The 72089-nt window shown below is 36.3% G+C and overlaps 2 protein-coding genes across 2 annotated transcripts in view; one reads left to right on the forward strand and one right to left on the reverse strand.

The window, feature by feature from the left end:
- Positions 1-225: 225 nt before the first annotated feature.
- On the forward strand, positions 226-29306 carry CD226 (CD226 molecule). The gene is given in 13 exon segments (XM_041472781.1): positions 226-256; positions 259-293; positions 296-438; positions 440-476; positions 478-545; positions 14860-14936; positions 14939-15203; positions 16782-16903; positions 22209-22321; positions 23154-23247; positions 23416-23458; positions 24441-24645; positions 29262-29306. Coding segments are annotated over 13 exon segments (1278 nt in total).
- A 7652-nt stretch (positions 29307-36958) lies between these two features.
- The window catches only part of DOK6 (docking protein 6), a 239760-nt gene continuing 204629 nt past the window's right edge, over positions 36959-72089 (reverse strand). Inside the window, exon 8 of the mRNA XM_041472901.1 lies at positions 36959-37098. Within this exon, the coding sequence (XP_041328835.1) occupies positions 36959-37098 (140 nt within the window). The remainder of the gene's footprint in view (positions 37099-72089) is intronic.

Here is a 72089-nt window from a genome sequence, read left to right on the forward strand (position 1 = left end):
TATAATCAAAATTCACTAGTGGGGCTTGGATAAATTTTAACACTTCAGCGACATTCACAAATTAAATGTAATAATAATTTGTAGGTTTTGGGGTTTTTTTCAGCAAACTTTTTTTTGCAGTGCTTTGCTTGTAGTGCTACCAAATTTTTTTCTGAGTTTCTCTATGAATTTAATTTTCAGTTATGTTAATACTGAAACTGAATTTCTGTGTGTGCTTTAGCCAACATGGAAGCATAGTTTGCAGATTCATCTGCTAAGCTTCTGAGAAAGTGAAAATGCAGTGCATATATCCAAAAAAAAAAAAAAAGCCGTGATAATCCAGACATCCCGGATGAAACTTAATGTAACTCTTAGGGAAAACACAGCTGTCTTGAATCCAATCTATGGCATACATACCAAAGACAAATACAATAGAAGAATTTGTTTTGAAAATAATGCTCTTCATCGAGAGCACTTTGGAAGATCATGGTCTCCACTATAACCAACATTTTCTCCATTGTAACTAATCCAGAAGGAATTTTGAAAAAGGTAATAGAAATCACTCAGGTCATAAAAGATCTTATTTTTTAAAAATTTCAGATATATTCAAGACAGAAATCTATGCCAATTCAGGGAGCATCTGGTATTGCAACTTTTTCTTTAAAAGAATTTTTTTTTTTAAATGGAAAAGGGGAGAAGGAGAGAAAAAGATCTAACTATGCCCATGTACTTTCTGTGTAGCTGTCCACGTACTTTCCAAAAACCCTGTAATTACCTGAGCGCTCATCCCATTTGGTTTCCCTTTCAGTCCTATGACTAAGAGGAGAAAGAACTCTTTTCTAGTAATTTTCCATGCATGCCCAACCAACATGGGTCAACTGAAAATTGAAAACTTAGAACAATCATTATCGAGATATGACAGAATAGCATTCAAAAATAAGAAATTGGTCTTATTGTTTTGTTGATTTCTTAGTCACAATGTAGAAAAATCATACTCCTCTTTCCCATTCCCCCGAGTGAAAATAGATGCCGTTCAACATTTGACTATATTTCCCAGCTAGGAAATAAAAGATCAAAAGGAAATTTCAGTTCCTAGCATTTGAAAGATGGGAAAACAGATGTCTTATTTGGTTCAATCCCACCTGACTTCTGGCAGTGCAAAGCCCTTATACACAATGGGTCCATTTTCTATATAATTCTGGAAGTTAGATGCAGTAGAGATCTGGAAGTTCTTGTAGTCCTTTTTCTGGCCAAGGCAGCAGTGATACCAGCTGTTTGTTCCTGGATGTCTCTGCTAGAGTTAATCTGAAATGATGCAAGAAACAAGGCAGTCACCTTCATGTGCAATGATCCTCTTCTGTCCAGCACCTCTGCTAGGCAATCACCTTACAGATTTGAGTACCCTGTAAACCACAAAAAAAGTGGATTTATACCAGAGGTAAGTTTTTTGGAAATGATTCTATAGCGTTCAGTGTTCTCAGTGCGTGGGATTTTTCTCTTGGTTTGAGCACACTAAAAATGAAACCTTAATCAACAGCAGACCCTTCATGTTTCAAGTATGTCTATTTAAAATCAACTACAAAGGTAGACAATAATTTTGAATATAAATGAATTCTTTTACATTTAAAGAATCAAGATTTCTGAGAACAATCTTGTTCAGCTCCTGGTAGATATGTATAAACATGATCTGATCTGAGGAAAAAATGAAGTGTATTGCCAGCAAAGATAAATATTACAGCTTTAATCTACACTGCAAATTAAATATGTTATTAAAACCAGACTCTAGAGAATATATTTATTTTTGAAGTAGTCGTAGTAGAACAGTTTTCAGTCAGACTTTATCTTTACCAGCATCTTTGTCAGTACCAAGTATTTTAACTCCTCGATGACATGTTGCTGAGACTAAATAAACAGTAAACTTCGCATCCATGTAGAGAGAATTTTAGCTGGTTGCTGACACCAGATGCATAGTTTTTCATGTCTTCCAAACTGTAAAATTAGGACATTGATGTTTATCTTTAAAGTGGTGGGGTTTTTTTTGTTTTGTTTTGTTTTGTTTTGTTTTTTTCCTTTCTGCACCAGGATAAGAGTATTGAGAAAGCTGAGTGTTAGTCTCATGTTTTAATGAATATGAATCTTGTTCTAAAAGATTCACATAAAAAATAATGGGGGTCCTGGTATATTAAGTGCTTTTTAAGATATCTTTTTTTCGTGGAATAAAGAAATCTGGCCAACATACAAGAATGATAATTTTATAGGTAATTAAACTTTTTTTCCAATTACAGTGTGGGTTTTTTTTGTTTGGATTTATAAGTTATTGATTCCCAATAGACATTACTTTTCTAAAAGCGTTAATTTATCTACAGTCCCCCAGACAAATAAACAACTCACTGCAAAATCCATTTCTTCTTCTTCAGTTAACCAACAAATATTTAATAGACTAATTTATTTTTCTGTGATTTGCGTAGTGTCTAATGCTTTGTAATTCATGCTTTTAGTTTTAAATATTGATTGGCTGAGCTAAAGTTGTGAAATGTGTGCCTGTAAAATCATGCAACTTTGTGGACACATATATTCAAAATGAAACTTAAGCTTGCTCTATGAATTGGCACAGTGAAGTTAAGTAGGCATTATTAAGGTTTTTGTGTCAATCAAAACTGAAGCCTGGTTTATAATTTAAATCATTCCACCAAGGCATTGAAAATTGTTAGGATTTATTTATTTATAATGACCTGTTACTGTTGGACACAGAGACATTCCTGCACCAGCTTAAGCAGATAACTATGCCATTGAGGAATTTGCAGTGCATGCTTCAATGAAAGCTGACAGCAGACTACAGATGTAGAATATATGATTGGCTTTTAAAATTTCCATTGAAAGGAAATAGCAGAAATAAATAGAAATAATGCCATATGGCATTATGCTCATGATGGAGATTTCTTAACTAGACTAAATGTGAAATGTTCTTCACATGTCAATCATATCTGCTGGCATCTACATAAATTTGAATAAAGTATCTTGGGTTAACTTTTACTATCTTGCAAAACAATGAATGTTTCTGCACTCAATCTGTTCCAAGTTGCTCTAATGCTTCATTCCTGGTAATCAACAGAGGTCATGAGTCTGATTCTGCTTTCCCATGTGCTTTGTATAATTTTTAAAATTTCTAATACAAAGCGTGATGCAATTTAGTGTGATTCTGATCTGCATAGTTTGAATCCTTGAGTGCTGACCTTTAATGAGTAAAGATTTCAAGGAGTATCTAATGGTGACAGCAGTGTCACTAGATCCAGAAACTCACATGGTAGCAAAACCCTGACACTACAAGATCAAGATGTTAAAAAAGGTTGGGGATCATGGCTTGGTTTTCAAAACAAAAACAGAAAGAGAAGAAAGAGAATGTCGGTGGTGCACTCTTTCATGTGTGGTAAAAATGTATTGAATAAATAGGAGACCACAACAGATTTATACTCTGAGGTGTCAAAATAATACTGGAGAAACTCTATTCAGGACTCTTCTTGTGGCTCAGTCTCTGGTCACAGAACAGCAATTCACCCTACCATGGTCTTAGTGGGGTGAACACAACTCTTTTTCAATCAAGGACAAAAGTAAGGAAAAAAAAAAATTATGGCTGAGCTGTCATAAGGATCTGAGATCCTAGTATAGGAGACTATAGCTCTCATTACAGAGGTTTTCTCTCGGTGTACTGTCCTCCTTGTTGGTAGATGGAAGACCCTAGAATTGGTGATAAATCAGCACTTATATAAAATTTTTGATGCAATCATTCTAGTGATATATATATATATATATATATATATATATATATATATATTTTTTTTTAATCAATATATATATATATATATATTTTTTTTTTAACTAGATGTGGTCTTAACTTAGTCCTGGAGTTTTATCAGAATATATAATAAAAATCTTAGACATATGTTTCTCCTTTTGCCATGAATTTTAGCTGAAGTTTCCTGTGGCCTTTGTGAAATAAGTGAGAGAGGACTCTTGCAGACTGCACAATGTTAACCATGCTTTCTTTATGCCCAGTGACTGAAGCAGTCACTGAAACAGACTGGCAGAAAAGAAATAATATTCAGGATATTAAATCAGAGTCTTCACAGGTTATATAGCTACAGGATATTCTTACATGTAGATGCAGTGCTGAAATCCTGCACCATAATTGCGAAGAACTTGAGAGTTGGTGCTGCCTCTTTTACACATGAATGTATGGGTAAAGAGCACTCTAGTTATCCCACAGGAAGATACTTGCCAGCTGGGTGAATCTGAGACTTCTATTTTTTTTTCCTCCTTGCAGAGTGAGCATATATCCAACAGTTTTCAGAACTGAGTTCAAGGGACTTTTTTTTATCCTCAATGTTCCCACATTATATGAGTCACAAATCCTCCTGCACTAAGCAGACAAAACACTCACTTTCAGAGAAAAATTCTTTACATATTTTCTAAGATACACTGATTATGTAAGAATAGTCAGTATCCTTATTCCATCATTCTTAATTAACAGTTTAAAAGTGATCTGTAGTTTCTTATGTACAATGCTTAGGGATGTATGTCTGAAAACTGATTTCAAGTTCAGTATAAAATGTAAGGAGCTGAGATTGAAGTCACTATTTATAGAAGAAGCATTACAACTGAAGACATCACACAGGAATTGTTGATCATTGAAGATATGTTAATTCATGCACTTGCTGATTGGAAGAAAACGTATTTGAAGCTGCAGGTGTTGAAACTTTAATTTCAAATGGAAGAGTGAGAGAGAGCAGTGCACTGGGACAGTCCATTGGACAGGGAGATGCATCTTATACTTTTCATCCCAGGTGACCACTCAAAACACATTAAACAACTGTGACATTTCACCAATTGCCAGCCACATATCTAACAGCAGCAAAGCAGCAGCAGGAATTCCTGCAATCCTTCTTTCTTTTGTTTTAAACTATTAACTTTTGCAAAGAAATGTATACAGAGAAAAGATATGTCTACAGCCATTAGAACATTAAAAGGAAACATTGAATGATATTAATTTATAAATGTGTTGACAAAAGTATCGGGAAAATTCCTTTTTTCTTTATATGATGTGCATTGTCTTTTCCTGGTTTGTCTGGTGTTTGATTACCTTTGGCCATTTGAGGTATGGATAAATTTATTTACTTCATCCTTTAACTTTTGGTTAAGCCTTTGGTTTAGTCCTTTGGTTCTTTTCTGCTCTGTTAAAGCCATCAGTACAAAAGCTACTCATCTATGATGGTTTTTTAAAAGTATGAATAAAGTATCAATTTACAGAAAAAGAGTTTAAGGAATTATTCTGGTCGGGAAATTCAGGTTTTGTCATGTCATTTACATATCTGCCTTAAAGTTCTTAGTCTGTTGTTTTTCAGCTTTACTTGACTCCATGGAGCATTATAATGAGGGTGTATAAACAGAAAAGCTAAAACGTCAACAGAAAAATACTGGGTATAAAATATGGTTTCCGTTAATATCTGTTCATCTAGAACTTAATAATTCTCAAACCTGAATTGTATTTCTGTCTTGTTTCCAATCTAGCAAGATAAATTAGTGATAATCTACATGTAAAATGTCTTCCAGGTCCTGAGTTCTGTTGAACTTGACGGATATATTTTAAGCTCCCTGTACAGACACTATGCAAAACTTTCTTCCTCTTGCACTCTCATCCCTGTGATGATACATTATGTACCATTACTGCTTGGTTAGAACTTTCTGTTGTCATTGCCCATAATGATGATCTTACCCTTTTCTGTCTTGCCCTTATTGAAAGCATGGAGAATTTCTTTGTCAGCTGCTGTTCAGTGTAATCATTTTCCCATTTCCAGACCACCGTATTAATGCCTCCAACACACCCACAAACTATCCTCTGACTCATGCTGCCTTGAGAAGTACTGGTAGCAGTAGGCCCTGAATTGAGAGTTTTAAAGTTTTCATTGAAATGTAATTAGAGTGTTGATTATTTCAAATTTAAGCAGAAATGTCTCAACAATTTGCAACGAACTTTGTGATGCAGAACTCAATCTGCTAAAATTGGATCAGAAATCTTATAATGGATGATGAGCAAATTTACAATGCAAATTTAACTTAAAATATAAAATATAATAAATATCATTAGAGAGATCATAAACTGATATTGATCTACTATGCACCATGCCTTTGCTACACATCTAGACAAAAAGTTGAAAGTCTTCAGTAGTGAAAAATTATATAATATATAAACTATTTAATTAAAAACTAGCCTTTATGTCAGAACAGTGTTATATGTTTATTAGAAACAAATGAAGTTTATAATTAACTGGAATATTTTTGTCCTGTGTTTGTATATTTGCTTTTAGAGAATTGTTAATTTTAACAAGAATTTCTACATATTTGGAAAACTGTTTATTTTCTCAGGAATTTTATTTTAGCTAGGTGTTAAAATAGTGTTAGTTTGACTTTAGATATTCCATGCTATGCTCTGAGTAGAAAGGGAAAAAATTATTTAGATGTAGTGGCTTTTATATCCACAGTGTGAATTCAGAGTTGCATAATTCCTTGGGGTTTTTTTGTTGCTTTTGGGGGCCTGAGGGATGGGATTTTTTTTTTTTTTTCCTGTTCTTTAATTGACAATTGTTGTCAGGTTTGGGTTTGTGTTTTTGGTTTTTTTTTTTTTTTTTTTTTTTTTTTTTTTTTTTTTTTTTTTTTTTTTTTTTTTTTTGTTTTTTTTTTGTTTTTTTTTTTTTTTTTTTTTTTTTTTTTTTTTTTTTTAATTTGTGGGTGAATTGTTGTTTCTGTCAATCAGTGACAATGAACCATTTTCTCAGGGTATATGTTTTGCTGGGAGCTCAGAATAAGAATGGAAGTTCATTAATAGAGTATTTAAATGCAGATGTAGCATGAAGTACTCCAAATTTTTAAATAGAGTGATCAACCTCTTCTGTGATAGCAGAGACAGAGCTTTTCTATTCTTGGCTAGTGTGATGATATCCATGCCACTCAGCACTTACTTTTATATTAATGCTCTTCTGCCTGCCAAAAGCAGCACGTTGCATAGCTTTTTTTCAAGTCCCTATTCACCTGAAATAACTTGCTTTCTATTTATCTCTGTCTCAATTTAGAATGTGATTCATAGGTCTACAGTGAAAAATTATCAGACTTTTAAAACACATGGAAGCAAGAACTAATCCTGAGGGACCTTCATTCTTTGGCTCTTAGATGCTGAGCTCCCCAGAGCCAGAATTATCTCTGTATCTTACACGGTGTCAGCCACACTGTCAGCACCTAATTAGAAAGCAAGAAGATGGAGACAAGTGAAGATGCCTTTTTCACACTTCTGCTGTGATTATTGACCTTTTAAATGCTGCTTTTCTTACTTTTTATCTTTTATGATGAACTAAAGATTGGATGCCCCTTCACTATAAAACGCTAAAAGGAAAGAAACCAAGCCAGCACTGTTGGGACTACAAGAGATATTTCCTCTTCATTTCCTAAGGAAAAGCTTGGATCAAAAGCAATTATAGGATTGTGGAAGAGATGTTCCAAATTCATCTCATCCTTCTCTGCTTTCTGAGGCAGGAGAAGCATATCCTTAATGTGTCTGAGAAATTCCTACATTGGCAATGCACACATAAAACTCTTGTGAGGTCACTCTACAGCACCTAACCAGCCTTACAAGGAGATTTTTTTTCCCATTATATCTAACCTAGATATCTCTTGGTTAATAATGACTTTATTATAAGTTTATTGCTGGCTATTGCTCATGCTTTATTTGTGTGAAAACTCTCTTTCTTCCTCACAGAAAAACTAAAACATGGGAATTTCAATTTAAAAGGTCAAGTCAGTATTTGTTGCCTTTTAACTTACAGCTTTCTATTGTTATTGTTCTCTGAAAAGAGAAAGAAAGTGTCATGTTACCAGCCTTAATCCTTCATTTTTTTTGCCCAGAGAATTTGTGGATGTCCCATCTCTGGAAATGTTCAATGCCAGACTAGTGGAGCTCTGCAAATCTTGGTTCAGTGGAATTTATTTCTGCCCACTGCAAGGGAGTTGGAACTAAACCATTTTTAAGGTCCCTTCCTACCCAAGACATTTATGATTCTATGCTTCTGTGATACCTCTGCACTAAACAAACACAGTTCTTTCAGCTTTTCTTCTCTGTTCATGATTCTAAATTTAATCAGTTCTTGTTCTCATCTGAATTTTCTCCCATTTGTGTAAAACCTTTTTTTAATAAGATAAATAGTATGAAATCATATTCCATTTAAGGTCTTACCACTACTAAAGGAAGCAGAAAAATGCCTCCTTTGTCTTGTATGTAACTATCTCTTGACATACCTGAGAAAATTTGTCTTTTGGAAACAGAAAACGTGATAACATTTTCAATATTATTTTCCTAGCAGTGAGAGCATCCAGATCTTTTTATTCATCTCTGGGGAGGTTTTTATACTTTTTTTTTTCTTTTTCTTCTTTTTAATTCTTAACATTTTGAACATTCAGGTAGTTACTAAGAATAATGATGCCATTAGGTACTCTTGGTTACTTTGTTTGCATTGGAATGTGCTATGTTAAGGGAAAAATTGTAACATTCAGTACCTATGAGGACTGCTGTGCTTTTACCAAAGTAAGAGAAAATTAGAAAGCATGTTTTAGATGTTCCATATGAGCACTGCTTTGATGAACACGTGTCAGATGGCTGCTATGGCCGTTACCTGACCTTAATCTGTTTGGTGACAGTTTGGGGATGACCCTCACGTCTTGTCTGTTCACCTGCTGGCACATCCTGCTGTCAGGGGAGATTTGCTGCTGCCAGGGTAGACTTTAGGGTGCTGCAGTGAGACTGCTGAGGCGTGCCCTGCTGCTTTTTCACATGTACACCTAAGATCAGTCCAGGAGAGATCTGGAGCACATCAGGCACGATTACAGTGCTGGAGGGGGTGATCTAGGACATAGACAGCTTAGGTGGTGTCTTCTTCTTAATTCTGTGGAAGGGAAAAGTCCTGGGAAGAGAAGGAGAAGTCCATGGGCCAGGACTGAGTTGCATGGCTGGTGTCAACAGCAAGTTGCCTTTTATCACCATGGGCTCTTTTGTTCAAGGATTGCTAGAAAGAGACAGGATCCACCTGAGGACAGAGGAGAAAAACATCCCTGACAACAGATTGGTGAGGGCAGCTCCAACAGGAAAGGGAGATGACAACCCACATGCGAGCAAGGAGTGGACTGGGCTGAGAGGCATAAGGTGTGCAATTATATTTGGTGTGCATAAGCTGTGCAATAATTTTCAGGAAACACCTTGAAAACAAGAAACCAGGGTACAAGGGTGACCATTCCAATTATGCCTATACAAACAGGAAAATGTTAAGGGGGCACAAACAGAATCTTTTTTTGAGGGCAAGTATTCTGCTACCTCTATATCCAAAAATGCTTCATCTTCTCAGATACTCTTCCATAATTTTATGCCACTGCAGCCACCACCTGGAAATTCAATTTAAATAAAGTATGATATTATCTTTACTATCCAACATAACTGCTGTGACACCCAGTAGTTAAATCTAGATTCAAGAGTTTTGTAACTTTGGTTTTTGTTTCCCATATAGTAAATGTGATGGATGAAATTTTGAGATAGTGCAATTTTGAAATCATCACAGGATGCAATTAATGGGAAAATAGAAAGTCTACAGTGACAGCTTTAAAGTATCCACAATTAAAGGTGATAGTTTTGTCTAGGACAGAAGGAATAATATTTTATTTGTGGAAATACAAGTTAACTTACTGAATTAACATAGGCAGATAAAAAGCAGAGGATAAAAGGAATTACTGATTCAGATATTTAAACTTCCAAATACTCTAAAGGAAATCACTAACAGGTGATTACTATTTAATGTCTGAAAAGTTCCTATCTGTAAAAGCTTCTGCAGCTGCATATATTTCTGATGATGAACCTTTCTTTCAGCTGGCCTGTAAGGCAGAAATAGAATTTATAACTTAATAAGGACAAAAAGAAATGTGAATAAAACTTTTGTTAAAAATACTGATGATATATTGATTTTTTTCTGTTTTCCTACCAGGTACCATGCAATGCAGTGTCCCAGCACAGCATTTCTCTCCCTTTTGCCACTGTGAGACAGCACAGGTGAAGGCTGAGCACAGTATCCTGTGTTAATTCCTGTCTGCTCCTTGAACTCCTGTTGCTGGTAAAATTCTCTTCATCCTGAACCAATGAAATTCCTGTATGGGATGAAAGTCTGGAAATCTGACCTCTCAGATCTTCCAGACTCTTCTGCAGGTAAATGTTGTCCTAGTGCTTTATATGATTTTAACAGATGACTTCTTCCCCAGCAACCAAATTCTCTTTGCTGGAAGTTCATTACTATTTATAGAAAGAATGATTTTCTCATTCTTATTAGAACTGTACTCTTTCTCCCCCCTTCTTTTGGACTTCTCCCTTTCCTTGCACTCTAGGCAGCTAAAGTTCAGCTTACAACAGGGGAAAATCAACAAAGAGTAATAGAATATATACAAAAAAACTGCAATTGGCATGTGAATTAAAATTGTGTGCTTAATGTTTAGTGTATAATGAAGAATTAATAATTTTTACACAGTCACCAAATTTTTCACAATATAATTTAATATATATTTAAAGGCATGTTTTAAGCATATAGGAGTATAAATACTTTAATTTCACCTTTCATGATCTGAACAGCTGTTATTAGTAAAATGCATCTTCAAACACAACAGTAATGTTAGTTTCTGGTCTAATTGTAGAACTGGTGTCAGTAACTCATTAAAACTGAAAAAAGAGTTTCTAAAAGCCTGTGTTTTTAGAAACATAACAAATAGTATGTGCTAATGCATTTGGAAGATACTAGTTTAGAAGCTAAATATAATGACTTATTTAGTCTATTCAGGAAAGGTGAAAGGGTCACTCAAAATATTTTCTCTTCTGAAAATTGATTTACTTGATGAAAAGAAGAGCCCCAGAAAAATTTTTCCTTCCTAAAATTTTAAGCCTCCTTTCCATGTGCAATTATTTTCTTTTGTCACTGCTTATTACAAGCAGAGGAAGAAAACTGTATTTGTGTGTGGAGCTTCAGCAAACTGAGTGGAACCTGGGAACCTGTCTCTGCTGTAGAGATGAGTTAGATTTGCTAAGATTTGTTTTGAAAAATTTGCTAAGATCATTAGTTATTTCTGATAGAGAGCATTACTTTTTAAGGGAATGAAAGAATCTCTGAAGAAACAGTATCAACTTACACTATCAGAGGCCAAAACAACAACAAAAACAAAATAACCAAACAAAACCAAAATCCCAAACCAAGTAAAAATGAAACGGACATGAAAAAACTGAGAAATTCTGAAAATCTCTAGCAATGAATGGGGACCAAAACTTTTACATACGAGTTATTTTGACTTCTAAGTGCTTGTAGCAAGGGCAGGCGGGGATGGTGAAAAATGATACCATTATTTAATTATTCCTTTTGAAGATTTTCTCAACTTCAACTATTTCCCTGCTGCAGAATTTTAATTTAGTTGCTTGATTTTTTAAATCTCAGGGAGTTCCTTTACACTCTTCTGTGCCTCCATATTCCTGATATTTGCTTTCCAAGAAAAATATTGAAAGATAATAAATTTTAAAAATATGAAATCTTGCAATTTTTTTCTCCTTTAAATACCCAGTATCAGATAGGCGTAGGTACAACAGCAAAATATGATGAGATAACATGCTGCCAAAGAGGTTGGTGGAGGATCACAAGCATGTGAGCAACTTCCTTACTAAGGAGAGTCCTATGGACCTATCCTGGGTGCTGTCACCTCCTCCTACTTTCTGTTCAGGAAGCAAGATGATGTGACCATGGGCAGAGCAGACAGCTGTGGCAGTGTCTGGCATGAGCAGCAGGAAGGCAGAGCCTATTTTTAACAGATGCAACGATAAATTTTTATTTAACATTTCTGAAGTGCTCACACACGGCATGTCACCCCGAGCCGCGCGTGTGCAGGGGTGAAGGTGTGTGGGTGTGCTTTTGTCCCGTAGAAGGGTTTCTGGGAGAGGGAGGTTTTCATCCCACACGTACCAGGCTGAAAGCAAAGAAACTGTGTTTAGAAAGGTGCTAAATAAAGTAAGTGATTGAACAGAGGAGAAGGAGGATGAAAGAACTATGCTGATGCTGCTGTCAAAATAAAAGGGGACAATTGCTTAAAACAAAAGCCTGGAATACTCTAGTGTACTTAGAAGATTTAATTAGAACTACGTAGGCCTGATTTGCCATTGTTTGTGCCTTATATAATCATATAAATTGTTCAAGGTACCATATTGTAATAAGGGGAGATACTTACATTATTCATAAAGAGTGAAAATATATTAATGTTGCTGCACACTTTCAAATAAAATACATATGCAAACAAATAAAGAAACAAAAAAAAAAGTCATGACTTCTGTATTTGAAAATGGTCATGACAGAATGCAGAGCAGCCAAGAATCTCCAAACTGTTTCTATTTTAATTTGGCTACTTGTACCTTGTTCTCATTATTAACATAACACTTTTATTTGTATGCATGCAAACTATATGCAGTTGTATCAAGATTTCTCTATGGAAAATCTTCACTGAATTTGCAAGGCAATGTTAGCTTTGTAATGTATCTGTTATAGTATATTACAATGTTGTAATAATATATATTATCAAGAAACTGGGATATTTTGTTTGCAAATATAACACAGAAGTTAACTAATAAATTTTAAGACATAAGGGATTTTCATCTGTTTGGTGGAAATGTTTTATCTCTTTGTTCCCAGTTGATCATATGTGCAATGCACAATTTTCTAGCAAATATATGGCAAGCAGAGGGAAGAATGCTGGTTGTTATAAGGTCCTATCACTTGGGTCAGGGGGAAATGCTCTGGAAGGTGGGAGGTAGCATCATCAAACACAAAATTCCCTATTAAGCATGTTTACATAGGAGAAACACCTGGAGTTCAGGGTGGCACTGTAATGAAATAGTCAGGACAGTGAGGATATACCCAGGAGAAGATGGGGAGATGTCGATGCTCCTGAGGAGAATGTGGGTAGCAGTAAGGCTTGCTCTACTGGTGGAAAACCTGTCTGCACAATGAGGCAAGACTTCTTTGGCAGGAATGTGTGGCTTATTGTAAAGCAGGGGGTTGCTGGAATTTAGCAGTCTGAAGAAAGAATCTGACCTTTAAGAATAGCGTTCCAGAGAGAGGACGGGTTTTGATCACTTTTTCATTTATCCCTCTTCCCTAGCAAATCTGAATGAACCTGCAGATCTGTATCTGCAAGGAATATAAAAAAACCCTTACCTGATTTAATGTAGTGAATTTTGAAGGACTGCACTTTAAGGAACCTATTTTGTAAGCGTAGAGTCCCATCAGAACAGTCATTCAGCCTAATTTGAATAATACTTGGACTTCCATAAGTAAATTCTTGCTGGAATTTGCTTGATAACTTAAATGATTATCCGGCCTTTGCAGTCAACTTCAGTAACAGAAATTTAGCTGTCTTTGGCAAGCTGTGTAAAGAGTTAATTAGCTTCACTGTGTTATACCTTCTGTTTGGTTTAGTGAATTTATCTCCTGTCCTTGGCTGTCATTAACTTTCAGTCTCCTTGAATGCAGTCTACATGGATCTTCAAGTTCTTCATTAATTATTTTAGGTAAACTCATTAGACAGTGTTCCTTTTGCCTTTCACATTTCAACATTTTAATCATATTTCAAGTCTCCAATGGTAGAGGGAATGTAATTTTCTGTGCTGTATTCCATTGATAAAAAATTGCAGGCTAGACCTTTTCACTCTCTGTTTCACAGAGACTGACAAGCTCTCTGAAATTACAGATTCCCACAATGGAGTCCCCATCCTGTCAACATGGATGGAATCACTTATTCCTAGCTAGCCTACTTACCTTCCAGTTGTTGCCACAGAGCGAGACAAACACATAAAAAATATAGTGTAGTGACTTTTTTTACTTAAAAACATCTAATTAAAAAAAATCTCATTGAAGAACTTGAAAGATTGATCCTTTTATGTGTAAGAAAAACAGTGTGATCATAAATCTTTTCCAACCTTAGTGTTCAGCAAGGTGACAGTTCTCATCCTAGCTTATGGGATACAGGCATTACAAAACTGACTTTAGAAATCAAGTGGCTCTGAATGTCAGAGAAATTGGCAATCTTTCTATTGCAGACTTTTAAACATTTATTAAGTAGAAAACAGGAAATTGTATTAATAAAAACAATAACTCAGAGGGATTCCAGTCAAAATTATTTAGGATATATCTCTGGTTTCTATGTGGTTAAAGTCTTGAACTTTTCTAGAAGTCTTCTTTCATACCACAGACAAACAGACCATACAGATTTTCCCCAAGTAGAATGTATGAATGGATAAGATTTTTTTAAAATTTAGGTGGTGCGAGTTTTGTGAATGGGAGAATTGCAGCTCTTAGGCTGGAATTTCTTTTAACATAATTTACTAAATAATGTCCTGAGGGTCACATCAAACCATTTTCTTATTATAACTAGTGTGAAAGAAGAACAAGATTACGCCAAGTTTAATTAGATCGGCCCCATAATTTATGCTGCTGAATATTTGCTGAAACTGTTAACAGAACATTCATGTACTCAAAGTTTACAGAAATGGCCTTCTTCCAATGTCATCACCGACTCAGAGTTCCATAAAGACTGTTTTGTCTAAATGTGTGCAAATATATAGTCATAGATAGGTATAAATTATATTTTTCAGCATTTCAAATTATTTCAATATCATTCTGCTGTAAGTCAATTTTATAAATATTTGCTGTACTGGAATTGTGGATACTAAACTTCCCTTGAATTAATTATAAGCAGGTTTTTGCTGGGTTTGTGTTTTTCAACAGATGCTTTTGAAGTGTCTGAGAAACAAAATAATCGCATGTTTACCAAGCCAGGAGGAAATGTTGCTTTTACTTCCCTGATAAAATTGGAGATTCAGTGCAGTGAGCGATGTGGGAAAGCATTAAAGCAGATTGGGTAGACATTGTCATTCTATGCAACTCATCAGGAAAGCAAAGCTTTGGTTTGGGTTTCAAAGAATGTACACCAGTGGATTGCTCTGATCAGGAAATCTCTGGAACTGTCTTTCAAAACGTTACAGCCTCTGACTTTGTGATGTACTTCCATGTAGCTGCTGGGAGAAACAAAAACTATATGATGAATGTTACTGTGGCTGTTAAGTAAAGGAGAAAATGGTAAATGTTTTAAAAATAGAATTTTCTGAGGCATTAACACTTTTACACAAATAAAATAACTCTTCAGTAACAAGTGAGAATTTATTTAAATACCACATTCCAATTAACAGCATGTAAAAGATAGCTAAGTTAACAATAAATCTTATTTTCTCAAAAATAAACTGGTTTTAAGCTTGTCTGATCTTATTGCAGGACTTTAGACCTGTTTGTGAGAAACTGGTTTGATATCAACATTCACAGAATAGAATAGAATCATGGAATTATTTAGACTGGAAAAGACCTCCAGGATCATCAAGCCCAAACTTTGACTGGACACCATCTTGTGAACTAAATAATTCCTGTTGTTTCTTGAACACTTTCAGGGACAGTGACTTCATTACCTACCTGGGCAGACTGTTTCAGTGCCTGACCACCTTTTTCTGATGTCCAACCAGAACATCCCATGGTGAAGCTCCAGGGAGTCTCTTGTCCTGCCACTGGATGCCTGGGAAAAGAGACCAACCCCCACCTGGCTACAAGCTGTTCAGGTGATTGTAGAGAGTGATAAGGTCCTCTCTGATCCTTCTTTTCTCCGGGCTAAACAACCCCAGTTGCTTCAGCTGCTCCTCATATGACTTACAAGAAGGAGATGCTTTGGAAGGGGAGCTTGAATTTGCAGAAGAGGTGGGCATTCTGCCAAAGAAGTCGAAAGGAGAATTTCCCATCAGCAAATTGTACTGCAGGGCCTTGGGGATGAGACCTGTCCTCCAACAAAAGCAAAGAGCACGCTCACAGTCATATTTGTCATGTAGAAATTTGTGAACTGGACTCCACCTTATTCAGGTAAGGGGTTTCCTCATGGAGAGCTGAGAAGCTCTCTAGATCTTGCTGTTAATATTGTCACAGATTGCTTATAATGGAACACATAGACTCTTGAAATTTCTCGTACTGTGGGTTTAGTTCCACCTTTACTTCTATTTTTTGTTATGATCCATCCCCCCCCACAAAAAAAAAAAAAAAAAAAGTTTTGCTTCTTCTCTGTCAAATGCATTTTGAAGACCTAATCCTTTTACCACCCCAGATCTTCTTTTGCAGCATTCGGTCCAGCTTTTATTGCTCTGTCCTTGTTCCTGGTGATACATGAATGTTTGGCGGTGCTGTAGCATGATCTAAAACTACAGAATATGTTTAAATTGAGGAGAATATTCTTGGGAAAAAACCCATGATGACCTGCTTTACTTTGAATACTTGACCACAGAAATCCATAAAAATTGGCAGAATGTGATAAAAATACAGGAAACAGGACAAAAAGTCCACACCTCTGACAATTTAAAACATATAAATTTCAAAATCCTGACTATATTGACATAATCAAGTATGTCTTAATTGTAAAACAATAGAAATATTTCCTTCTAACTCCCAAATGCAGTACTTCTAACACCAAAATGAAAACATATAGTTGCACAAAGTACAGTAACCTTCAGAATGATCAGTTCTACCTATACAAAATATTTCTTCTCCAAAAGTAGAGTTTAGTTTCCATGCTTCTTTTGCTCTTGAAACAAATTCAATTTCTTATTTTAGTCCTAGCAACAGTAGCATAGTTGTGGCTGTTTATTGGAGAAAAGAATATGAAAGCATTGAAGAACATGAAGTACAATATGAGTCAGAAAACACTCCATTGTATCCCTTTAAGCGCCCACCCTGTATTATTAAGTGCATTTTGTTGAGTTTTCATTAATTTCAAAGAAAGTGAAATATCAAGGATTTCCTATTATTTCTCTTCAACATTTGGAACTTTTTCATAAGATACAATCAGTATTGCTGGTGTGACATGGAAAAAACAGTAAGTGGAGAGAAACAGCAGGTCAGGCATGAGCTCCCACTGCACCCTGTGGCACAGCAGTGAAGTCTCTCACAAACTCATGAGTGACTTACTCTGCTTGATCCAACAGTTGTGGCTAGAATAAACAAGCTGCTGCCAGAAACTTGCTGCAGTATTTTTTTTTTTTTGAGTATGTTCTACCAGTTCAGTCATGCCACTTATTTTGGCTTAGCGTTACAGCTAAGCCACGCTCCAGCTCGGATTTTCTACCAAACTCTTTCAACGCTTTAAGCCTGTTGGTGTGATTCTGCATGGGTGAAGCGATTCTTCTCACCTTGCCCAGTTCCAGAGTTATTTTGAAATACTGAGTCTAGAAGGTGGGAGGAGAGCAGGAGAGCTGCTGTTTAGGTTTTAGGTTGAGAGAGTAAGAAAAGAAAGATAAGAACCCCCCTTTCATTTTTTAAGCTGCTGCTGAGAGGAGCTCAAGAACTTTTGAAGAGCAGGAATCTTAGGTGAAAGGCTGTATTAAGAGCACAGGATTATTTTCAGAAGAGGCAGCAGTCCAAAAACTGCTGATTCTGAGAGGTGGTATGGTAGAAAGAAGCAGCTTGCTTCTTGTCTGGAAGTGAATGAATTTTTGCAAAGAAAACAGTGTGGAATTATTGTTAAGAAAAAAGGGAGAGAGGAATAGATATTCAAGCACCATGAAAGCCGTTCTTTTAGTTGTATCAGTAGAAGTCAGCAAGCTGCATTTATTATTTTTGAATACTAGCAAAAATTAAACCATGTGATTAATTCAGTATCACTAAGTTTATCCACTCTATCCCACTAAATATTGTGACTGTTGTTTTCCAGAAACAGGAATTTACAGGCTAATTGGACTTCTGCAAATATGTTTTGACCTCAAAACCTGGAACATTTAAAGCAATCTATTTGTAAAGTAGTGTAGTTCTTGTTGGATGACTCTTACAGAAACAGCTGAATATTACATATTTATACAACGTATTCAAGAGATTTTGGATTAATTTCTGATGTATTCTTCACTATATCTCTCCTTCTAAAAATTCTTTTAATTTGCAGATCAGTCATGACACCAGATTCCACATCTGAACCCATTTTCTGTGCTTTTCTTACCATGCTTTTTTCTTTGAGACAGTCTTTGAAGAAAGGAAGCAGACTTGCAATCCACATATTGTTTTGGTAGATGATTGGGAAAGAATGGGACATGCCATATGAAAAGACTGAAAAATTAGCAGTGCTGGAAAAGAAGTACTTATTCCCTCCTGAAGACACAGACATTTCAGAGAGTTTATAAATTTGTTCTCACTTTAGCAGAAATCAAGGTAGCAAGTTCTCTTAGGCAAAGTAAAACAGAAACATGTTTTTGTGTGGTCCCCCTAGATCTGAAAAATGGGTTAGTGGTTGTATTTACATGCATGTTTAGGGGGTTACATCACAGTTCATACTAGGCCTTTCACCAGCTTTGTTCCCCTCCTCTGGACACATTCAAATACCTTCACCTACTTCTAAATTTCTGGGGTCCAGAGCTGCACGTAGTGCTCAGGGTGAGATCACACCATGGCTGAATACAGTAGGATAGTCTTCATTAGCATCCAGATGAAAAGCAGGGAAGCACTTGTACAGTCGCTGGTGTTTATCATACATTCCTTGAGAGCTGGAAGGAGACAGCAGTGCTTCTGGGCCATGGGAAACAGACAGAAAATAAGAACTGCACTAAGGGGGTGAGGAGAACCAGGATAGGAGTGAAATTATCTTCCTTCCTCCTTCATGAAGTCATTCAGTATGAACACTTGGTATCAAACCATCTCTGTGGGTCTCCACACAACCAACCATCATTCCCTGGGCTTGAATGCATTCATGCTGGATTTCTGCCTTTCAGCTATGGGGTAAATCAGCTATGGGGTAAACGATTTCAGTGATCCCCAATTATGATACCATACATGCCAGTCCATCAAGGCACGTGACAAAATACATGAAGGCCCTGATAAAGCAGCTTGAATCTCTTGCTAAAATAACTCTTGAATCTCTTGCTAAAATAGCTCTCTGGCCCATCAATGCTTCCCCCTCAAAACCAAAGTTGGAGCACTGAGGGTTGAAAAGTGTCCCACAAAAAAAAATTCCCAAACTTGCAGAGAAATACTAATACTTGACAGAAATTGTACTGATGCTGAAAATATACTTAATAACCTCCTGTCAGCATAACACCTTTGTTGAGAACATAAGAACTAAAGAGACACATGACAAGCCTCTGACATGTTTCTGCAAAATCTTGACTGGGATGTTAAAGTCAGTAATTACAAATGGTTTTGTGTAGTTAAAGAAAACAAATGCCTAAGGGAGGTTTTGCTCACTTCAAATGAGAAAAGGCACGCAGGCTTTCAGTTGTTGTTAGTTAAAAGAAAAAGAATCTAATGATTTTTTGCATCCATGTTTAACTGACAGCTGATAATCTCAGCTCTCAAACTCATTAACTCAGAGATTATAACCATGACCTGATAAAACTGAAGGTGAAACTTCAGAAAAAAAAAAAAAAAAGTAGTCTGGAGCAATTAAACTGAAGGGTGGGGATGCTGCTGAAATCCACAACTCTATCCAGAGTCACCCATGCTTGATGACAATCAAATAAAATATTTAAATTTTTTTCCCCTTGCTACTTATAGGATGGGGTTTTTTTGTATTACTGTAAGTACTCCCTGGCACAGACCACGGCTTTCTCTGGTGGTTAGCATAACAGCTGGTAAAAAAAGACATAATAATTTTTCCTGAATTTGGAGGTAGGTATATGAACCATCCTGCCACTTAAAGTACGCAGGAGCTGAAAACATTCTGTAGTAGGGTGATTTCATATGTGGTTATGACACAAAAGCTGTTTGTTTGTGTTATCAGGCAGCCTTCTCTATAGTGCCACATACCTTCACCAGTGTAAACTTCTGAGAGAATTTTCTTTCTTTATTCTTTCCAGTAAAATAGCATTGGATTCAAGGATAAGACTCTTCTGTAATCAGTATTTTTTGTCATCCTCTCCAATGAACACATTAATACAAAAGAGGTGTACCTGAGCAAGTGTCAGGTGGGATTCAGGACAGCCAGGTAAGAAGATGTGAACCTTTTTGATCCTGGAGAGGAAAGATATCTGGTGATGCTCAGCAGCTGGTTAGCTGGGATTACTGTCATTAGTGACACTGGTTGCTTTCCTTTGCCTGTGAACTAAGCACAGAACTTGTCTACCCCAATGGAAGCTGCACTTTGGGGCAGCTGTGGTTTCATTGTAGAGTGAGCAGAACATTAAAGAGGGAGTACACTTGAGGACAGATTTTATCTCCCATTCACCAGTGAATAGCTGAGAACTTGAGCTGTGGATTACCTGTGTGACTTTGATAATATTACCTCTGTTCTTTTCTCCAATGCTTTTCACCTAAAAAATAAGTACCTCACCACAGACTTGAGCACTATAAGAACAAATCGGCTTATACCTTGAAGCCATTTTCTTGTCTGTCTCTAGTTATTACAGGTTGTTATTGAGTTTCATTTGAAGATATGACTCCATTCCAAAGAAATCAATGCATTTCAAGCAAAGTTACTACAAGTTTAACTTTTTCTGCCTAGGTTGCAGTTTTCAAAGAAAGCGTTTTTGCTTAGGCTAGAAGAAATGGGGCAGGTTTCTTGACATCTGTCATCAAGGCAGGTACAATACTAGGTGGTTAAAAAAGTGGGATGATAACAGGAGAAATTTTAGTGACTTTTTTTTTTTTTAAAACAGATTTCTTTTTGAATTAAAGCAGAAATTAACTGATGCCATTGCGTGAAGTACTGAACAGAAAATCTCTTGAGCATTGAGATGATCTTCCTGGTACTCTGAAAAATAATTTACTGCCCATGGAAGTATTGAATGATTGTTTGGTATCTCCTATGGGACAACCTTTACAATCACAGAACCACAGGGTCAGGTTGGAGGAGACCACAGGGGGTCATCTGGTTCAACCTCCTCGCTCAAACAGGGTCATCCTGGAGCACATGGCACAGGATTGTGTCCAGATGGTTCTTGAATATCTCCAGTGAGGGAGACACCACAGCCTCTCTGAGCAATTTGTCCCAGTGCTTGGGCACGTACACAGTAAAGAAGTTCTTCCTGACATTCAGGTGGATCTTCCTGTGCATCAGTTTCTGCCCATTGCCTCTTGTTCTATTGCCTATCACCACTGAGAAAAGCCTGGATTCATTAATCTTCTTGGCACCTTCCCTTCAGATACTTATGGACTTAACAGGTTGGACTTGACGATCTCAAAGGTTTTTCCCACCAAGCTGATTCTGTGATTCCATGACATTGACGATGTCTCCCCTCAGTCATCTCTTCTCGAGGCTGAACAGGCCCAGCTCTCCCAGCCTTTCCTCATAAAAGGGACCCTCCAGCCCCTTGATCTCCTTTGTTGCCCACACCAGTAGCTCCATGTCTCTCTTGCACTGAGGAGCCCAGAACTGTACAAACCACTCCAAATGTGTCCTCACTAGGGCTGAGTAGAGGGGCAGGATCACCTCCCTCAACCTGCTGGAATGATCTTCCTAATGCATTCCTGGATCCCAACAGATCCCTGATCTGCTTTCCAACAGATCAGCCCCAGCCTATACTGGTGTGTTGAGCTATTTCTCTCCAGGTGCAGGACCCTGCATTTGACCTCATTGAATTTCAGACAGTTCTCTGCCCATCTCTCCAACCCACTGAGGTCCTTGAGAAGGGCAGCTTTCAGACAACCCTCTGGGGTATCGGTCACTCCTCACAGCTTTGTGTTAGCCAAGAACATTCACTTAAGTAGACTGAGGACTTTTATTAACCATATATTGAGTAACTTACATATGGACAGCTTTCTCACCAGGGAAGGAAGGAGATAGAAAAGGATGGTACAAAATATAGCTATTTCTTTTTCATACTGTGCTGTATTCACTCACCTTTGGTCATCCCAATCACAACTTTGTTAAGAGCTGGTTCAGCATAGCAGAGGCTTTTTAGAAATGAGGAAATTGCTGTAAAGTCTGAATATTGAGCATGAGCAGTCATGGAATAATGTCTTTATATAATCATTGATTTTCAGCTTAGTTTGTGATAAAAAGTTCATGCTGATTTATATTTTTACAAATTACTAATTGTATTTATTGCAATCATATTTTAGCAACTTGGGATCACAAATGGTTTATTACCTACCTAGCTGAAAGGATTTCTGCTGCTGTTTCAATGTTAGATTTCCTGCTGATCTTCTTCATCACTACTGCTTGTCACAGAAAAGGGAGTAATAAATCAATTTGCATAATATGCTGCAGCAGGTAAGGATGGATGTGTTAACAGCTCATCCTACTATCCCCCTCAGAACAAAAAAAAAACCCGGTATCCATAAATAATTGAATTTTCTCACTAAAATTTTAAACTTGAAAAATCCTATCAGTTCTACAGCCTATGAAAAAGTGACACCCTCTTGTTTTTTTTCCCTTTTTTCCACATTAGGAAAACAAATGGCTTACTCAAGTTCCTTTGTCAGCTAAATGCTTACTGTGGCATTGTTGTTACATGTTAAGGGTGATTTGTCAGGAGCAACATCAAGCTAGGCATTGCTATTCCTATTTTGAGCACAGAGAACAGGTGATATCTTGAAGTTTTCTACATGTTCTAGCATTTTTTGTCCTCTGATTTCATGTTCCAGATTTACAGCTGGATCCAAATTAATAGTTTAAACCTTATCTAAGGTATCTTATCAAACTTTATCTAAGTTTGCTGCATTCCCTGCTAAATATTTCCAGTGGTCTGATCAAGAATCTCTCTTCTTCCAAAGGAAAAAAATGTGAGCAGAAAATGTATTCCTTCCCCTACTGCAACATATGATGCTGCTGGAATTTTTGGGCAACATATTCCCCAAATCAAAAGGCCTTTTCAGGGTTTTATGACACAGTGCGAATCTCATGCATGTTGCAGTTTGCAAGTCTACCTGGATTTTTATTGTATTTATTGGTTTCAGTGAGAAAGTCAGCAATATCAGCATTATATCGGAATTAGATATTTTAGACTATAATATCATGTATGATGCCGTTTCCTCCACTATGTTTCTGACTAAATCTATGTCTTCAGAAAGAAGAGGAGGATCACAGAGGCTTTATCAAAAGCTCTGTACTCTACTCAGATCTGGTTAAGGTCACCTGTTGAGATGAAGATTACTCATGGTTTGTACTGTATATTTATTAAGATCTTTCTCTTCTGTGTCTACTTTTTATATCCCCATAATCTTGTAGTCTAATCTTAAACTATATAGGCAGGAAAAATTGAAGATTTTAAAATATGATTACTACTATACATGATTTTTTTGATGAATACCCCTTAATGCTTTACAGCTACATTCAGAGACTACTCTGGGCTATGTATTATTGTCTCTTGGTAAATGTCTTTTTTCCTCAAGTCATCACTTGTAAAACTGAGGCAAAAAATCATATTGTGTGATACTCTTTGTCTAATCTGGTTTTTCCAGTTCAGCTTCACTACAATTCTTTAGGATAGATGTTTCAGTGCACCTTTTTTTTTTTTTTTTTTTTGTTTTTTTGTTGTAGCAGTCTGTGTTTTGGAACACAGAGTCTTTTTTTCCCCCTTAATAATCCTATTTAAGCCCTGAAGTTTAGAAGTGGAAAGACAAGGAGCCAATTTCACTGCTTCTGTCTTGTCTCTTCACACCCTTAATCGGGGGTGTGTTTAGGGAAATGAGTGTTCATGGTGGATGTGAGACCCCATTTTCACAGTGGATGTGAGAATGCCTTTCCACCTATCTCCTCCCAGATCTCACTCCTGTATGATCCAGTGACAAGCTCCACTGTCAATGTCACTGTCAATATATCCTGATAAAGCCAATTTCTCTCATTCTGATGGTTGGGTCACTGTTTGTACCGGGATGAAGCTCTTCCTAGAGTGGCCATAGGTTAGGGACCAGTCTTTTGCTTCAGAAATCACCTTTCCTCCATACCAGTTTACCCAGGCATTGTAAAATTTAGTTGTCTTAATGAAATGACTAATTCTTAGCATAGTCAAGAGCTTCAGAATAATTCATGTTTTAAGATGGGTGTAGGAGAGACCGCATCAGTATCTGAAGAGTGTGTGTGAGGGGAAGGAGCATTTCACTGGTGCTTTATCAGGGGGCCGATGTGAGACAGCTGGGAAACATATTCAAGCTGAAACTTCTTTTTTTTCATATGACTTGGATCTGAAAAAAACTATTTGTATTGATGGTTTCATACTTCCCAATAATAAGTCAGCATCTGAAGAAAATTTTTTCTGCTCTTTCAAAGCAGTAGTTGCTTTGAGAAAAGTCCTTCAACTTTTTCTTTCTTTTTTTTTTCCTTTTAATGTTCTTCTAACCTCCTTCTAACAGTTATGGAAGATCCAATTTTCATGGCATACACAGCAGAGAAAGAAGAGGAGAATAATCATCACTCAGGCAGACAGAGGAGATTTATGTCAACTGCAAAAATGTCTCACAAAAACATAAGAAAAGATCATTAGGTTCTTTCTTAAGAATGAAGCAATCAGAGCACAGGCCTTTTATTTACAGAATAGACTTTATTTTCTCTGTGCTGGTAAGATGTGGAAGGTCAAACTGGCTGTGCTGGTAGGGCCTGAGCTGCTTTGGCAGGACAGTGATGAGACCCTGGCTGTTTTGGTGTTGTATTGCAGCCTGCAGAGTTACCCTATCCCATAATTCATATGCAGGATTAGAGACTATTTGTACTTCTGCAATAGAAACACTTTTACCTAGTAGGTGGACTCTTAAGGATCAGTTTTAGAACACTCTAATATGCAGAATGGAGCTGCATACGTTTACATAAAGTTAATTTGGTCTGAGAAATCTATGTGTATGAGAAGCCTACGTGACAGGGTAAGAAAGAAAATGTGTTTGATGTTGTCTATGTTCATGGTTTTTGCATCTCAAATTGAGAGCTCTATGGAATAATAAATACCCATGATTTTCCACACAGGAGGTGTTATTTTGCTGCCGGGCAAACAGTGCTATTCAGCTGACAAAAGCAAATGTATCAGGGCTCCTTGAACCTAGATTTAAAAGTATGAACAGCAGCTTGGTATCTGACAGCTTTGTGGTTTCACAGGCTTCTTGCCACTCACCACAGTAATTTCAGTGTTTTCGTTTTGGGGATGCAATTGAAGTGTAGCCCCTGCTCTCCTCCCCCACTCCTTCACGCCCTTCACTTCTCCCCATGCCCAGAAGACAACAAAGCAGGAAGACTCTGTCACTGTCAGGTTATATTTAATAATTTATTATAAGGTTTAATTGAGCAAAAAATAAATGAGAACATGGAAGGTATATGAGTAAATGGTGCAAAGCAGAAGAAAGCATGACTGAGAACATTTACAAAACAATACACATACATATGTAGTTGTATGTGCGCATACGTATATATTCTGCTGAAACCTACAGAAGAAATCACACAGAAATTGAACAAACAGACAAAAAAAAGTCATTAAACAAACAGAACTAGAAGGCAGACCTGAGAATTAGGATCTATGCATCTTTTGGCCTTTTACAAATCTGCTGAATTACTGAGGACAGAATCCCAGTAAATGAAAGTGTGTTGTTACCACGACAGCTGATAATCATCCATGTCAGCATACTGCAAACTGCGTGCCTGGCCCACCTATGCCTGATTCCACTTTTCTCTTGAAGCATATGCAAAAATCTTGCTGGATATGGCGTTTGGGGTTTTTGTTTGGGTTTTTTTTGAAAGGAGTTAGTGGTGGAGGCATCATGAGCCTGCCTACAAATCAAGTACCGGTTTGCTTGGCTGGCTAGGAAGGGCATCACAGCCTGACAGTGAAAAGCACATTTTGCACAGCCTTCTCCAGTGAAAAGCTTTCTTCACGTGCACAGGAAAATAGGAACCTAGTTTCTTCTGAGAATAACATGGACACAAGGCTTTTCTTCACTATTTGAGCAATAAGAGCGTCATGTGGTTATCCTACACTTCAGCTAAAAATCTAAAATCCTAAACTAAAGCGTCCTTTCAAATTACACTGAAGACTTAAATTGTTTACAATGTCATATACCATTAAAAACATCTTCTTTTGGTTTTCTGTACTCCTGAACAAGGACGTGTTTCAATGGAGGTTTTTTTTTTTAAATTTCACTTGCTGAAGGTTTTCAGGTATATAAATGCTTTAATGTGAATTTGATGAGGATACACAGAACTGTACTACTAACAAGTTGGTTTATTTCCTGAGTTATCAAATGTCATAGCAGTTAATTCTAACTTGTGCACAGCCTTACAAATGAAACCTTGTAGCACTGGGTCATTTCTTATGATCCCCCGATAGTAATAACGATGTAATGGATTTGATTACACAGAAGGTCTCAGTTGGAGTCCTGATACACTAACATCCATAAACTGAGAAGATGGTATTGTTTTACTGCTTTTAGAGACCGTCAGAATACATCCCTGCTTTACTGAAGGTAAAAAACAGGGAGAGGTTGAGTTTAAATATTTGGAATACCAGATTGTTTTGATTATTTGTGGTACTGCCCTTATTTCTTTTCTTGGCACTTTCAGCTTGTATTTTTGAAACAATTGCTTATTTTTGTGATTTGAAGACAAAATAAAATCTATAGTGCACTCCTTTGCAGGTATGTAATCTGTTTTAATTCAAATTCCGTAAACATATTAGTTCTACCAGTAGGATAATCCACAGGGAAAATCACATCACACATAGCATAATAAGAACAATATGTTATTTTTTTTTTCAAAAAACAATCCCAAAACAACAGCTTCATTTCTGTGCCATAGTAATATCAGTGAACAGCAGCTGAACAAGTGACAAATTAAAACCAAAAAGAAAACAACCCCAAACTTATCAACATTCTTATTGGTTTAAAAACTAGCAAGATACACACAAGAGAAACTTCCAAAAGCTCAATTTGAAATGCAATATTATAACTCTTTAAATATTTTATGAGTCTGGCAGGTTGGGACCCAATATTTGGTGTTTGGATTATGTAAATAGACTTTCCAGCATAAACAAACCATGGTTTATTGCTGCTTAGTTTCAGTATTTCCCATAGATTTGTCCTTTCCTTTTGGATTTTTAAAAATTTCTTTTGAATAAACTCCACCAACTGTAATTCGGAATTTTATGTTTAACAGTTACTGTGCTGTTTCATGCTATATCACTCGCTCAAGTAGTTAAGAGGGAGGAAAAAAGAATCAATGAAGCAAAATGACACAACCATGGATAGCAACTAGCTCAGCATACCATCTAAACTGCAAAGTAGTTCTGGGTTTTTTTTTTAAGTCTTAGAAACTTTGCTGAAAGGAAATAAATGTAATAAAATATATTGTCATTAAAAAACTGAGTTTTGAATACCTTGAAGGGTATTATAGGGTAACTACCATCTGTGTGATTTGAAAATGAATATATGAGATTAAAGAAAAGTAAAACCTTTTCCATAATAATAAAAATAATCTTTTTCATTGGGTCAAAAAGAGAAATGTTTAAATTCAATCTTCAAAGGAATAGTCAATGATCAATAGTACAACTAAGTCTTTAAAGGGTGTAAACTCAAATCTCTTTGAAAAAGACTTATGAATGTAGGAAAGGCAGTCACCGAAGTTTGAATCAACAGGATGAAAAATAAACTCACAGTCTACGAAAGAAGGTGAAAGTTAGAACCTGTTATCTTCTTCATTAATTTCAGACACATTCCTCTACCTTAAAGAACTTCTCTGACTGTAATAAGTTCATGATACTGCTCCTTCTGCTAGTCTTCTGCTCTCCCTTGGCTGTGTGTCTTGGGGTAAAACAAGATTTCAGTGAGGAAACAGGCTGTTTTAAGGGCTGGACCCACCAAGGAACACAAGAAGCTGGATACCCCCTCTTTTGGAAGGGTAGTTCAGCAATTAACCTTCTTTATGACCTTCACCTGACCTAAATTCCCACCCACCTTCTCTGTTTGAAGAATGCTCATACATAGCTTGTTCTAACTATACTGCACAACTTAACCACCTGCCTCCTCTCCAGGTGTTATCCCAGGACCAGGGGACAGGAGGAAAGGACCAAGGACACACAGCAGGCAGAACAGTTGAAGTATAGCTGCTACCAGCACTTGCTAGTTTACTCCTGAGAGTTCCAAATAAGACACGTTCCTTCAGAAAAAGGAAAGATTTAATATTCAGAGGATTGTTCAGAGGATTGATCTCACTACTAGTTTCATTTCTAGGGTGTTTTTTTTTTTTTGTTTGTTTGTGTGCTTTTTCGTGTTTTTTTTTTTTTTTTTTTTTTTTTTTTTTTTTTTTTTTTTTTTTTTTTAAGGGCGATGATTATTGTTTTTGGAATCATAAATATATCAGGGCACCAGGACTCTGATTTTTCAAATTTACTTTAAAATCTTATGTGCATCATGCTCCTTTAGATATACTCTGTTATGGAGCTCTGTGAAAACCCAAATCAATGGTATTTATTTACAGAAGCTGAAACTCTGCCTCAGTGAGTACTCCCTAGTGCAATTTCCTTCAAAGCTGAGATGCTCAATAGGAGTTAATCCTCTGAACAGCTTTGTAAGTCTGACACTAAAGGTTATTTCCAAAACCAGCCCGTCTGTCTACAAGATAGGTGCTAAAATGTTCTTTTAGGCTGCAGACCCCAGGAGTAGAAGCTGTCCGCCAAGTTCTCAGACTGTATTGTTCAAGGTGTAAGTAAGGCAACATAAAAAACATTTCCAAAACACACACATTCCTGGAGAACCCTGTTGGGCTAGAGCACAAGACACATCTTCACAGCTGTGCCCTGCTGGGGTGTGCTGTCAGGGTATGTGTGGGCTCAGGGGACCGCTGCTCCTTTGATATCTCAGGCAAATGGTTCCACCCCAGGCTACAGACCCACAGCAGTCTTCCAAACTAAACTGGACCAGGCTTTTCACTGCCACGTGAAATTCTGGTTCATCCAGCATCATACCTGCCAAATCACTCAGGTGATTTGGGAGACCCTTCCCAGTTCTCTCCCAGCCTGCATCAGACAAGTAAGCATGCTCTCTCCCCTGCCCTCTGAAGTGGGGCTCCTGCACAGAAACAACTCATATTTTTAGGATGAAGAAGAGCCTGCAGGGCTTGGTAGGACACTCTTCTACCAAGAGGGTGCTTGTCTCTGCTTTTGTCCATAGTTTTTTTTTGTTGTTGCTCTTTTCTAATAGTACAATGCATTGAGAGTTATGAGAAGAGAACAAGCATCTGGATAACCGTGGGATAAATGAGTGATGAGTTTGCCAACATTTTTGTTAAAGCAGGGGAGCCTCAGGAATACTGAGATAGCCTCAGCTGTGTGTCCTCAGATATTACTGGGGCAGGCTGCCACCATGTCACAGGACTGACTAGTGCCACTGCTCTGACTAATTTCTTGGCCCTGATTAGGCTTGATTTATAAAGCTGTAGATTAACCTTACTATCTGTGCTATAGAGTTAGAGTTAAATATCCCTACATATAATTAGAATATAATGTTTGAGCTAGAAATATCAGAGGAAATGTACAAAGCTATCCAACACAAACTTCAAAAGATTATTTCCACACTATCCACATTGTTAGCCTGTATAGTTAGATAAGATAATTAATATGAATTACTAGCATGGCTGACATATTTCTTCTAACCTTAGGCTTACTTAAAAAGACAACTTTGTAATTTTACAAAAAATGCATGTCAGTGGTTCTAAAGGGTATTTAACACCTGTCTTAACAGTTTATTCAATTGGATTGTTACACTAAGTAATTAATTTGTAGCATTAACCAGTAAATTTTATAAAATTATTTAAGTGATCAATGGGTTATCATACTAAGATATAAACAAGAGCACAGTATCTTTCTTTTTTCTTCAATATTTTCTCTGTTCATGCTGATGTCTATATGTGTATTTGAAAAGAGGAATGTATGTTAGAAATATTTGTATGTATTAAAATTAATCTCTAATAATTAAATTAGTCTTTATTAAAATTAATTAAAATTAATATTTAATACTATTTTTTCCTACTGAAATAAAACTGTCTTTAGCAGACATTTATTATTTTCTTTGAAATGTCTATAATTTACCCAACAACTTTAGAATGGGAGGAACCTTCCTACAGAACTCTGTCAGAACATTTTGAAATTAGAAGCAAAAAGGTTGAGCACCTCTGTATGTATTTTTATGCATCATTAAGGAAGATATCACCCAGAATTCAATGATTCTAAATCATACTTTTAGTATGAAATACTAAAATATTCTAAAAATATTCTAAATCATACATTTGAAATATTCTAAATATTCTAAAAATATTCTAAATCATACTTTTGACAATACCTGGCTGCAGTGAGTTCCACAAAGTTGTGTGATGACATCAGCGGTGGGTTATGCAAAATACTGTTTTTCTGTGTTGCATAATTCATGTCAGGCAGGCTGGTACTTGGTTCTTCCAGCCAGGTTTTCATTAGGGAAAATGAACCCATCATGCTTTGTACAGAGTAATGTAGAGCTGTGAATCAGACTGAACACACAACATTGTTTCCAGCTCCTGATGAAAGAGAAGAATAATTTGGGAATATGAATTTGGACTATGGGAAAGTGTTTTGTGCTCAACATGGCCCACTGCTGTGCGCTTAAGTCTTTGTCAATTTCTCCTAATATTTTCAAAGATTACAGAATCTGGTTTTATTTTTGCCTATTTCTTACCACATTTTTCACTTTCATAAATTTCTCCACCTTTCTATAATGATGATTTTCAAAGAAATAAAAGATTAGCATGTGTCATTCTTTGGTAAGGAGTCATAACACTTCTTTTTTCCATGTATTTTCTGTTTTTCCTTGCAACCATCTCAAATTAGAACAATTTCAAAAATGCAGTTCTGGATATCTCCTGTCACAGCCCATCATTTGTGGAAACTCAGGAAATGTGACAATAAACGTCCACAAAGAAAATTTTATTTTATGTAATTTATTCTGCTTTAAGTATAGGAGCAATGATGAAAATAAATGTATAACTGAAACCCTTATCTTGGTTATTGGTATGGAATTGCCAAACCAGCCAATTAATTTTGTGCTGTTTTCTATGCCCACTCTGACTTGCTATCACAATTTTTTAAAAAGACTGAAAACAATGTGTCAGTTGATTAAAAATTAACTTCATTCATGTAAAATAGTCTCACAGGAAAAAATTTACTGTAAAATACACTAATGTACTTGACAATTTCAGGATTGTATATCTGTTGAACCTCCTGAAGATCTCTGTATCAAAGCAACAAAAAACCCCAATGAAATTCATTTTTTGGCACTTTAAATATGATTTTAAAAAAGAATAACTTCTTCATATTAGAGAGCCTATTACTTTTTGAGCTTGCATTTAGTTTAAAAGGAAATACTGTCTCCATTACAGCTAGCAATATTCATAACAATATGGACATTTTCAAATGCTTTAATTATATTTAATCATACTTAAACCTCAGTTACTTTCATGGGTTTTAATTGTGTCTGTAAAAATCTGTCGAGCTGCATAAGCTTGTAAAAATCCTTGCAAAGTGAAACTTCCATTTTCTTCAATAGCACCACTTTGCCAGCATATTTTAATATTTAGGTTTCTAAGCACAATGCAATTTAAATAATTGCTGAATACACAAGACCTTCACCCATCACCTTTTACTGTCTTTTAAGGACCTGGACAGGGAGACAAACTTCTTGTTACAACAAGAGAGTCAATATTCTTTGTGGTTTCTTTCATTCCGCCATAAGCTTATCTTTGTTTCCAACATACCTCACCTTTTTATCTAAAATAAAAAGTGAAGAGCATTTATTTATAATATCAAGTACAAACACAGCCCCCTTCATGCAGTGCAAGACTTTATATCTGCAGAATTCATATATCCAGCCCTTTGATTTTAAAGTTATGTCACTACAGTGGTGTTGCACAGTCATTACCTTCTACTTACAAAACACAGATGGGCATTTTGACCAGTTCTCTGTGGTTAAAAATGTAAAATTCTAATATATCCTCTTGTGTTATAAGTGTGTTTGGAAAGAGTCACAAGTATTTGAATGATGTATGGAAAAATGAAATTTTCCGGTGCTGTTGGATCTATTCTCATAATCAAAGAGCAGCTTTTCACACTTTTTCCACTGTTCACTCCATTCCATGTGTGGATAAAAGCCACACTTATTCCTTTGCAGCAGGTATAAAAAAGAGCCAAAATACACTGATGTTAAACACTAAAGCAGATATTAATTGGAACTCATTACTCCTTCCTTTTTAGTATTTCGTAAATAATTCTATATTTCATGCTAAAATGCACAGCCATTAAGGACAGTTATATTTTCTAATGCAAAACCACCCTGCATTTTCTAGGTTACCAGATGAAAACTAGCACATGTGGCTGGTGAGCTAAGTCTAAGTAGAGGTTTATATGCTACAGGCTGATGGTCTTTGTCAGTTCTAGAGATCAAATATCTCAAAAAACCCTACTCCTCATAGTATTGCCCTTTAGACTGAAAAGCTGAACAAGCATGAAGTTAATTCTTTTTCTGATAAATGCAGTACATAGATATGATTAACGATTGACCTTTTTTTCTCTTTGCCGTAAGCAGGTAAGGGTCGTCACAGATTGCCTGCACTTTAGCAACTTCTAAATAAATGGGTGCCTGAAGGCTGTATTTTGTACTTAAATTATTGCTATAGAGAGCACTTTAAAACACTTTTTCCCTCAGACACTCAATTTCAACCCCTCTTCCAGCAAAGTCTTATTAACTTAGAACAAAACTTGATTATAGTTTTCTGCATCCCAACAGGATTCCTATACATGTGTTGTGGAATGAACTATTTTTCCCGAAATGTCATAGTAGACTTTTGACAAAACAAAAAAGAGCAGCTATTGTCAATGTCTCAACAAACTTTGGTTTGTCAATACATTTTCAAGTTTTACTTGTAGCTTTTGTGGAACCAAAGAAGAAGAAAACAAACACAGCAAAACCTCTCAAGGACAGAACTTGATACATGTCTGCCACAAAAAGTAATGTCTGAATATTTACTCAGTATGACAGCAAAGTCCCTGCTACAAGAGATTCCCCTTTCTTTTTCCTTTACATGGGCAGATGAAATTGTTTCAAAGCAGTATACTCACAGACAGTTTAAACTATAAATAATGACATGTGGCTGTTTAAAAAATGGGACTATTCAAGTTCCTTAGCACCATGTGATGATTTATTAGCAGTCTCTTTAAATTTCACCTTTTCTGCACCAAGTGACTTCAAAATCAAAAGTACCAGCATGCATCAATCTATAATATTCACAGTAAAGATATATTAGTAACTATATTTAGTAATGCCATGTGTTATTGGTTCATAGGGGTGAATATATTGTTATCAAAGGGTGATTTCAAAAAAAAAGTAAATCACAGTTACAATTATATATTCATATCACACCCTCTGAAATAGAAATAAAAGCAAAAGCTTTACTTTATTTCTTCTATTTTATCACGTACTAATGCTAAGTTCCATTTGTACCAGCTGCACCTGGTTATCACTGAAGACATTTTGTTGCCCTCCATTCCTTCACAGCTCATTAGCTGAAAATAGAGAGCAACTCTTGGGTCAGGAGTAGTCTGTGTGCCTTGCACAGGAGGAAAGCCGAGACTGGAACAGGGTCCCATGGGGTCCCTGGGTCTATTTAAAGGCCGCTGTAGTCTCTAGGCAGGCAGCTCTACCATGTGTTCCAAAAGAGAGTTTTCCTTCTGGTGGAAGCACTAGGAGCTCTACAAAGTAGTCTCAGTGGCCATCAGTTAGGTTATCAACAGGCATATGCCAGGAATTAAAGCAATTCCATGAAAACAGAATTTTCTGTCACACTGCTGTCACAGTGTCTGCCTGGTTCTCATGGAGTTTTTCTGAGGAACATTTGTGGAAGCTGTGTGAATACATCAGTGTTACAGTGATATCATCTGCTGTTCTGGAGTGGCACTAATGGCAGCATCCACTAGCTCCTGAATACTTTTGTGCTTCAGATTACCAATTGCCTTAGGCTGTGTTACAGCACATTGCAAAGTTGCATCCTCATTTTCAAACTCTAGTGTGCTTGTGTTTGGTCTCTATAAGAAATAGGTTCCCAACTGGTCAGATTTGCTATAGATTGGTTGTGTTCTGTGTTTGTTCAATTTTCTGTGTATTGTAGGAGAGAGACCTCACAGATATTTAATCTGTGTTAAATATCAGAACTTTTGATATTGAGTTGAGAAGATGGTTGCATTAAGCAATGAAAGCAAAATATTTAGTAAAACTGCTATGTATGGCCATATATATGTAGCCAAAACTGCTATAATGCCCCCTTCCATCCCTTTTTTGTGTGTTTTCTTTGAAAATAGCATCTACATTTTCATTAACTTGGCAATACTCAGGTACTGCATAGGAAGACAAAGCCACAAACAGCAACTGTTCCCCAGGAAACGAAAAGAGAACATTATATAGACCTTATGCTTTTTATAGAAATACAGTTGAAGTACTAGGTTGAGGAATTAGATAGGTTCTTAAAGTATATGGACATTGGAACTATAAAGCAGTTATGTGCTCCTGTTTTGCCTTTTCCCCACTTTTGGGCTGTGTAGAATATGTAATTATTAAATGACTAGTATTTTAGTCACAGAGGAAGAAAGTTACTTGGATACGGCATTGAAAACTGTAGAACATATTGAAAACTTAATCTAAGGAGTTTCAAAGAAAACATACATAATTTTAGGGCAAGTGAATGAATCCCAGTTGCAAAGGAATAAAAATAACTGACCATTTCCCCAAAAGGCAAATATTTGGCAAAGCTGCACTGAGTAACAGAATTACACCATTATTATTTTGTATCAAATGTCACATTTAAAGTTTGAAAATTGGAATTTTTCCCTAAGCAAAATGTCAACTGAATCTTTTTCTTAAATGAAAGTGTGAATGAAGCTTCCTTGATGGGTACAGCTCTGAGAGTACCATAGGTACAGTGCCCTGACAGCGTGGGAGAGCAGTTTTTCATTTTAGCTCATCAAAATACTCTCTGCAGGGAGCCATTCTATTCCTGAGTATGGCAGCACTGTGAGAAGGAAAAGAGGTAGTGAATGAGACAAGAAAAAACGGGAAAAAATAAATAAAGGTGATTGTGGTGGGGTAGAACTGTTTCATTCAAGTGGATCACAAAGCTTTTTTATTCAGCAGCCGTTCACTGAAAGCTCTAAGTCTGCAAGGTCTCAGCCAGGAAAATGGTTGGAGAAAAGCTGACCATACTGTATTGGTGAATGTTTAATCAAAAGCAGAAGTTTCTTCCATACCTTTTAATACATACATATATATATATATATATATATATATATATATATATATATATATAATGTGCATATATAAAACAACCCAACAGCATTTTTTCAGTTAAATTATAGTACATAAAACCAATTGTTTCATTGGAAAAGAGTCTATGTGTCTCCTCCTTGGTACATTTCCTCAACCTGTCCTGAGAAACAACCAATGAACTGAATGCCTCTGGTAATCATGGCAATAGTTTCACTCTGGGAACAGAACACAAGGCTCCTCAGATCATACAAGAGGGCAAATTTTTCTCCTCACAATTTCAAACATTTCAGGGCATCACAAGGAGTACATAAATATTCGATAAGAGTTACAAAAATCTAAATGTTCAGAATAGATAAAATTCATTCCCCACCTACAAGTATGCCTTCCAACTTATTCCCTCATTACTGATTACAAACATCTACTACAGTTTGTTTTTTAAAGACGTCTTCCAAAGACAGAAAATTTCCATTGAGAGGTACTCATCCTCCTTTTCAGAGTAAACAGATGCTTGACACATGATCATACAAGATACAATGTGCATCTAGAACAGAAATCTGAGAAGGAAACACAGAAAATCAAAGTAACGCTGACCAGAAAGACAAGACCAGAGCTCAGCTCTACCATGTCTGGCCCAGCTGTGGCATGGGCAGTCGCCAGCTGGGCAAGTGGCCCACTTTTTTTTGTTTGAAACAAAACAATTTTCCCGCTTTTTAAAGTTCGGCTTGCAGGCACGGTTACCTAAATAATTTGCGAACAAGAAGACTTTGCAGCAGTTCTGATGACTAGACTGTGCTGCTGATAGGGATGTTCACAGCTCTTAGGGGCATGGTGAAAATTGCACGTGTAAGGGATGAATTTGTGCCCCGGGAATTTAAGATTAGAGCTGGACCAGGCAATAACCTTACCGTAATGCACCAAACCCTATTCCCAACAAGACATATCAGCCTGCTGCTGCAGTATTTGTTGGTGTCTGGCTCAAAAAACACCCAACCACCCTCTAGGGCAGTGAGTGAACCCGCTCGGATTTGGAGGTGACCCCTGCAGCACTGACACCGCATCTTGAGTAGGTGACATTTCAGTGCCTCCAGCGGGAATTGTAGGCTGTGGCAAGGACCTACAGAGGTTGTGGGTGAAGACAGGCTGTCTTGCTGGTGGGAGCGGGAAGGAAGGCCCCAGCGTCAAACGCGCCATTGCAGTGGAGCCCCAGAAGGGACCTTCTCCGGTCATGCAGAAACCTTCACACCAACCAACACAGTTTCATTTGTTTCCACCACTTTCTTACAACACAGACGTGTCCCCCTTCCTCCCTCCCCCCAACCCCCCAACCCTCTCCTTTCTGAACATATCGACAAAAGGAACGGCAAAATAAATAAATAAAGACTTAGCCTCTGCTTCGGGGAAGCCGCCTCTCCAGGTTTCCGCATTGGCGGCGCCCCGGCTGGAGCTGGTAGGCATCAGTTTTCACGGCAAATGGTGGGTGCAGAGGGGGCCAGCGTCTCCCCAGTCCTGGCGGGAGGCTCCAGGCTCAGCTGTCCATGTGGGCCGGCAGCCCCCGGCTGTCATTGCACCAGCCCCGAGCCGTAGCTGAAGGCGTAGCTGCTGGCCAGTGACAGCGGCTGCTGGTGCTCCTCGCCCTGCTCCGACGGGTAGCTGGGAAATGTCTGCGCCCGGGACACCTTTGCTGAGCCGAGGCTGTGACCTGGAGCAGGGAGAGACATGAACACCCAGGATGTAAGTGGGCTTTGAAGATTTCACCACGGACACAGACCCCAGTGGATTAACTTCCTACTGTCCCACGGTGCCAGGTTGCCTGGAGAGCAGAGTGCTTCATTGGGCCCTTCTGGGGCTGCAGAGAGGGCATTCCCTGTGGCTAAGGGCACACGTGGCTGATAGATTCCCAGCCAAGGCAAAAGGCCCCAGACCCAACTCAGATATAATTTAGGGGTAGAATTATTTTTCAAAATTTCAGAGTGTCGTATTTGTGTATTTTCTTCTTAATAAGTCTTATTTATGTCAGTTAGGGCTCACAAACAACTAGCGCACATCTCTTACCTGAAGCACTGCCCATCAAGGTAATACCATGGGTTTCAAAGGGATTAGTCCCACAAATCCCATTTCATTTACGTACTTCTTTGAACATGGTGCCAGTTTGTCAGGTAAGCATAGCACCACCGTAATTCCAAAAGGAACTGGCAGTGGGATATGGTTCACATGGGAGAATACTCTTTGGGAGGAGAATGTGCACTTTTCCAGATGGGCTTGTAAATCTCATATAACCATTGCTTTAATCAGCAAGATGGGAAAGCACATGTGAAAAGCCAGTTATGAAACTCAGGTAACCCTAATGACCCAATTCTATAACCTGATAGTTTTCCTACCTCGTATTTTCTTTTGAAATTGAAATTTAATAAGTAACAAAAAACAAACTTCCAAAATGCATATTTTTGTGCAATGTGTCTTTTTTTTTTTTTTTTTGAAATGTATATTGAAGCTTGGATTTAAAATGGTTTTACACAATGCTTAAAAAAATATCTTAATACACTTATTACCTGTAGGAACACAAAATCATATTTTTGTGTGGTTGACATATTTTTATGTCAACCACAGAGATGTTAAAGAATAGCTGCAATGGTATAGACTCAAATACTAAAGCTGTTTCAAACTGTTTCAAAACAGTTAGCAGCTGGCCCAGTAGTGCTGGAACCAAGGATGCTGTTCACCGGACTTGGGAAAACTTTTCCTCACTTGCATTTGGAAAAGTTTGATCATAACACATTACTGACTTCCTCACGAAAAACCCCATGGGTCCCCCTGAACATGAGACTACCAGAGCAATGCTGGGACCAAGACAGAAAAAAATCCTACTAAATGAAAAATAGAATAAAAGGTACATCTTAGTGACAACGAAGACAATAAAAGCAGAATCTGAATTCCCAGTGGCATGTTAATGATCATAAAATCCCTCTCACAGTACAAGCAAGCAGGATGAATTTTTTATGTGTATTTTTAGTCTTCATTCATTGGGTTAAATTAACATTGGCTACCAAAACTTGACTGACATGAAAGGTTTAAATGTTTTCTGCTCAAGAAGATTTTACATCAAACTGAATTAAAGTTTATGGTGACTGTGTGATCTGAGCTACACAGTAGGTGATAATGTTTGTGAATAGTCTTAAAGGTTTTATTGCTTTGAGCAACTTTTAACCATTATATTAAATAAGGCCTTTATTCATGTTTTGCTTTTGTTTGGGATTACATCACAATTACTGTCACTTTATTGCTTAATCTAATGCAAACCTAAACATGAGAAGATTCATGATTCTAGATTTTAATTTTGTGTTCCAAATCTGCCTCATTTCCTTCTCAGGAAGTAAGATTTTGCTTTTCTTTTACCCAGAAGAAGAATCATATGTCTTTTAAATGCCATAAGGAACTGCTAAACCAGGCACATGATTTCCTATGCAAAATTTGTCTCTTTCCTACTAATAAAGATAAATAAAGTATGTCAAGTTATAACTTTCCTTCATTCTCTTCATGTATTTTATCCAAAGAGTACAAAACAATCCCTGTGACAATGAGCAGGAGGAAAGAGACTTACTAACAGAGTTCCCTAAACTCAGGCCTATTTGTGTCATCTGCTGTATCTTGTACTATTAATTTTAAATCCACTTTTGTAGAAGAGTGTAGCTTTAATACAGTGATGAAGAGTGCCCCTAATACACTAATTTCTAGCTAAGGAATTTAGGCAGTGTCTTAGAAGGTAGAAGATGAATTTGAACCTATTAGGGTTAAAAAGAAAATTAAATTCAGGTCTTTCATTTCCAAAAGCCAACACATCCCTTGCTGTTCTTTAAAGGAAAATTTGTAGATGCTAAATGTCACAACAGGGCTAGTTTTTGCCATTCTGCAGCCAAAGAGTTTAAGGAGGAGAGTTCTTCTCTCCTAACTGCTAGGATATGTAGTGAAATAGAAGAAAGACAGACAGATTGAAAAGATTAAGTACACATAACAGAGCCAAGAGGTCTAAGATGTCTGGCTGAGGTTCAAGCTGAACAGTATAACATCAATCTATGAAAATAATAGCAAATAGAGTAGAGGACATTGGTGCAAATAAAATGGGAGAGCTATGGGTAATAGAAAAGTTACAAGTTTGGGAAGAATGGATCTAGGCAATATATTTACTTTCAACATATTTTTTTAAAAAAAACAATTAACTATGTTAATATACTGCAATAAATGAACAAGAAAAAAAAAAAAAACAATTAACTATGTTAATATACTGCAATAAATGAACAAGAAAATGATGGTGGCAAAATAATAAAATAGCCCAAAGGTTCCAAGTTGACTCTAGACTGCTAAGCAGTAAATTTCCAAAATTTTAGGACACTTTTCAGATTTTTGTTAAAATTCAGCATATCACATACTGGAAATTCTATATTATAATAGAGTCTCGTATTTTGATTCCTAAATATTATTTTAAGATTCATACATCTGATCAATCTTATGGAGCCCTAGGTACTGCAGTGTCTCCAAAGTTACACTTTATGTCAGCAGTAAGGATTTTGAAACTAAAGATACAGGTAAAGTATTTGCAGTGAAAGATTAAAGTTGCACAGCTTTCTGAGTTTCCTGCTTCAGTCATATTTGGGCCTTAAAAGGTTAAGAGAGAAGAAGAAGAAGAAGAAGAAGAAGAAGAAGAGTACTGTTTGTGGATTTTGTAGCTCTTTGGTATTGCAGTGGCTTTTAAGAACACAAAACTAACTCTTCCCTACAATTCTGAAGTCAGCACAAGATAAATTTAATTCACACAGATTTCATGACCTGAAGACACCAGTGGAGCTGGGGGAGGTTTTTTCCCCTATGGCTTACAGAGGAAAAGTTGGGGTTTTTTTTCTGTTCCAGGACAGGACCTTGGAAACATAAGTATTACTCAGCCTGCTTCATCTTTTATTCAAATTTACTCTCAGGATTATAGAATGCAATGAAGCTGCAGTCCAAAGCAATTAGGTATGAATGATCCATCAAGAAAATTTAATGTAACCCAGTAAATTACATTAAATTAGATTTTTCCTGATCTTAATTATGTTGGAAGCCGAGGCAGTATACTCAAGGATCTTATTTCATGGCATGGTGCTTATTTATAACAATTCTTTAGAGGAAAAACCCAATGGTTTCCTAGTAACAGCAGTGACTGATGTACATATAAGTAGATCGATCACAACTTCTGAGAGAAAACTTGCAGTACTAAGCTAAATGAAAAGGGAAAAAAAAAAAAGAAAAGAAGAGATCCAGGGATGAGCTTTAAAAGCTCTCTTACTGCTGCTTATTGGGAGATATTTCTGTTTTAGATTCAGAATTCAAATTCCTAACTAGAAGGCAGGTGCCAATCATTTTTCTTTTCTAAATGAAATAAAGGTCACTCTTCTCTTTTCAAATACAATAATTCAAGGGATTCTCATCTGATGTTCATTGGTTAGAGCATTCATCTGTGATGTACAAGTCCTGTGTTAAAATTCCCCTCTGCCTGTGGGTAAGGTTCAACATTACACTTTCTGTGGAAAATCAGCTGAAAACGTTCCCTTTCTGCTCTGTACTGACACTGCTGCTCACTGTCCCTCAGTTGTGCCATTTGAGACTGCAAAGCTCCTTTGCAGACTGAAGCACTTCAGTCATCTGGTGTGCAAGAGCCCTACAAAACTCTGTACTGGCAAAACTGAGGAGCAGGAACAACCAGCCAAGGGCAAGAGATGGCAGGTTTTTTCTCAGGCTGGTTTCCCTGGCAGATGGCTTGTTTGGCAAATGATGACCTGTGAGCAATGTGCCACCAAATGCGGGTGAATGCCATCGCCACCAGACTGCTCACAGCTCTGATGCAGGAGCACTTTGGAAACCCCATGCCTAAGCTCTTGCCATACAAGATGTAATATAAGTTTATGTTTCTGCAGTACAGTGATTAAAAATTAATAGAACCAGAGACTCCCGTGTTTCAGCTTCTGTTGCAGGCCTTTAATTACCTTATATGAGATAGCCATTAGGTAAAAATAAAGACATCTGCAGCTGCACAGCAAGCTTTCATCTGGGATTTCTTTACCGCTGAACAGATGACTTTACAAACAAAAGGCTGTACTTCTAATACATTTATATTTTTCTAGGTAAGAATAATAAATTTATTTTTGAAATTAAAATTTGGTATTTCCATTTCCAAGATTATGAGCACAAAATTGAAATAATTAAATTAAAGCCAATTGGATATCTTTATTAGTATTGTGTTTTGTATTTGGGAGTCTCTGAGATTACGATTGCAGGAGTTCTGCAATTGCTATAGTTGTTTCTTTAATGCTACAGAAAAATGGTGCTCAAAAGAAATTTCTATGAATCAATCAGTGCAAGCTAAGAATAAATAAAGTGAATCAATTGTTCCATTGTAAAGCAGTTGTTTCTTTTTAGAAATATTAATTGGAAAATTCTGTTGTTCACAATAAACAGAACAGTCTGGGAAGCAGGGAAACTGAGATGATGAGATTTTATCATTGCACAACAGGATAGTGCAAGAAGGTGGAAAAAACCCAATTAGCTAACAGATGTTTCAAGAATGAAACATTAGTAAGAAGGAGTTAGCTCTATGTTGTTTCCTCACACAATTCTCCCTGGACAACATAAATGCAACTCTTGAGCCTGAAAAGTTCCCAAAACTAGTAGCAGTGTTTAATCTAGATTTGTGTTCTCTAAGGACTTTCCCAACAGCAGCGAAAGCTCCTGTTTATACCAGAGGAGGCCCAGAGATTGTACTGAGGTTATCGTTTGAATGGGGAAGCTTGTCGCAAAGTGCTTCAACCTCTGATACTCTTTGCAGCATTTTTGTCAGGACACAGGACAGAGTGGGAAAGGCACTGTAGCTATGCACTGAAATCCCACTAGGGAAAATTAAACTCTTACTGAAAAGACCTAAATTTTTATGACTGCTTATTTCAGATGGAAGCTTTTATCCTCTAAGAGCTTTTGTTGCAAAGAAAGAGACTTCATATTTTATTCTGGAAAAAGAAAAAAAAAATTTCTCCAAAAAACCTTTGGTCTCAAATCAGTTAAGTAGCTATTATTGCATCAAAAAGGATACTTTCATTTAAGGCAGAAAATAAATGATTGCTGCTATCCTATTTATAAATTGATACTAGTTAAAATTCTGCCAACTCTCTGTATTGAATATACAGTGTCTTCTATTGAGCTACTGATGACAAAGCAGCTTTTCCTTCTCTGCTGTTAGATGATTGGAAAAACTAAAGCAAAGTTTCATAGCAGGACAAACTGCTACAAAGCAAAACATTTATTTTGCAGTAATGATGCAGTTGGATTGGAAGGGCATTAATTGGTACAGCAATTATTATGCTGTCACTCACAAAAAGATGCAATGGAAGGCAGCAGATGGAAACTGAAAAACAGCATAAACTACATTAGAGCATATTGATTTCCATATACTTATTGAAAGTAAAACTGTGGGCCTGTTTCAGTTCCAAATAAAGAAATACAAATTTTCCTTTGAATTTAACTGCACTTGGGAAAAAAACTCCAGGGAACACAGCTGGGCTCCAACTCTCATGTATTCTAAAATAATCTTGGATTTAATTCCATCAGATACATATATCTTTCTGAAGGGAGAAAGAAAATCAAAAAACCTAATTTTTGGGACAGAATTTTAAGAAAATGGTTTAGTTTGTTTATTATAAATACTTTTGAATTAAACTAATTTAAATTGAGAATGAAATACATAGGAAATATATGAAGAGAATGAATGACAAACTCTTAGCCTCCCCCCCTTTCAAAATATTTATTTTTCATTCTTAATTGAAAAATAGTTTCATTTTCCTCAGAATTTGAAATAAAAATAGTAACTTTTTAACTGTACAGCATCAAGATTAGTAAGTACTTGAGTAGATACATATTTGTAACAGAGCCATATCACTTTCCAGAATTGGAAGACTATTATTTAACTTAAAAGTCTTTGGCACTGTCATCAAGTCCTCCTCTAGAAAAGAAGGAGCTTTAGATATGCATGTAGAAGAGCCTGCAGGATTGCCAGTTTAAGACAAACAAATTTACAATATGCTGATTTTCAACATTCAATTTTGACACAATAATTCTGGAGTTTTGTGAAGATTGTATCTACACGTCAATATTTTGAAACACAGAAAAATTGTTTCAATACCTACAATGTGAATTGCTTGTAAATATTATGCACAGGAAAAACAAGCATTATTTCATCTGTACCCCTACCTAAAATAGTAGGTATTTAAAAGCAGTATCTTGAAATGTGTAATTAAAGGCACTGTATTGACTGAAGCCCAGGTCGGCCTAATTGCTGCTGTGTTTTTCTGGGAAGTGTTTTCAAATACTTGCTGTCCTGATGCACTTAACCTGTGAAGCAGCTGCTTAGACTATCACAAGTTGATGTAGCTCCTGTGGTAGAAATATTAGAACATCAACCACAACTTTCTCAAGAATTAGTAGGTTTATCTTGATCTCTGCTTTTAATTTATTTCCATTAATTTTTTTTCCTAATAATGCATTTAGGTATGTTTATAAAGGGAGGAGACATATATAAATCCATGCTACCTAACATCTCCACCCATGGCAGGAAAAAGAAAATTATTTACACATCTCACATTACCCAATAGTTTTTTCCATTTTTGCTCATGTTTCTGCTGCCAAAATCTGACACGTATTTGGAAAAACGGATCTATTTTACATATTATATCTCTTTGACTGGTGCTCTTCTATTTATTATCTGTAACTGTAGGCCTGTGTGCCTGAACTTCAAGGAGATTAAGTAAAAGAAGCAGCAATTTTTGTAGTTTTGTGCTCTGAGCCAATGTCCAGGTAGGCATAATAAGCTTGTAGTTAGCTTTCTTACATTGTCTTCCATATAAAGGCCACACCAGTCCTTGCAGAGATTAATTCATTTTGTCTTTGCAGCTTTTTGCACTTGTGCTAATGTTGGAGTACTAAACCAGCCCCCTCTCACCCTCTGTCCTAAGTCCAGCTCTTTAACTATGCCAACACAGTCGAGAAAGGCTCAGTCATGTTCCCACTTGACACAAAATTAGGCTGAGGTCCAAATTTGCTACAAAACAAACACCATTTTCCAGCTGAAGACTCTTGGAAAGAAGGATTTTGAGTTTTGTTTCATGGATTCTGTAGAAGTGAAATTTTCTGCAGTGATACTTTGAATTTTTAGTTTATTGATTTAAAAGTATTTTTCAGGGGAACCCTGATAGCCTGGCATTGACCAGCGTCATATTGCATCCCAAACTATTCTGTAATACAATGAAATACATTCTTTTCAATAATTTTTCTTGTGAGAGTATAAAATCTTCTATTTAAAAAAAAAATCAATTAAAGAAAGTATTGAGCTGCTCTTCCTGACTTGCTATAAGTTAGGAGAGTTGCAGGTTTTTCTGAACCACTACAGAGATGATCCAAAATTTGTGTGTACGGAGAAGTTACTACGGTCAAGGATTTTGTTTTGCACTGAAAGATATAGGCATCACGACTTGAGGAAAAGCTTTCGAGAGGAAATGTGGGCAGTTTAGCACTAAAATGTGCCAAAATGTCAGCAAGTTAATTAACAGAAAATAAAATCTTGAATGAGTGCCCTAACAAAGCTACCTGAAAAGGCTGAGTACTTTGTCCAAGGTGGCCCAATTTAGTATTTAAACCACAGGCTTAGTCAACCAGAAACTAATATAAAGCCTAATATAAAACATCCCCACATAAGTTGTAAAATCAAGGTTCATAATGAGAATACTAGCTGTTTCTGAACTTGTGCCTGTGCCAAGTAAATTTATTTCATTCACCACAAAAGTAAAAAAAGACTAAGCATTTTTATACACAGTGAATATAGTTTCACTTTCCTATTCAAGCTCAAAACTCAATGAATTTTTTTAACAGAAACTTCACAAAGCAGACATTCCATGGTGGTAATACTAAGGAAAAAAAAAGGTAGAGGAGAAATTTCTGTAAGTGACAATTTCCTTCACTTCAAGGAACGTTTGAATGAGATCAAATTGCAAAATGCAAGAAATAACAAGAAAAGAATGCTCTGATCCTAAGTGCATACAGGAAAGGCTAAAGTGGGGGGAAGAGACAACAGCTAGGGAAAACCCAACAAGGAAATTATTTTAGTGTTTACTTTGTATCATGGAGACATAACAAACTAACAAAAGAAAATACTCTGAAAAATTAACCTGCTCCAGGAATAATTGAAAAACAGGAAGAATATAAAGCTAGTGAAAAAACCCAAATGTGAAGGATAGATAAAATTGTGTGGATTGAGTTACTTTTTCTTAAATAATTGAGTTACTTTTTCTTTTCTGCCGTGTCTAAGCAGGTAGAGCTCCACACTTGGCTATCTGCTTTTGACCCCTGGGTAGAGCATGAAGTCATTATGACAGTCAGCTGCTGGTAGATCTCTGGGCAGAAATTGGAGCATAATTTCATTTTACATCCTTGCAAAGTACATGTACCAGAATAATTTAAAGCTGGTAGCTATGTATGTAGTGTCATCATCCTGGTTTAGCAATTTGTTAGCTCAGTCCACTTTTCCCTTCCTCAAAATGTTTATGTCATGTTTTTATTACAGCCAAACCGAGTGCCCCTTCAAAAGAGAGATTTTATCAGATAGATTGTTAAAAAATCAAAGCCTAAATTTATCTCTGATGTAACAGAAAGCATCTTACTGAAAAATTCAACGTAAAAATGCAAATTTATACATTGCATATCACTTTGATGATAGGAATATGTCACTGTTAAATATTTATTGCATTTCTAATCATGTTGACATTTCTCCTTGGATACACTATTCCAGAAAACTCTATACAGGCCTGATGAAATTCAACTGATACTACAGACAAGAAGTGAAACAGTGAATTTCTAATTTAATATTAGAATATCTAAAGTGAAATGAAGGAAAAAATTTCTTACATCCATACAAAGTGTGTAATGTGGAGATAGTATATTGCCTTTGAAAAGGGGGTACTATTGCAGGAACTATTGATTGATCAGTACTGTTTAATCTTGTGGTGTTATAATTCTGCTGATCTTTATATTGACCAATATTTCCTGGCCTGGTAGTATTTTCATTATAAACACTCCATTCACAAAGATTTATCACTAGCCTATAAAAAATATTGCCATAAAATTAAACTCAGCACATGAGGTCTGAGAACACAGTCAGAGAGCAAATTTGGTCTGACAGAATGGAGGGAATATGTTTCTCACCACATTTTATGTAAGTAAAATACAGCCTTGATTGGAAAAAAAAATTAAAAAAATAGAGAAAAATTGGCAGACAGTATAGCTTACATTGCTTAACATAGGGAAAAAATGGGGATAAAGGATTTATACCAGCCCAAATGGATATTTATTCTACAAAAACTATATTTAAAAGACAATTTTATTATGTGAGTAGAACATGAGAACTAAACACATGTAAAACAAAGTCTAAGACATGCAGGTGGTACATCTGAGCCCTTTCTTTTGCACTGCCAGCCAGTTTCTTTGCACACCTGAAGAATTAGGGAGATTAATGTTAGCAAAACTAACCCTTATCAAAAACAGACACAAAAAAAGCAAATCAAATTGCAAAACATGTTTTATGCATGTTTGGTTTCCACTGTGGAGTCAGATCTGCTCCACTCCTGGGCTGTTCAAAGAGGCAGGAATGCCTGGCTGTTGGAAATGGTCCTGAGGTGTAACAGGACCATCATTTTAGCATTTCAGCTGTGCCTGAGATGACCTCAGCAAATGGTTGCAATGCAGATTCAGCCCTGTTTGAGCCATGCTAGAGCTTCTCTCTGTACAAAAGCAGCAGAATTCATCATCTGGTTTTGATCATTTTCCTCTACCTCTGTTATAAAACTCAGAGTCATCCTATTACTGCACTTCCACTGAAGGAAGTTCCCTGAGGACAAAGTGCCATTCAAACCGCAGACAATGTTGTCCAAGAATAGGAAAAAGCCTTGGACTCTGGTAAAATGCCTTTCCTTCAAGGAACTTTGTATTTATGTTGTAACACAGGGATTAAACCTTGCTTGTGTGTACTTTGCTGGGAAGAGAAGGAGGAGGGTGGTTTGTGTGAGATAAAAAACACCTTTTCCAGTTTGATAAAATGAGCTATTTAAACTGACTAAAGATTTTCCACCAATGAGAAAAATTCAGAGAAGATCTCACATTAATATATGCAGGGATGAAACACAGCTTTCAGAATTTCTCCCTTTCAAAGTCTACTTTTTTACCCATATATTAAAAGTATTTATTAAACCATTTGTTATTCAGATTTGGGGTCTCTATGAAATAATTTTCTATGAAATTGTCCTTAGAAGTATTCTTTAGAAGATCTTAATGTTATTTCAAGCTGCAACTAGATAATAATAGTAGATGCCATGTAAAAGCGAAATATTGTATTAGCTGATAATTTGCTCTCTGGAAATGTTAAAAAGTTTCCTGAAACACCTGAAGGCAGGAAGACATACCTCTCCACCAATTCTAAAGGAGAAAGGACTTTCATTTTTTTTTAAGTGCAATTTGAAATTATAGACTGTCCTTAATAAGACTTGAGACAGCAGGCACAGTACACAAAAAATACAGAAATGGATTTTATGACATGTATTTGAGGTATATTTTGAGGTGTTTGGTAGTAGCCATTGCAAGTGGTGGAAGAGTTTATGAAATGGATGGAATAAAGGAAAGGTCTCTTTCTGTACTGAGTGTAACAGCACTCTAAGTTATTTTGTTCCTTGCAGAGATTGCATATATAAAATATGTGGCAATAAGGCAGTTCACAGAGAGGAAACAAATTATTTTCCTTTATAATTTATTCTCTAAAATAAAGAAGTTTATTGATTTTTAGATTATAGAAGTTTAATTGGAATAAAGTAGATGTCTAAAACATCAATGAAGCACTCAGGAAAGTTAATCCATTTTTCATGACTCTATAAATAATTTCTTCTAGCTGTAAAAGCCTTCAATTACCCACCAGGAAATCAAAAACAATGGCACTAATTCACTGAGGGATGCAAGTGATGTTCTTTTGCTTTTTTTTTTTCCCTGAAAGGGAATTCACTGTGAACAAACTGGACCATTTTTATCACACTCGTGTAAAAGTAGAGGAAATGAGTGGAGGTAAATCTGGTAAGGGGTGTCAAGGAACTTGATCTGCTTGTTTCTGGAGAAGGGAGGAGTCACTTTTCCTTTTTTAGACAACAGAAGAAACAGCTTAAACCGAGGCACTTCCTTCCACACCCATCTCTCCCCCCCCTCCACAATAAGCAAATAAACAGAATATGAAAACCAATTATAATAGTAAAAACCACTGAAAGTGCCACCCACATGCCCTCCCTGGAAGATCATTATTAAAATTGAAAATATTCTGTCCTGTGTTTTGTTTTTTTTTCCATTCTTTAGCTGAGGATGGTTTTTTTTGTTAGCATTCCTTTTGTGGCCTCTCAACTCACAAGAAGCTGTTTGAGCAGCTCAGCAGCAGTCCCTTCAAAAGATTTCCTCAATTCCAGCTGCTGGGAAGAGAGTCCTGACAAACCCAATTGACTGATCTGCTGAAGCAGGAAGGGGTAGAGAACTATCACTATCTTAAATGACATTCATCCTGTCCTATCTCACTGCCTGTTAGTGAAGTGTTACTAAAGCAAGCCAGGAAATGACAAAAAAGCATGCCCGCAGCACAAGACAATAAGCAGCAATCATATCAGAACATGACATGTACAAAGTAATTACACTTCCTACAGACATTTAGGGAAAAGAGTGTGACATTAAAGCAAGGCACTTTACTGATGGCGATTTTGCCACTGGCTTTGACTAGGAAGAACTGTAACACAGATTTTAAATTCATTATGAATGTCGGGAGTGGTAGCACACAGGTAAGAGATGCTGAGGTGAACAAAGATGAATTAATCTTGCAGAAGGGTTGAATGCTACAGATATTGGTGGTTGGTAGCAGTTTAGCTAACAGCAAGACAGATAGCATAGAACCATCAGCAGTAGAAGGGGAAGAAAAGTAACATAGAGGATCCACTTCACAGTTCCTGAATGAAATCTCTGGAATTTTTTACATGTGGCTAGACCATCCAGTGCTCCAGTCATTTTCAGCTATTGGTATGGTCACACAGTGGCATGTGAAACCCAGAAGCTGCAGCTCAGACACAAAAGAGATTCAAACCAGCTTCTGCCACCACAAAAGGCTTGCTGCCTTTTGTGCTATTATTTTTTCCTTTCGGTGCCTATTACAGCAGAGCAGCACATAATGTGGAAGCATACAGTATGAAACAGTATTCCTGAGTTATGGTACTACTTCTCCATGAACGCTGCAAAAATTATTACCTTGCATGTAAATTTTTAGGTTTGCTAGTACAGCTCTAAAAGGAGGGAAGTAAATAATAGAATACAAGTAGCTTTCTGGCTGGACAAATAAATAGGAATTTAGGGAGCTGAAAATCAGCTGTGACTTAAAAGGAAGTTAAAGTATGAATTCAGCAGAAATGACAACTCGGCAGGTACCATACCTGGTGAAACATGTTATCATACTTTTACACTAAGGCAAAATGGCAGCTTGCAAAACTTTGTTGTACGAGGTACTGGCTTCAGGTTGCAAGAGTAAAGCCAAACTAAAATTAAACACCTATATTCTCTATTTTAAGAGTACAGTGAGGACAATATAAAGGGCAACAACTAATAAGACAAAACAAAACAAAAAAAGAAAATTAAACCCCCCAACAAATAAAAATATAAAAAAAACCCCCAAAAAATAAAAAAAAACCCAACCCCCCTAAAAAACAATTTCATAAAGCAAATGACTTTTACCAGTTTTCCCAATTTATGACTTTATAGCCTACTCCTCCCTGGAGCAATAATAATTAAAAATTAGAAATTGTGAGGACTTCTACTCATTACTTTTTAAACAGAACAAAGCAGTAATGTGCATTTCTTAGCTGAGTCCTCAGGCTGAGGTGTGAGATAACTCTTATAGAAAAAGGTATGCTATTAACAAAATATAGATGGGTATTTATTCCACAACCAGAAAAAGAGCTAAAATCTTTTATGTTATAGCTCACACCAGTGATGACTCCACTATCCTGATTATTCAGGACACTGATTCTGCATCACAAAATTACCATATTTACATCCCATTACTAGAACTTGCAGTTAAAATAATTTTCTTTATATAGTGTTGCAGCTGCAGACATGAGCACTACTAAGGCACAAAAGAAGGAGCATTCCGTGATTCTTGGGAGAGCTTTGTCTCTCACATGATTTTTGCATTCTTTTAAGATTTTATATTTTCCTTCCTAAGTGGGAGAATAGGATCCAGTTAGTTACTTCCACTTATGTCTCTTTGCAATGAATATTTAATGAAATACAGCAAAGGCTAGAGAAGCCTCTAAAGCAGCTCAAAAATTGAGGGACTACCTCAAAATGTCTGCCAGTCAGTACAACAGTATCTGGCTCCATAAATTCACTTTGAAAAACAAATGAAACAAGCATTTTTTTTTTTTCCTAGAACAACCATATGTTATAAGAGGAAATTTTCTGGGATGTGAAATCTGTCTGTCCATTTACCTTAGAGGATAACATGGAACTGAATTTAAAATGTGACTGGGGAGCTATCTAAATTTTAGAAGATATTCAGACCTGCTGCTGAGGGCTGTGAACCATATCCTTATAAATATGCCTATAAATGTGTTTCTCAGACAATACCTTGGGATTTCCGTAGAAGCAATGAGCAAGGGGAAATCCAATTTTTATGTCTTTGGTAGAATGACTAAATAGCAATGACTCAGGCAACTGGACCATCATGATCCATTACAGACTCATCCTATCCATACTAAATTGCTATTTTAAGAGCAAAAATGAGGACGCATTAGCAGCAAGGAACTCAAAATGCAGTGTTGCTGTTTGTACCGACCAGCCATTATTTGTCTTCATTTTAAAAATTAATTGCCCTGAAAAAGCAGCAGAGATGTATTAAAATATCTTGAATTTCCTCCCCCCAAAAGCAAAGAAGAAAAGAAAAGAAAAGAAAAGAAAAGAAAAGAAAAGAAAAGAAAAGAAAAGAAAAGAAAAGAAAAGAAAAGAAAAGAAAAGAAAGAGGAAAACCTCTACAGGACATGCTGTTTTATGCGACAGCACCTTTTCCAGAAGTGGGTTGAGGGAAAAGGAAGTATTATCTTAGTATTTTAACTTTGAACTGAGTAAAGCAGGCAAATAACATTCTTTGCTAGGTTTACGAACAGTGGCACCATCTGAGAGAATGCTTTTCCTCCTTTCCTCAAAGCAGAATTCAGTTTTTGATTTACTGAGTATCACCTTTTGATCAAAGACTTTACATCTACTGTAGTCACTTCAGTGATTTCACACAAAATCCTTTCCCGTTCTTTTGATGCCCTATTTTTGCCTAACAAGAGCTTAATATGCACATATCTTTAACTTACCAACTGGAAGCTATGAAACCAGTGAGAATAATTTCAAATTATGATCAATATCAAATCACTAAGACGATCTGTCCCTTGCTCAATCCACCTGTGATGTAGTAGGAATAGGGCTGGGAGGATTCCAGCTTTCTAATCTTTCTGCCTGGAATGCCATGCAGAGGGTAAAACACTCTTTTCATTATTCTGCAGTAGCAGCAGTCACTGTGCTACCTGCTTTGTGCTCAAAGGTAAAAGCACATGGATGGAGTACAGTCCTTTTCTAGTGACAAAAGGGAGCACCTCTTCAAACAGAGCCTCTTTTATTTTCCTCCCATTAGCATCATCTTGTAATGGCTCTAACTCCTGCCTAGAAAGCAGAGTTATTGCAGTAGGACTTGTCTGTAAATTAAATGATATTAAATGTGCATTTCCAAAGAGAGGTAGACTTTGTGATGATTTTTTCAAAACATGCTAGCTGATATAAAGCATTTATTCAAATTTGGTTTCCTGTGTCTCTCTAAATTCTGCTATTTAATTTATTTTCATCACTATATACAACATTTAATATTATATATTAAATTAGGAAGGTTGGTTTTGTTTTTAGAAAAAACTAAACAGCAAATAACAAAATAACCTAACCACTCTCCCCAGCAAATATTATTTGCAGATGAGAGTCTTTTTACAAATAATTTTAATTTGATAAATTATAAAAAAGAGATATAGTTGACTTTTTAAAATTTTGAGAAATATTAAGTTTATTATTAAACTTAAATATTATTTTTATTTAAAAATTTTAAATATTGTCAAGCAATAGGTGGTGGAAAACTTTTTGATGAGAAGATCATATATAACTTTTCAAAGGCTTCATACAACCTCTGATTCCATATTTCCATATCATGTTTTTTAAGTTAATCAGCAATATCATGCATAAATGTTTTTCATTAAGCATTAGAGAATAATTTACAGCAAATTGAAGATCTAATGTCACAAATCTTAAAAATATTGTAGTAGATCTTGAATGTTTTTGAGGTTTACTATTTATTTATTTTTTGCCATAGAAGGTAGGATTTATTTCATACACCTGGACTGTCTCTTTCTCTACTATGTGTTCCTCAAGAGCCCATACATTTAAAAAGGGACTTGATAAAAATGGATGCTTTATAGAGCATGTACTAAATATTATTGAGGGAAATGAAGAGAAATATATGGAAGTATAGTAAGCTGCGACACACCGTTAACCATTTTATCACCTGTAATGTGTCATGCTGGATTCCTTTGGCTGTTTACCCGTCTTAGAAACTCTAAATAAATCCATTTTTTTAAACTGGCGCTTTATCAGCTGGAATACCATTGCTGCTTAAAAGATTTTAATATCTCAGCTCCATTTATCACAGCTGCTGTCATGTCACAGCACTTAGCAGAACGTCCCACTGTCATATGAGAAGTTAGCACACCTGCTGAAAACTGTGAATATTAATTGACTGTATCACGATGCAAGTTTTTTTCATGCACCAGAAAAGTTAGATATAAAGCATCTGGATGAGAACGACCTGGTCCAACCTAAAAACTGGAAATTTTTTTCCCCCAAGGGATTTAATTTCCTGATTAAAAAATACTCTATTTTATTTCACATTGTTGTGCTTTTTGCCAGACTCACATTGTTGTGAGTTTTGCTGAGAAATAATTAGCCAAAATCCCTCTCTAGTTTAAACATTCTTGATGTGCTGAATTACTTTTTTAATTACTTTTGCTTCCTCCCACCACCAAAACAACACTGAAGCAGAGCACAGCTTTTTGTGCACCCAGGCATCACTCCAAGCTCCATCACTGTCCAGATATCAGCTGCAGACATGCAATTTCACCTCCTTCTGGAGGATTGGTCCTGAATGCCACCAAAATGACTTTGTGCTTTGAACGCAAAGGCTGATTGAGGCCCCAGTGCCTTGTTCCACCCCCAGGGAAGGCTCAGAGCTTCACAGTGCTGCAGCCACACCTCGGGACCCCGTGTGTGCTGGGGTCTCTTGTGCGCAGCGTGACAGCCGCGTGCGGGGCCAACGGCACAGAAAACCTCCTCAGCCTCATTCAGTAACTGGGGATCTGGCTGCAGATTCAAAGAGCTGCAGCCAGTTTTCCTTACACTGTCCACTGCCCAGATAATTGGTGTGACGTTTCATTTCTCCCTTCGCCAGGAGAAGACACTCGGGCAGAAAGTTCTCTTTTCCAGCCTGTGCCTCCGGCCCCCAGTAAAAAGGGCAATTATGTTTCGTGGTTCAGAGGCTGACACCTTTTCCAGGCTGGTCAAGAGCAACCTTCCCCTTCTCTATCACCCTGCTGACAACGAGACACGATAGAAAAAGAGACCAAATGTGTTTCCTGCAAATTCATGCTGTTAGGTAGTTATATGCAGAAAAAAACCTGCCAGTTGGATAATTAGGGATGATGCCTGTGGTGCCTTTCCTTCCTGCCCATTTTGATGCCTAAGCAGAATTTCTTGCCAAATACATGGCCCGTAGATTTAACTATTTCAGATAAACAAGTGGATTAATACTGACCTTCTAGATAGAAATTGTGGCTGTTTGCTGTTTCTCCCTTTGTCATTTTTGCTCTTTGTTCGTCCTTGGGGAATGGGACAACTTATATCATTGCATTTCAGTTTCATATATTGGTTTATATATTGAATTCATGAGAATTTTCATCTCTCTTTCTATTCAGGATAATCTCTATATTCAAATACAAATGTAAAGGACTACATAAATTCTGAAAACAGAGTTAAAATATGAAACACAAAAAGTTATTTTAACTTTGTACATTAGATTTAAATCACAATAAGATTTGTTGGACATGAAACTGCCATAGTATTCCTTTTTTCAGCATTCACTGGCTGCAACAGAAGAAAAAGCTTATATCTTCAACAAGACAACAGATTCAACCCAAGTAAGAAACTTAGGAATATTGTTCCAACTGAGCATTTTTACTGTCAAGACATCATAAGAGTGATATGATGAAATTAAATAAATAAGTAGCAGTTAAGGAGTACCAACTTTTTGGGAGCTGCTGCAGTATTGTCTTTCACACACAGCTTCCCTCAAATAAAGAAAGAAGAAATAAGGGGAAAGCCTTTACCCTGTAAGCTACTATAAAATGTACAAAGACAAGCTACATTCACAAGAGGGCAACCCGGCACTTTTCCACCATGGTAAGCGTTCTGTTTTATAAATATTTATATATCTATAAGCCAGCTATAGTCAGATTCTCCAAAGCTCATAAACAGAACAGCAACAAACATGGCAGCTAAGCTATTTCCAAGTGAAACAAATTGAGAGCATCTCAGAATAAAAACAAAGACCAATAGGAAATGCCTCTAAGTTTTAAAACAGCATAGCAGCATTTAAAGCCTTTATTTTCTTTATTGTTGCAGATATCTGTAAGAACAGATGGTTTCAAAAAGATGTGTTTCCATTTAGGCTTCTGCCGTACTGTATTTATGAGAATGCAGAGTCACAAGACATATGCCACCTGGCTTTGAGCTGTGATTCGTTCAGCTGCAGAACAGCATTAGGTGAAAATCTTTTGCAACACTGAAGAGGTTGCTGGAATTTTGTAAGAATAACAATCCTGCAGTTTGAAGCATTCTACCCTGTTTCAGGAAGAGTAACTATACCTGATATTGTGTTCAGAAGAAAAAGTAAGGAAGAAGAAAGAGTAAAGAGGTTCTTGTAGATTGAGGAACTAGCTTGTAACTTGGTTCTCATTGACAAAGACCCGTGGGAAAAAAAAATCTCACAATCCATATAAGCAATGAGAAGAAATGAGCTCATAAGCTCATGAAATCTAGTCCTGAAGTCTCTAATATCTAATATCTAATGCACGATCCATAAAAGTTACTTCTTTCCTTCTGAAAACATACACTTCAAATGCAAATGTAAGAGACTGCAAAAGCTCTGGAAACAAAGTTAAAAAATTGACCACACAAAGATATTTAATCTATACATTAGTGTTGGCATTCAGTCACAAGAAGATTTGTTGGATGTGAAACTGCCATAGTACTCCTTCCACTACAGCTCAGCACCTGCTCAGTTGCTTATTGCTGTTCTTTATATCTTACGGTTATCTTCTTTATGTACTTTATGGCATTTTAAAGCCATGTTTTCTCCTTTCAGCTGTAGGTTTTGAACAATCTTTGTGGAACATATTAGTTCTGTTTGAGTCCTGGAAAAGAGCACAAGGTGGCAGAGAATTAATCAAAGACTTCTTTTTGCATTAATCCACTCAGGGGCTGATACACAATTTCTAAGGGCTGAAGCACAGACAGCTACATGAAGTAGCTGCAAGGTAAGTTCTGGATGGATACAACCACACTACCTACAGAAAAAAGCAAAAAGAGGAAAGTGACCTGTTATTTTACTCTCAAAAAAAGCTGCCAACAAAGCTTTCTCCCCCATTGTGCCCAATGCTCCTCGCTGGGAATCCTGTGATCACAGCCAATTTATGGTTTTGGAAATATGTAATGTAGCAAAAGAAGTTTTTTAATTTCTGTATTCTAATGAAAGTTTAAATTTGATGACACATTTAGACAAGCACAGGATTTCACCTCTGTCTATCCCACATACTCAGTGCTGTGGCTTAAAGAGTCAAGGAAAGCAAACTGTTGGGGAAATCAAAACAAGCTGGAAAGGTTAAATGCAATGGAAAATATCCTTTGCTTATTAAAGAATGAAGAGTCATCCTTCCATCTGAAACAGCTAGAAATAAAAATTTTTCTTTTATATCTGGCTCATTTGTTCTGGTTAATTTCCTCAGTCTTGCAAAAGATTTCTGCCTAATATGACTGTGAAATTTAACAAATCACAGCTCAAAAGGGGGAAGATGTACTGACATTTTTGGTCATTGTTAAATGTACTTGACCACATTCAGAAGTGAAGAATGTTTTCACTTTAGAAATACTTGAAGTCATACTTCTTTAGAAGCTTAGCTTGCAGGAAAAGTGTAAACAGTGTTTTGAGATTCAGCAGAGATATTTATAGCCATTGTAAAACAAACAAAGAAGGCCAAACCCCAACATGTTTCTATTTTGATACCAAGTAAATGTACAGACAATCTCCATGGAGTTTAATGGATCAGTTATTGACAAGGTGATTTGCTTTGACTGGTCAGTTATATGGGCAGGTCTTGGCAGCCCTGGACTTTGAATTGTTTTCTAGATATATCATACAAGTCATATTCAAGGAATTAGATAATATCTTCTCAAGAGAGGTATACATATTATTAAACAGTTGTGTTATTATATAGAAATTAATTTATTTTTTTCCTCAGTATTCTCCCTGTGAGCTGGGAAAATCTCCAAGATATGTTAGTAAAGAACACTGAATAAATCTGCTACTGAAGGGCATTTCTCTTTAAATGCAGGAAGACTTTTAAAAAGAAATTGAACTGTATCTTCAAACTCTTTTCAAAATGTTCATTTATTTGCCCAGACTTCCAGCATAGACAACAACTACTGCAGATATATGTCACACTGATGTATCTTGTGGGAATTTTCACTTCAGAAATTGAGGCGAGCAGTCACCTGTATTTCAAACAACTCACTGAATGCAAAGGAACTCCTTTTATTCACTCAGCTACTTCATGCTCAGACTACTAGTGTAGGTGCAGAGGTCTGTTTATAACAACAGCATCAGCTGGACTCAATGCTACCCTTCCATCAGGAATAGGCTAGGGAGAATGGTATATCTGAAATAATAAATAAATAAATAATAAATAATAAATAAATAATACATCTGAAATAATTCTGGAAATTTCACCAGGGGAAAAACGTACAGTCTGAAAAAAATGATACATCTGTGTGCTAAATCTATGCCAATGCAGCGGCATTGCAGCTGGCAGCTGCCCAGGGATCCAGTTTAATGAAGACTCCCTCAACACAGATAAGTAACAGAACAGGGAACTTTTTACTCTTTCCCAGCCAGCTCTGCTGGTTCAGGGAAGAGACAGTGCACTGACAGTGCTACAATTCAAGTTGCCATTTTCCTAGCAGGTTAAATAGTGAGCATGCTCAAAGATTTGTGACCGTGCAGAAAGAATATTTGCCATTTACTCATGTGGTAATTCCCAAAATGCTGGTCACTGCCTTGACAAAAAGACAAAGGGCTTGAGCATCCTTTATTTCTGTGTTTCCCCATTCCAATCACCACTTTTTGTGGCATTACATTTACCAAACCTAACTCACACAAACTGAAATTGCACGGGAGTATGGTTTCTTGCTGTAGGATTGTTTTTAACGACAGCAGATGCTGTGCTCCAACTTTTGCATATGTTAAGGATACTTTCAGATCCTTTCATTGTGTGTGTACTGAACAGCAAATCTTAATTACTTGGGTCTGAAGCCACACCACGTTTAGTTGGATCCATTAAAAAAAATAAAAAAGGTATAGAAATTGTTCTTTTTTTTGTCACATGACAGAGTATTCCAATTTAAAATGTGTTTATGTTTCTAGGACACACTCTCTCATCCAGGCATATGCAGATTCATCCATCATGCATATGCCCAGAAAGCTGTTAAAACGTTTGAAAGTGTATTTAATAAGAAGGACATTTAAACCCACTTCTCTAGTATTAATATTATTATATTATTAATATATAAATTAATATTTATATATTAGTTGCCCCATTTCTAGTGTTAGCAATGAGCAGTAATTTGGCCATATGACTTCAGATAGTGCATAAAAATACAGACTGAAAGCATAACAGCATTTAGTTTTTACTCTACCATTAAGCAAGCAAGAAGAACAATTAGAATGAGTTGTGTAAATAGAAAGTAATGAATGGCAGCATAGATGTTTTCCCCCTACATACTTTGCCTTAGAATAACTCTGAAGAAGGAGCACCGTATGGCTACATATACAAACAAAATGCTACAACAGTGACACTGTCTGCTAACAGCATGGGAATAAAAAAACCCCAACCATTTAGCAATTCATGTGAAAACTTCATGACAACTAAAAGAAATCTAATACTAAGAAATTAAAATTATCACTTTTATGCTCTGTTTTTCTGAATTTAAACCAAAACATACATTTGGATTTAGACTTACAAACGGTGGAAGAAAGAAATTTTTAAACTTCTGAAGGTTTTGCTAGCAAATTAATGTCTCCACCCTGCTGTTATGCTAAAATTATGGAAAAGGAACCCAGCACTGTAGGTTTAATTTTGCCAAGAAAATAACAGTTCTCCAACTGTCAGGACTACATGCAGAACTATGATAAGCCTGCTTTAAGAAATGCTTACTTTCATGTAAAAATGTACAGCAAATAATTTCTTCAGGAAATAGGAATTTGTGCTGCACTTTAGACCATCACTGTGTCAAAGAGAAGAAGAAAAGTACAAAGATGCACATTGGCAAGTTATTCTGAATCCTAAAAACATAAACAGCCATGAGACACAGCCCATCTCAACAGATACTCTTGTTTCCATTAGCTGAACCGTCTGGATGGAGTTTTGTTATACCAGTTACACTAAAAACTCTGCTCCTCTGTCACAACATTCTGGAAAGACCAACCTAACTCCTCTTATACAGTATCTTTGTGCTAAAGCACTCCTTTGAAATTTCCTTTTGTGGTTGGGAAGGGGCAGACAGAAAAATTATTTGTATGCACTCATCACCACTTTTTTTTTTTTTTCAGCATCCTAGATGGACAAATCCAATCAAGTTCATGAATTAGTCTGATTAATAATGATTAATATGGAATCAAAGTAGAAGTTGCAGAAGTTTCTGCACTGCAGTATCTCTACTGCTATGTAATAGATCTAATTTGTGGTTTGTAAGTGTATTTGCGTACACTTACACACACAAAAATCTGCTATTTTCCCCCTGGCTAATCCAATCCTGTTTTCTTTTAAAGAATTAGTGCCTAGTGGCACTAAGATATGTCTGGAAGAGTATTTATGTCACTCACCTTTTTCTTTAACTCTGTCTAGGGATGCACCTAAGTAGTCTTGTAACTGTTGTGCTTTCTGACCACAGAATGGCATGTGGTCAAAAAGCCAATTAATTTTACCAAGTTAGGCTTCAGAAACTGTTTCATACATTGTTCTGGTGGCTAAGATATTTGACACTACTTAGGACCCTGCCTTATGAGCAGCAGAGAGCAAATGAAACAGCTAACACTTATTTAATAAAGTAATCTTTAATGAAAAGCTCTAGTAGAGGACTGAGATCAGATGAACTGGTGAGAGGGAAAATAAAATCTCTGAGAAAAATATAACCTTCTTAAATATGAGAATGAATAGTCTACCCTATTGCTAGCAAAAGTAATACGATAAACTATAGACTAAGAAGTTACACATTTTCAAATTTCAAATATCCTGCATTTTCAAATTTACTCTTATTGCACTTCTACAGCTCTGATAGAGGTTATTCCATCTTATTCCATCAAAAATCGCAGAATTCTCACCCAAAGTATGTATATTCAGGTCTGACCTAATATTGGCCTTTTTCCATTCACAGAAAATCTGGTCTCCTGAGGGTAAGAAACATTTTCTTGCAAGGACAGATACTTCTTTGCAATTCAACGGCAATAATGACAATAAATACAGCTCTTAAAGTCCTTTAATTGTAATCCATAGCTACATATTGTGCATGGGACAGTGAAACTAGAATGCCTCCTGGAGGTGTTCAAGTAATTTCAGCTAAAATGTTCCTTTTTCTAGAAATAATTCATATCTACTGGTCTCATGGTGAGTGGAGAATGTCCCTGTCCTTTAGGTAAAACCTATGTGCCACTTGTTTCAGCCAATTCAGTAGTATAATCAGACTTAGTGATAAAAACTGATGTTCTCATCATATGCACTCTCTATATTTTTGTCTGAAACCACAGAGATGTTGATGACAGGTTATGACTTTATGACATTTAGGAATATATTGGATCATCTATATTATATTTAGAATGACAGAAATGTGAATAAAGTAAAATAATTAGCTGTTTCTTGCATGGCTCTTTAATGTGAACAACAAAAAAAAGTATGCTTAATATGAAGAAAAGGCAAAATATTAAGATAAAATTTGTACACAAACGAGCATGACTATTCCCACCTTCCTTCACCCTTTTATCTGGGTACTTTTCTATTTCCTCTTTAAAAGGGCTGAATGTGCTGTGGCAGTTCTAAGGTTTGTCTGTTTGTATGTTTTTACCAGTGTCTTTGCCTGAATTTTCCTACACACAGTGATGGCCTTTGCTAACACAGTGGACAGAATTATAGTTCTGTAATGTATTATATTTTTACTACCAGGAAATTACAGAATAGATTGGTGGACCATGTGTCTCAATTGATAGTAAGGACATATGTTGGAGGTCAGTATGACTTTTTCTCCTTTTTGCTTGGAAATTTCAAGTGGAAAGCAAAATAATGGAAGTATTTAAACCAAAGCTGATTAATGATCCAGATGTTCACTAAAATCTATGCGTGTGATCTAATCCTTTAAGAATGATTACAGATAAGGTAATTTGTTCACGGACACAGTTAGTTGCTCTTGTCTGATAATAGTGCTTAATCTCCTTGGCATGGTAAATGCAATACTGAAAACAACAAAGCGGTTATCACCAGAAAATATACTAACAGAAGATTAAGTATATCCATCTGTACAGAGGGCCAAAATTGGTTTCGATTGCTGTTGCTAGAAGAAATGCAAGATAAAAAATATGAATGAAATCAAAGCAAAATTATACGAAGCCACTCATATATGTTCTCTCTTATGTCAACAACCAACAAAATGATGGAATATAAGTTTAGTCAAAAACAGATGCAGAATTGAATTATTTTATGCATGCACTGTGAGAAAACAAGATTATGAGCAGGTATACATACACAAAATTTCCCAAGTTAAAAAGCAGTTCTGAGTAAACAGTCTTAAAATTTATTAATTTTATTTTTAAAATTAATAAATGAAATTTGAGTCAAGGAATCAAATGGTATTAATAAAAAATCTTTTCCTAGAATTTTTTTTCTCTAAAATAAAACATTTTAGAAAAGTAATATATCATAACTCATCACTATCTCATGATATCAAGACAATAAATTAAGGTCTCCCAAACAATTAGGAAATTTAAAATTCTAATTTACTGGAGTAGATCCCATAATAGTTTTTAATACTCAAAAACCTTCTATCAAAATTAATCAATTTAAGAGTGTCTTAAAAAAGCCAGTTTCTTCTTTGGGCACCATCTATATTATATACACACATTAAAATACTACTTAATATTTAGATAATGGATATAAAATCAACATCTCTGATGTTCTTCCTTTTCCTAAAATCTACACATATTCTCTAGAAGATGTTTTCTGTTTTCATCAGTTTTGGTTTGTGGTGCTGTTAAATTAAATTTCCCATATTTCAGTACACAGATACCATGTTTCTAGAAGCATTGCACATACAGATAGATTTGACAGATAAAATTCCTCACCATTGTTCTTGCCAGAAGGCAGAACATACGTTTCTGTTCCTTCCATCCTGGAAAAGGCTATATTATTGTCACTACAGTGCTTTTATTAACATTCCAGGGCAGAGAACAAGATGCTTCATTTTTTTTTTTTTTTGAGCCACTATAAAATAGAACCTCATCTTCTTCCCTCTTTATTTTCCATAGGATTGGAGTAGTCTATGATATTAAACACACTTCCTCCTCTAGGTCAAATAAATAAGAGACAATGTAGCCCTGTCACAGCAGGATCAAAAATTAAAGGTGCTCATTGCTAGTATCCATAAGATAATCTGTAGGTACAATGTACTGTTTCTAAGTGAGTGATAATCAGAAGAAGGAAGAGTTTAACAATTTTCTCTTTCTCCTAAAATGCTCAAGCTCAAGATCAAACTGAAACTCTCAAGCCATGAAAATACAGCAGTTATTTAAAACAAATTTAAATCCTGGCACAGCTTTGGTGGGAGGGACACACTACAATACTGATTATTCACTTTTTGAAAAGTGACCTTTCCTGATAAGAATCTCAGATAACATCCTTTCTCTCCCACCCTCCCACCTCAGGTATCTATAATTATTTTGTCTATTTCTGGCTTCTTGAAAGGAAACAGATTTTCAAGTAAAATGATGAAACTGAGGTTTCACATTAGTGAAAGAAGTGTGAATAGTAAAAATGAAACAGCAAAACCATTAATATAAACCCTTTTCTGAGGAATTATGATAAGAAATTAAATAATAATTATTTGCTTGATTTCATAATCAGACATTAGTAATGTTTAATAAATAACACCCTTTATCTCAGTCATGTACAAAAAATACATTGGTGGTTATGTATAATATTTTTCCAAATCATCCTGTCTCTCAGTGAGGAAAAAAACTAATTTCAGAGATAAAATAGCTGTTCCAAAGAATTTCCGTGGGACCATATGTACCACTGTCTCCCATAATACAAGAAACTGTTTTATGTCTGTGCCAGTTCAGTGATCCTGCTTCATAAGATAAGCTTTGAGAACCGAGAAAGAAAGGTTATCACGGAAACCCCTTATTAGGAAAAAAGAAATCCTACAAAATTTTTTTAGGTGTTCAAATTTTTCTGCTCATGGTCTGTAAAAAGCACCCCATAAATATGGGTGTCTGGAGCTACTCACATTTTTTTATGAAGCCTTTGCTGAGACACATGGTCTCAAGAAGGACTGAGAGCTGTGTAGCAATATTTAAAGTTTTCCTGTACTAACAATTCTCATAGCTGGTGCAAATTCCAGGCACTTATCTGCTTTCCCAGGAGTCACACCTTCAGCTTGCATGAACTGCTACAATCATATCAGTATCAGTGCTGACTTCTATTTAAGGGCTTAAAGCTTCCAGAGCCCCAAGGAAACATACCCCCTGCAATACTGAGGAAGAAGTAATCTGCATCTGGAAGGAAGACTGACGGATTTAGGACAATTTAAACGTTAGATTGGTTCAGAGCCAGGATCCAATTACATTTTTATTCCAAAACTTGTGTGTCGGCTCTTGCATCCCTGCTGGAGGTCTCGTTGCTGAACACTGACCCGAGCCCCACAGCTGCTACAGCAAGGAGAAAAATTCCAAATGGAGATTTGGGTCATGGTGCCATTGAGGCACAGACTGAATCTAGATCAGGCCTCAGAATATGAGCTTGTTTACAGTGAGCAGGTAAGAACACAGCAGGGTGTTCAACTTGGCATTACGCCAGAGACTGGAAACCAGACAATGCCTGATTTGCTGTTATGTCCAAAGGATACCTAACTTGGCATAAAGTTTGCCCTAACAAAGCTACCTACCAAAATATTTTGAACAAATGTGAACTATTTTAATTAGGAAGTCCCAGCTCAGCATTCTGAATCACAGAGCCATGGCATTTCTTTTTAAGCTGTGGCACTTTCAGACTGGACTTAATGTTTTGTCAAATCACAATTGTCCTATTCCATGCATCAAGATGATCATAATGAAACAAGGTAACATTTTAATCAGGACTGCTACTAATTATAATATATTATATGTCTATGTTATGCATCAAAATCCATGCAGGGATTTTTCTCCTTTTACAAATGAGCAAGCAAAAAATCCCAGACACAAAAATCTTTCATTGAATTAGAACTTGAAGATATGAAGGCTTTCAACTTAACAACACTCATTAACACCATTGAACTTGGACTGCTAGGCAGATTTTCTTCTTGCCCTTCATTTCAATTTTCAGTGTACTGAGAGTCATAGTGAATATAAAAGGCCTGAATTGCTTATCAGCTTATGAAAAACTTGTAAAAGGCATCTACATTTTGGTAAAATGGTGCAACAGTGTGCAACCATAATTCTTCCATTATGACCATCCAGGCCAGAAACGGCTCCTGTATGTCTTTGTGCCCAAAATGCCTGTCCTCAGGAAAGAAGCTTCCAGTTATTTTGTGGCAGCAAATGTGTCTATTGCACTTTCCAAAGACACTAGATTTAGTGCACAGCAAACACTAGTGATATTGTTTTGCACTTAGCCCTAATGCCAACATAAAAAAATGAAGTCACAGCTTGGGATAAAAAACAAAACATCTGCTAAGCAAAAGAAACTTTAGAATGATAACAATTATCTTCAAATGAAAACCACTTTTAGCACATTAAAATGGTAACTATGAACTACTGAATTTATGATATCAGATCTTAAAAATACAGAATAATAACTGTAGTGAAATAAACACTTTTGATATCTTATGTAGGGTCGGTATAAAATATATATATCTTCAGCAAAAACACTTTGAGGTCTCTTTGGCAAAGCTATGCTGACCTAGAACAGATTGGGATCTGGCACTCATTTTGTTCTGACACACGATCAGGAACACTGGACCTAATTGTCACCAACTCTTTGCATATCAGAGGCATCTGAATAATAGAGAATAATAATCTCGTATGGTCTACAAGAAATGAAAACAATGTTACACAGGCAAGAATTGAGAACAAATTTTAACAGAAATATAATGTTCATTGGGCAACTCAAAAAAGACAAATGCGTCACACAGACAGTGTAAGGAGATTTACAAGATGCTCTACATGACAAGATGGTCATGTGCTTTACAAAAATAAAAATATGTGATAATATGATAGGTAGCATGGCTTTCTTGTTGAGTCCAATTTTGATTGAATAATATTTTTTGATCTAATATACACTTTTGTAAGGAAAAAGTCCTGGATATGAGTTATTTAAGTTTGCAGATATTTAGAACTGAATATAGAATTTACAACATATATAATGAACACATGCAGGGTTTAGCACATTTAGAGGCATTTCAGGTACAAGTTTCGAAGAAATTTCACTTTGAAATAACATCTTTATTACAATAATTTATCCAAACATATTGCATAATAATATATGAAACTCAAATCTTATCTATGATTATATATTTAATTGTGATCCATGTAATATTTTTAAAGTTTTTCAAGGTTTAAAAAATCCTGTTAATATTTTTGTATTACCTTATTGTATAAGATGTTTGGGGATATCTATAATGAGTGGTATACTTATATCCATGAGCTTTGTATTCAGTTTCTGTTAGCAAAACTCCAAACAACCTCCCACCCCCAACTGTAACTATCTGGAAAAGTGGAAAGTCCTCTAAGTAAGTACGTGTCAGCAAAATGCATAGAAGTATCTCCATTTCAGACAAAATACTATGAACTAATTCTGCATAATTTTGTCCCAGAAAAAATCTCCGGAAAAATAACTCAAGGTTGATGGCTTTAGTGGCCACTTAAAGAAACAACAAATTTCAAAGAGTAGGTACATAAACTGTAGCATCTTGTCTGAAGACCAACGCTTGGCTGTCAGATGAGAGCTGTCATGATAATTGCCAGATTTCAATGATTCCTTCCCAGGTAGGTGAAAACTGCAAGTGCTGTGCAAACAGTCAGACAGTGAGTCATGCTGCCTCCAAGTGTAAGGTAATTCACTCCTCTGAGGTCAGCAAAAACAGGGTTCAAAGCTGATTCTATCTATCACTTCAGGATGAAAAATAGCTTCAAGCAGCAACTCACAGAGTTTGGCGTTAGAGCTCCTATTGACTAGGGGCTGTTTTCAGGGAGATAAGGGCATCATGACTCCCCTACTGTTGAGGCTGAATATTGCTTTACTGACAGTCTAAAGCTATAAACCCATTCTCTAGTTATTAATCTATACTGCAGTGCTATATGTTGGGACAATTTCATGCTGTGTGATGGTACTGAGAAGTCTTTATTAAACCATTTAACCATTTCCACAGCTGCAATGATATTGTAAATTTTTTTTTTTTTGTCTAACCTCACTGGTGTTAAAAAGTAAGACAAAGAAATGTCTTTCATAAAAATAATTTTTAAGGCCAAAGCAAATGTGCAGATATTGTATCCCATAAAATGCACCAAGATCCATAACTATTAGGATAAATATTGATTTCCATCAAGAAGGCTCTACATAATTACATGGGTCACTGAAGAAATGCTCAGAGGTGGGGATTCAGTTTATGCTACAGTGCTTGTGGACATGAGACATAGAGGAAGGTTTTCATCCTGTAAGGTCTGCAGAATTTGGCTGGTTTTTTTCATGAGCAAGAATGATTTGGCAATAGTTAAGGACCAATGCCTTAACAACAAATTAACTTCTCTTCCTTGTCTAGTTGGGAAGGTTTTATTTTACATCTTACATGGTTTTGAATATTTAAATTAAAAAAAATGGGTAAGCATCTTATATTCATAGCAATGATACTATTCAATTTCTCTGTACATTTTCCCATTTGATAGCACCTATGCACTGGCATGTCATTCATGTCCCTAGCAAGATTCCTGTTTACTGTAACATAAGCAAAAAACAAGTCACACTACGAAGACAGAAGCTTAAATTGTCCCCCTCTTTGGTGTTTTACTGCATGATAAACACCATTGAAAAATATATGACTGATTCCTACAGTTCTGTACAAGATTTGAAGTACAACTAAGGTAATAAGAATATATTAAAAGGGATCTTGATCTGTTCTCTACATTTCTTCAGTTGCAAGACACCTTGGTGCTGGTCCAGTCCATGAGTATAAGATGAAGAAGTTGTCTGCTTTGAAATGCTGGCCAGGAAATCAAGTACAAAATGATAAAAAAGCTCAAGAAAAAATCATTTTCCTCATTCTTATACTAGATGAAGAGAAGATCTATGGCCTAGAAGTTACAGGAAATTTGCAGCCATAGTCATTGGGAAGAGATCTTCTCACTGGTATCCTCGAGAGTCAAAATGACTAGCTCATGAAAACCAGTACTTATTAAGAGTGAAGAATCACACACTAGTACAGATAATGTCTGGCATTTGCTGGCCATGACACTGTTCCCAGCCCTTCCCCCTATTTATTTGTTAAAATCGGGTTGTGTTAGTTGATACATGGTGACAGGAGAAAAACAAGACTCTCCAGAAACAGATTAAACCAAAACATACATGTTTGATCAGAGGCAAGTGTCTTTATAAGAGGCATGAAAGGGATAAAAAAAACTGCTGAGCTATGTCTCAGAATTAAATACCTGCTCTGATGAATGAGGAATAATGAGACATTTGACAAGACTGAATGAAACACATTTCCATTTCCTAACACAGGACAGGTTATCTTTTCCATCATAAAATGCCTGTGACTTCAAAGGTTTGGTGATGATAGAACTTTCACCTCACAAACAGAAACCCTGCAGACCTGCTGAAATGTCCTGGAACAGCATAACAATAACAGATAAAAATAAATGGCCACAACCTGTCAACAACCAATCATTTAAAATTGATGCTGCATTTACAATTACCATGAGAATAGGATTATTAAAATTAAAAGGTTCAACACATGTAAACTGACTCTGAAACAAATTTTCAGCAACAGCATTACTTGTGATTATTCCCTAAACCTGGGATGTCCACATATTGAAAGAATAAATAGAAAGCACATTTGGATACCTGAATTCCTGCTTTGATGCCTTCAGCTCACAATCAAGAAACTAGGAAATCTGACAACCTCCCTTTAGAAACCATAGCACAGCATATAGAAACTTAAGAAAACCAAACCTCATTCCTATTTTAGCAAAAAGGCAGACAAGTGTATGGAGACACAGGTGCTATTCTGGCATGTGTGTATCAGTATTTAGGAAGAAAAGGTTTTGTTATCTACTTATACAGATGTAGAGAAAAGTGGCAAAATGAGGTAAAAATGAAAACTTCCTTCATGCAGTTTTCACTAATTTCCATGGAAAAGATCCATACCCAGTAATAACAACTTTACAGAATTTCAGTAGAGAAAACAATAAGGCTGTTAGTTTAAATGCTTAATTAGTGAAATGCAAAAACAATGAGCAGTGTTGCAAGCCAGGAGAAGAGAATTTTTCTTGGAAGCTGAAACCAAACAGCTGATAAAACTCCTATTTTAATTACATTTAATTCAGGAAAGATAAAACGTGGTATAGCTACAGCTAACTAGCCATGTGTCTTTTTCAGGTTGAAAACACAGCTTTGCACAATTCTCAGCTAAATATTCAAGTGATAAAGTAGATGCTTTACCCCGAGTGCATGATAATAGTGACTATAAGCAAGCGGCACCAATTCAGCTCATATCAAGCAGCTTTGGAAAATCCTGCATTGGCTGTATTAGGCTGAACAGAGTTTAGAGAGAAAAAAAAGAATCATTACCTACAGCAGCAGTCCCTACCAAGGACTGCCCATCCCCAGGGGCAGAGATGGGTAGGACAAGACCTTGCTCTTGCACTTTCTTGCTATCCTGATTGAGGATGAAAGCACAAGGAGGACAAGTGGCAGATAGAAGATGCATCCTTAGCCTCTAAATCAACACACCCAGGGTAGAACAGCCTCTCAGGCACACGGCAACAAGCTGTGCCTCATCACCACAGGCTGCTGGTTCCCTCCATTTCCTTGTGCTGGGCTGAGCACACGGGAGGAGACAGGACACTGATGGGAACACAACCACACTAGCCATGCTATGTCACACTCACTACAACCAGCTCAGAGTAAACACCAATGGCACTGTCCCTCTGCATATAAACCTGATTTACCAACAATAATGCAAATAATCCAGCCTTTAAAGAGAGTAGTAGGAATTGTATAATTTTATCTTCACTCTGTTTTGATATTTATCATGTAAATTCCAGAGTATGCAACTCTGGTTTGCATCAAGTCCTTTATCTCTTATCTCTCTCCAGATCTGGTATTGTATTTTTTTTCCACGTAGCTTTTATAACAGAATATTTCATTTGTTCTTAAACTCAGGGAAATGAACCTTTCATCAAAATCATTCCCCAAAAGGAAATGTCAAAGAATTTTGAAGGATAAACATGTATCCAGCAGCTAAACAGCCAGCTTGCTTCTAGTATTTAAACATAGTACTGCAAGGAGCTGCAGACTTCAGTTTTTGAAAAGATAAAACTTTTACTTTGTTGCAATCTTGCTAACTCTGCATTGCCAAGATATTTCCTTTGTTATTCATAGTTCTTACTTCTGTGAAATTTATCGTAGTTTCTTACAGTGTATCATTTTGATCAAATAAGAAGTTGGCAGGATATAAAAATTCACCAAGATGAAAAGGCTTTCTATAACAAATAGAAAATGAAAGACATTCTATGATTTTTGAACATTTTTTTTTGTCTCTACTGAATAATACTATGATTTTTTAATCAGTTCTGCGCAGCTCAAATGCACTATAGAGTTATAAGGAACATATTCTTATGGCTTGATTAAACTGAACATACTGAGTAGGGCATTCATTGTGCTTAAATTGGCCTTACCAAGAAAATAAATAGGTCTGTACTAGCAACAGACCATATGCCATGTGCCACAAACGCTGTCACCACAATTTTTTTTTGTTAGTTAGCAAAATGAGATACATGTAAAATAAAATCTTATAGAAACCTAAGGTTAATGTATTTGAGATCTTATGATGCCCCTTCTATAAAAATATGTTTTTTAAACTTCATAACAACCAAACAAGAGTCAATGTTATGTCAATTTAAACCAGCCCTTGATCATACATTTATAGATTCCTATTTTATGTCGTACAGTTTATAATGTGAAAGGAGGATTTTTTTCCACTGAAAGCAGAACACAATGAATTGTATTTAACATCCTTGGGTCTGGATTCTTTCCCTGCTGCAGCTGGCAAAACTGGTATTATTAACATTCCTCCATTCTTCCTGTTACCCAGCCTTCAAGTTTACATTGTTTCTGCTTTATAAAACATTTTATGAACATGTTCTATTGAACTGTCAATTTCAATAATTTATTTGCTTTTTGTAAAAATATTTAATGAAAGAAAAAGAAGTATAAACTGTTCCTGCAAAGAAATACTAAGGAAAACACATCTTTTTGCCAAGGTATTTTTTTCACAAGTCCTCAGGCTTCCCCTCACCCCAAGTTGTCTTCAAGGGGGTTTAATCATCCATGACTTTGAGTAAAAATTTGAGTTATTTGTCAGCATAAAAGTATTTCAATTTTTTTGAAATTACAAAAATGAACTGACAATCTTTTGGATTCTAACCATGATAACATACTTAACACAAAATCAGATAGTCACAGCTAAAGCAGTCCAGATTTATTGGTGAAACAATTTAATAGAAAAAAGCAGTTTTCACAAAATTGATCTTTGACAAGTATTTCAATTTTCTCTTTGATCTAACAGTGTGAACCCTTCTTCTCCAGAGAACCCAGTACCAGCTGAAAGCATCCATGGATCTGGTTATGCCAATTCTCCCCGTGCACACATTCTTTCATTGCACTGCAGCTCTCATGGCACAGTGCAATCCTCGAATCTTACAATATAGCAGAGAGATCAAATGACTGTAGCATAACTGCAATGAGTCTCACAAAAAGTCAGAGTAAAGATTCCTGGCATCACTTATGCAAAGCTGGGGGCAAAGCTTCGTTTGCTTCTCAGGTTAATAGTGAGTGAGAAACTATTGTCATCACATATTTATGAAGTCATTAAGCTAAGACATAAGAAGAGATTTATACCCAAGAATCTGTAGTTTGCACTGAAGAACTTACATTTGTTGGGTTTTGGAGGGGAGAAGAGGCATTCAGCCAATATTTAATTGCTCTCCTTACACCATTTGGGCTTTCAGCTTTAAGTCAAGAGTATAGTGACTTCTGTGCTTTCTGGTCTGGCACAGAACAACTCCATTGACAAGTGATCTCACTGAAGGACCATCTCCTGAGGGAAAGGGCACCAAAGTATTGGGCTTAAATGAAACCAGGAGGTCTGAATTTGACAGCGAAATATGCTTTATTAATTGTATTTGGTTTCCCACCTTCCTCTATTTTTCATGGCTCATAATTGAAACAACCTCTTAACTCAGCAATGATTTATCAGAATGAATGGGAATGTGTCAAGATACTCTTTAGCGCTTGTCAGTAATGCTCTTGGTTAGAGGCAGCAATCACTGTTGAGCAAAATGGAGTTCTTTACTGGTTTCTGAGTAAGACATATCCCACTTCCAATATGCCATTTTAGAATCAATCTAGTGATGCACTACTTAGCAAAGAAATTCAAAGCTCAAAAAGAAAGGATCAAATCTACTGCATAAGACTTGAGAAGACACGTAATACAGTCATTTTAAATAATGTAGCTCTTATGCAGTTTCTACTCAGTAAGTATCTTGTTCCAGGTGTCCTTTATTCATATCTCAAATTTTATAGGCTTCATTTACTAATGTGAAGGTCCTGATGCAATTCAGCAAAGGAAATGGGA

Source organism: Pyrgilauda ruficollis, unplaced genomic scaffold, assembly GCF_017590135.1.
Source record: "Pyrgilauda ruficollis isolate IOZ18807 unplaced genomic scaffold, ASM1759013v1 scaffold109, whole genome shotgun sequence".
Classification (NCBI taxonomy): domain Eukaryota; kingdom Metazoa; phylum Chordata; class Aves; order Passeriformes; family Passeridae; genus Pyrgilauda; species Pyrgilauda ruficollis.